The 72,089-nt window shown below is 40.8% G+C and overlaps 1 protein-coding gene across 2 annotated transcripts; it reads right to left on the reverse strand.

The window, feature by feature from the left end:
- Positions 1 to 860: 860 nt before the first annotated feature.
- Positions 861 to 34,766, reverse strand: Itprid2 (ITPR interacting domain containing 2). 2 transcript variants are annotated; one of them, XM_057754962.1, is made up of 18 exons: positions 34,306 to 34,766; positions 33,982 to 34,027; positions 30,669 to 30,718; positions 29,798 to 29,854; positions 27,923 to 27,962; positions 27,732 to 27,830; positions 26,348 to 26,556; positions 24,719 to 25,419; positions 19,331 to 19,403; positions 15,728 to 15,816; positions 13,105 to 14,283; positions 11,251 to 11,328; positions 11,044 to 11,171; positions 10,307 to 10,457; positions 9,124 to 9,189; positions 8,057 to 8,515; positions 2,824 to 2,942; positions 861 to 1,938 (listed from the first exon to the last, which is right to left on the reverse strand). In XM_057754962.1, the coding sequence occupies exons 1-17, from the start codon at positions 34,514 to 34,516 to the stop codon at positions 2,838 to 2,840; spliced, it is 3,741 nt and encodes a 1,246-aa protein (XP_057610945.1). In that variant the 5' UTR covers positions 34,517 to 34,766; the 3' UTR covers positions 861 to 1,938; positions 2,824 to 2,837. The 2 variants fall into 2 exon arrangements, with proteins under 2 accessions (XP_057610945.1, XP_057610946.1); XM_057754963.1 differs by lacking the exons at positions 29,798 to 29,854; positions 30,669 to 30,718 and having other exon boundaries at positions 34,306 to 34,440.
- Between the last annotated feature and the right edge of the window lie 37,323 nt (positions 34,767 to 72,089).

Here is a 72,089-nt window from a genome sequence, read left to right on the forward strand (position 1 = left end):
CTCAAACCAGAACACATTTGTAGACTTTTCTAACCACTTTGAATTATACTCTCTCAAATTCTTTCTTGAAATTGGACACTGCTAAGCATACTTTATATGAAAAGATGTATCTGTTTTCAGTCCCCTCCCCTCCCATCATCCTACATAGCTCAGCATCTTGAACATGAAGATTTCCCAAGAGACCCAGGAGGAAAAGTATAACAGAGAATGCATGCCAAGTGACCTGTCTGTTGGCACAGCCTGCTGTTTCAACTGTTAGACCACCAATATTAATCATCAAAACATGGGAGTCTTATTCTGTTAGAAATAGACTGAAATTATCTAAAAATCCAAATAGTTGCATTCCTTACTATTCCTGTGGAATGCCTGATTTACATGTTTGCCATCACTGTCACAATCAACTGGTTAAATTCCTGGAACATTTGACTAACAATAATATTTTATATGTTATTTTTCATTTATTTTTTGAGGCACAGTGACATGTAGTCCATCTAGGCTGCCTTCGAACTCCTGATATATCTGCATCACTTCTACAATACTGAGATTATAGGCATGAATGTCATAACTGGCTTTTTATCTGTTCTTCATAGTTTAACTGTTCAATTTAAAGGCAAGGTCAACCTGACCTTAGATGGGAGGCCCTGGGCCTTTATGAGCCTGCGAGTGCTTTATTACTGTGCCTACTCTTGGTAGTGGAGACTCCGCTCCCTGAGCACTGCAGGAGTCTCAGCAGGGGGAAGGAGGCTTGGTAACAAGTTCAGACTTACTGCTTTGTCATGAAATGTAATCCAAATTCTTCAGGTTGCAGGTCAATAAATAAATGAGAAATTAACATTTTAAGCAAAATAAATACTTTATTGTTTTAATGGTTTTTGTTTCTTAGAGATCAGCCTTTATGTGATATTTCAAATATTTATAAACCTTTTAGATAGCCTTTCAAAGAATGCTAGTATTTCAAGCACTTTGACTAAAATTTCTCACATAAAGTAACATATAGGAATTGAAGATTACAAATACTAAAATACTAATTTCTAATAACATTTGTATGTTACTTTATACATTTATTTGAAACATAAAATACCGGATAGGACACTTTTTTTTTAAAAAAAAGAAAAACTAAGACTTTTCTGGTTAAAACTGAATTAAAATCATTTAGGCATGAGGAAAACAAATCTAAATCTCATTTTGGAAAAAAAAACCAAAAACCAGCTTATTCATTTCTATTCTATCCATTCAAGTCACAGATCCCATTATCTTGACAATACTATTTAGTCTAAAAGACAGAGAAAATGTCTTAAAGTAAGACATCTGGACAATGCAGGGATACATAGTGTTTACCATAAGGCACATAGCTATAAAATTACATTTGTTTGGGCAAAGCAACAAGGCTTACAGTGTAAGAACATGAAGTATCCGTAGGTAACCTCATGAGATCTACCCTCTTGCTCAGTAGATTCCTCAAGAATTGAGTGCATTTTTAACAACAGAACTGTTTGTCTTCTTGGAAGCGACTCAGTGAAGAGCAGTAGAGGGAAAAGTCATTGGTTGCTTCAAGCTCTCAGAAGATGAATCTGTTATTGCACAGTAAATACCTCATAGAGGTCAGTGTTGTCCAAGCTAGTCTGAAGAAATATGTTACTTATAAGCTGATTATGTCTGGAACTCTTCAAGTTTTACAATTCATTCTATGTAGGACATCAACTGGAAAAATATTGACAAACAAATAAATACTAGACTTTCAGATGGACAGTCTGATAGTTTAGAAATGAGCCAGAAAAGTGCCTAAGTTTCTACGTATGTTTTTAAGTTTTTATGCATACAGAAATGCGTACAGTCCATTGTGTACAGGAGAAAGTATCCTCCAGGGATGAGCAATACCTCCACCAGCAGAAAGCACTGTCAATGCCAGGATGACAGCTAATGGGATCCATCCCAACCCTAAGAAGAAGGAAATGTGAGTATTAAACATTCTTCAAATACTATTTTGAAAGTTTTTTAAAAATGTAACATTTATTCAAATAAATCCATATATATATACACACACACACGCATATACGTGTATTTGACTGTCTATCTTCATATCTAACTCTCATCTATCTATCTGCACATACATGCATACACATATGAACACTTGCACATAATTCTCTGGCAGCTGTATATTTTTTGAGAGTTAATTGTCTTTTGAAAAGAAATCCTCTGAGCTGGTTATGACATAACTTATTAAAATATTTTCTTGTTTCCCACAGCTGAACCATGTGTCGCACATTTCATGTGACAGGGACATAGAACACGTCCACTGTGACAGTCCGTGCAGACCACTGTTCCTACTATGCTCACCAGCATCTCTGCTAGGGATACAGTTTATAAAACAGTTGTAGTGATTCATCTCAATAAGGAAACCGCATAAAATTACTTAGTAAATTGTGATTAGAAATGGATCTCTGGAATGTCTGTATAAAAAATAAAAATAACACGGAAAGGTATTACAATTTTTTGACTAATTCTCAAACTCTTGCCCATAAACTGTACATTTGAGATATAATTTAATTAATATTAAAGTAAGCTTTGGGTCTAAAGCCCAATTCCAGGATTTATTTACTATAATGAAATTCCAAAGTAAACACACATTGTAGGCAGTTCTGTTCTTAAACTGAGCTGTCTATACTTTACATGAGGTTACATGTGGTTTTATAGTGTAGGACAACTAAGACACACATCATGAAAAGAAAAATTTAACTAAAGATAACAAACTGCCCTAAAACCAAGAATTTAAAATAGGTACCAATTCATATCTGGTTAAATGAAGGAATTAATAAATATTACCTAATAAATTCCATTCAGTGACTGTCCTGCTTAGAATTCGATGCTTTACTTGAAGACACTGCTGCCAAAAGGCCACTTACAATTTCTCGCCTAATCTCCCCAACAATAGACTCTTTAATCTATAATGGAAAAAGAGAAAAACACACAACTTAATAAGAGGACTAAGATTTGTTTTTTTTTGTTTTTTGTTTTTTAGTTTTCAGAAATAAATACATCCCACTTAATTGCTATAGTTAGATAATCACAGAAGGGGCCACGGTGTTCATGGCAAGCACAAAGGTGCTCACGGTGCAAGTCCACCCTCAGCTCACATCAGACTCTGCGGTCTGCTGCAGCATAACCCAGCCAACGATAGTATGAAAATAATCACAGTTCTTATAGGACAAGCAAGATAAAACCGTCTCGTAAGTTACTTCACAACGACCTGCAGGACTGAATGTGAGGCTCGCACTGTGAAATCAACAGGATTCGTGCTTCTAATGCTCAGAAAACCTGGAAGTGCAAAGGGATAGGCAGGCAGAAATATTCTGCCTGTTTTCACCAACTAAAAACTGAATATCTAGAGAAGTTATATATTGTTTTAATCTAACATACATTTTAAGTGGACAGAAGAAACTTTCATTTAATAATAATTATGTTTTAAATATTATAAACATACTCAAAACAACAATCCACTAATAGTATTCTTTAGTTTTACAGTGTGCTTGTCACCTGTCTACTTTAGGTAAGAACTTTCATCTTAGGTTGGGGAAAGGCCAGTCAGTAAAGTGCTTACCACATAGGCAAGAGGATCTGACTCTGATCCAAGAACCCATGCAAAAAAAGTCAGTTGTGGTGATGTGTACTTGTAATTCGGGCACCAGGGAGACAGGTGGGTCCCTGGAGCTCCCCCATCTGTCCGTCAGTCTGTCAGTCCAGCCTAATGCATGAACTCAGAGTCAGTGAGAGATCTGTCTCACAAAACAAAGTAGAAACATCTTGAAGATGACACTTGAGGTTGTCCTCTGACTTCCACAGGCACATCCACATCCACAAACAGACACTCAAACACACACACGCGTGCGCACACACACACACACACAGAGAGAGAGAGAGAGAGAGAGAGAGAGAGAGAGAGAGAGTCATTTTGCTTTTGAGGAAAGCAAACAGACCTGAGGCCATGATCATTTGAGCTAGGATTTTCTTGTCTAGATGTCTAAGTACAACATAAGACTACTTTTCTTTCCAATGATATAGCCTCACCTCCAAATAGCTCTTTGTAAAGGCTTTAAATGTGCATTTCCTGAGTAAACTGATAATGCATTCCCAAATTAGTCCTGTGCTGCTTTCAACTAACTCTTAAATTTTCTACAATTCCACAATTTCCTGTCAGCCTGATCTATTTCCTAACACGTTCCTAAATACACCCTGAAAACATCTCGATTGAAGTCTCTCTAAAAATGGCTCTGCCATGCAAAACTGGGACATAATACCAGACTTCTATCGACTCTTCATAGGGGCGAATCAGGGCTGCAGCGATGGCTCCGTGCTAAATGCGAGCCTCGCACCAAAAAGACAACAGAAACAAAAGCTCCTTCACTACCAACCACTCACGTGGCTACACATGCTAATAAACATAGCTTTTTAAATTTATCTCTTACCACCATTTTTAGAATAGTAAATAACAAAGTTTTTAAAATTCATAGCATTATAGGTCCATTTTTTAAGTAAGTAAGAAAAATGAACACCAGATGGTCATAGCCACAGTCTATAAGGCAAATACAGTAGGTAAGAAAAGGCCAGTGCAAATCTGCATTTCACAAGATGACAGGCAAGTCTTTCTAAGGCAACTATAGTCAGACAAACTTTGCTACATATCCTGCCTGCTCATCATTCAAACACAAACTCGCTAACTAGTTAGTTAGCACACGATATACCAATTAAAAATTAATGCTAAGCATTTTGGGTAACACGGATATTCCTGGCATAAAGAATGAAAGAATACCTAAGACCCCAGCAGGGTGAAATGCATCTGTAGTCCCAGTCATTCGGGGGCTGGGACAGGAGGGTTGCTTAAACTCGGGAGCATGAGTATATCTTGAGCAAAATCCGTCTCAATAAAAAAGAAAATAAACAAACAAACATGACTCTCTACTGTCAGGCGTATTTTACGATAGATGGGAACACACAATGATATTGTCTCAAAAACAATAAAAGGAGGTTAAGTGTGGTGGCGCATGTCTTTAATTCCAATGCTTGGCAGCAGAGGGAGTTCCAGGACAGCCTGGTCTACAGAGAGTTCCAGGACAGCCAGTGCTACATAGTGAAACCCCTGTCCGGAAAAAACAAACAAACAAACAAAAAGACAGAAAAGTGGCTACATCTAAACTAGCACTAAAAATAACACAATGCCTATAATATCTATTTCATAACTAATCATGGAGAACTCTTAAAGTTCTAAAGTCCTTCATTTTATACAGAGACAGGAGGGTTCAGGAAAGACAATTCTAGGGATGGTGGTAAAACTACCTTTGTGAGCTCAATCTCCAAAAGGCTGTGCAGACTTTAGAGGGGCTACCTGACATTTAAAAAGGGCTGTTGACTGCAACACAAGTGACTTGCTGGTGTGACACGGGAGGGTGCATCTACAGTGCATGAGAAGCTGTATTTTTACCAAAACACGTTTCAACATGTCAGATGAACTGACAGTTGTAAACCAAGCCCAGAAACTTAAACAAACACAGAAAACCTTTACTAAAAGCATGGCAATTTATGTTTATTCTTCAACATTCAATGTTGAATTTGCCTCTGTGAAAATGACACGTTCACATATCCAAGATATCGTCTTTTTATTCCTACATATATGTACATTTTCTAAAATATATGTAAATAGCTTCAGGCCCCGATCACACATACCATATCACAATGATTGGGGCAAATTCAAAGGCCGTACTGACTGTGTTCTTCCCAACTGTGTCATGCAGACAATATGAGCAAGGGAGTATCCTCAGTCTGACAAAAGTGTAAGTGCAGACTGTGTATTAAACCCTTGTCTGAAAGGGCTTTGTGTCCGCTTTCTCCTTCCACAGTGGGGCTCCTTGAATTAGCGCACTGTAGTAATGAGGTGCTCAAGACCTCACATGGTGCCACAAGGGGAACAAAGGCCTGAGAGTCACCATTGTTTCCTTGCAGGGACTGCAGGAAGAAGCTTCCTTGACTGCGCCTGCCAAGCCTGTTTAATCCTCACCTGCAGAACTCTTCCACCCAAGGTAGAGCTCGCCATCCTGAATGGAGGCTTTATTAGTGAGGCTCAGGGAACACAAGTTTATAAGGAAGATAGAATTTAATTTTCTTGGTAGCAGATACAAGAAAGTAAGAACTTGAAATTTCGTACCATGGACATTTAAATTTAAAAGGTTACCAGTCAGAAATAAATGGAGTATGGACTACTCAGTATTTTAAATATTTTGTAAATAAACTTTTAACATAAAACTACCTAGCTGAGCTATGATAACAGGAATTGCTTTTGAATTTTAATGAGCAATGGCCAGTGTTATCTATGCATGTATGTTCTCAAAGTACTCCAGAGAGTTTGATTTGCTAAGTATATCAATATTGTTTGTGCCTTGTTTATATAGGGTAAGCCCTTCTTTGTAGCCAGCAAGGGGAAGTGTTAAGGCAGATTTCCTTCAAATGGTACCATTCTGAGCTGAATGGCTTCTCCTGAAGGGTTTAGTAACACATTCTAAAGAGTTCATCAAACATTTGCCCAGCATGCCAATTTAAATGTTGACAAAGTATAACATCTTACATATTTAATGGGAGATTCCTATAAATGATTAAGTAATTCTCTAGGACCAAGGCGGCATAATGGAAACAAATGACTTCTTCTATGGTCTGTACTATTGGCCAAAGAATCAATGTTCTGGTCTAAAGTGAGCAGTCTCTTCCTAGGAAATTACCTGCAACAAAGATCAGGCCAATGCACTTTTTAAAATGAGAGCACAGGCATGCATTAAAGAGCAACCATGCCAAACGAGCAATAGGAAGTCATGTCTTCAGACCTTCCTGATTAAAGCAAGCTAAGAGGAACAAAAGTATCAGAATTTAGTAAAAGAAAAACAGAGTTAGCAAACGTGCCATGAGCAAATGCACACAGAGTACTTACTTAATCTAACTCAAGGACTGTCCTGTGCTTAAATACGCACCTAGGAACAGGTTCCTCCACACAGGATACCTGACTATGGAGGCCTGATGTCCACTTTGCTAAATGTTAGCCAACCATAATCAATAGACAAAACTAACTCCATTTGTAGAACAAATAAACGTGCCGAATTAAAAGCTTCCACTAGTCTACAGTCAAGTCCAGAGAATACACAAGAACCATGCAGCCTGAGCTACACTGATTTTGAAAACGGGCGTTTGTTCCAACATGTCAGAAATCCTGGGTAACATGCATGTGACACAAATGTCGTGTCTGCTTATCTGCACTTCATCCTCAAGATGCACGAGTGGCCACAGAAAGCAGCTTTCAGCTGAACCCAGGAACTCAGAACACAAATGCAGACGACTTACCCATCTACCAACAAGGTCAGCCCTGCGCACAGCCATTCCTACTCACACCTGGCCGTGCAGCTTTGTCAGATTGCAGACCATCTTCTCCCCACACGACAGTAACCCACATGCACCGGCCCTCCCAAGCCCCAGTTCCACAAGCACAAGTCAAACTTTCCCAAGGTCCAAGGAGCATTTTTACTGTGGTATGGTCTGCTTCCAGACTGTGCAAGTATGCATAAAGCCATGCTACTGTTTTGGTAGTTTTCATCTAGTGTTGCTGATGAAGTCTGGAATGTCGTCTTTCCAGCACTATTCTACCCAGACAAGCCCTGTGGTTTTACTGCACATTTCCACAGCATGTACAACTTCAGGATGACATCATACAATTTCTACACTTTTCCAACCATCAAAGGAAAAAGAACAAATTCTTCTCAATCATTAATCTCCTACTTATCTCATGACAACTGGAATTTATAAAATGACAGCTCTAATTCTGGAAGAGGTCTAAAGAGCTTTCCTGCCTTCCACCTTTATGAACAGCTTCTGCACTAGAGTGGGACCACCCTGCTGAAATCCACAGAAACACGTGGGGAGTGGGAAAGCTCCTGCACCCATTGCAGTCAGCCTCACACGTAAGCAGCATCTGAGCAGCTCTACCAGGACACGCATGCCGGACGCACGCCCAGACTCGACCCACCTCCCGTATGACTTGCTGCAACTCATCCTGCTCCACGTTCCGATGCATTTCCTCAGCAGCTGGCAGCAGCTCTTCTTGCTCCTCCTCCAGGTGAGATGTAAGTCCCACAACCTGTGAGGTTTCCTCAGCTGCTCCAGCTTCCTCAGAACTTTCCAGCTCTGGAGGTGTCTGCACAGAGCCTGTTCTGGAGGGGGCTGTAGGCGTCAGGGCCACAGAGGCTCGGAAGATCTTCTTTCTCGCCACTAAGCGGGCTCGGGGTTTGCTTCCCGAGTTGCCAGAAGGCCCTCGGGATCTTCTGGTGTTGTGGGAGGGGCTGGAACAGACGGAAGATGACTCTGATGTGGCCTGAGAGAAAACGGACTCTGAGCTCTCTCCAGGAGGAATTTCAAACCCCATCTCTCCAAGTCCCAGGCCCAGCTCCGACTTCAGGTACGACTGCTCCCGTATCAGTTCTGTGACCTGGGGGCCAAAACACGGTTCTTTACTCACAAGACGAAGACTGGTAATTAAGAAGGCTAAATTCCCAGCTATGCTTGCTGTCCCAAACTGCATGGGTTCTATTTCACTATCTTACCAACTGGCCTATTTCATTTCCAAAAACGAATTTAAATTCACAGTAATCTCAAGTCGTAACTTGGGAATGTAAGAAACACAGTGAATTGTACTAGTTAACACACAGATGTATGAGTTATTTCATGGAGGAGTAATTAATGAAAAATAAAACAGCTGCTCAGAAGGCTTTGACAGTGAGTCTGCAATATAATGACGATCACATAAGTCATCTTACAGATTCTGTGTGGACCTTCATGTACAGGAAAGGATCCTTGGAGGGTAAACAAAGTGTTTCTACAGTGCATACTTCCTTCATGATATGGAGACAAATCACTATCCCAATGAAGCTGGCTTTCTAGGGGTTCAAAATGGCACTAGATTTCTAAGTGGCAAACCCACTTTCAATAAATTTAACTTCCTAACCTCTGTATTTAAAAACAGCACGCCTTGTATAGGAACGGGGCAAACTGCACGCTCACGAGATGCCCCGGGGCCTGGGGAGGACAGAGACTTACTGGCTCCATGACGTTCAGTGGAGACGGGCAGGACAAGTTGTCAGCACTTCTACTGCCGCACATCCCCTGAGAAGTAAGGACAACACACGCGCTTACACATGGACACAGTTTCTCAAGCGGCAAATGTGTCACAGGAACATCACTTGATGTCCCAAGCACTGTAGTCAATCAACTGCCGTGAGTTCCACCAGATGTATCACTGTGACAGCTGCACAGACATCTGCTGCTCTGCTCCCAACACACTTCTCAGAACGATGGCTCAAAACCACGGAAGTATGCATCCGTAATGATTTGGAATATTATTTTATCTATGAGTATATACAGCTTCCTTTGTATATTTCTAAACATACATCCATTTTTAACAAAATCAAACATGAAAAAGTAGGATAAAATTCAAAATTTCAAATGAACATATTTTATAACTCGAAAGCTAGTGGCAACAGTCAGAACACAATGGTGAAGCTCAGACCCCATGGGGTGCGCATTAGAGATACTGGGGTGACAGAGCATGAGGACAGAACACAATGGTGAAGCTCAGACTCCATGGGGTGCGCATTAGAGATACTGGGGTGACAGAGCATGAGGACAGACAGCGTCCCTTTCTTCATTCCTGTATACACGGACCACATCATGACATTGCACTTGGTTCCTTAAGGAGACGGGAAAGGCACCGGGGGCACTGTCAGGGGATAGGGCGTGTATCTGGCCTAGGGGAGCCCTCAGGTTCAATCTTTAGCATCAGAACAAAAACATAAAGGAAAAACCCACAAGGAATGGAAAGGAACTACACTAAAACAAAGAAAAAATTCAAAGGCATAGGCCATTTACTTAAACAAGGAGGCCGGTGAAAAGGAGTAATATACTATGTTCTTTGGAGTTACAAGCAGGGATTTTTCCTTCAAAAACAGAACTTTTATGTTGATCTTTGCTTTTTCTTTTACTGAAAATTATCATTAAAATTTTCAATGTATTTCTAATTATACTAATTATGAAACTTACCATACTTTTTACATAAAACTAATGTGTATAATGTGAAGGTAATTAAGGCAAAATTAAATCTTCAGTAAGTAAGATGAAAACTACTTGAACATCATGCATGGTTCTAAAGCCATTAAAGCCAATGGTTAAACAAATCACACATTATGAACAACCCTACTTGGGACTCTGGACCCCCACAGCGTACCGGAAGCACAGAGGATCGGAAAGGGGAAGGCACCCGGACTGCACGGAGCTGCTCATCCAGGCCCAGCAGCCGCTCCTCCAGCTGCATCTCCAGTTCCTGCAGCTCCATTCGGACAGAGTTCCTCAAGCCCTGCAGCTGATCCACTTCATACCTGCAGATTGTGAGAAGCGGAACTTTAGAAAAAAGTAGCCGAGTGATTTCCAGTAGTGACTAGAAAAACTAGACACTTGAATACTGTGAACTAATGAACGTTTACAAAAGATTGCAGTTCCATCAATTTGGACAGAAGCAACCCTGAGGTAATGAATAGGTCTTTTTTAAAAAATAATTTTTTATTTTTATTTCATGTGAATTTGTGTTTTGTCTGCATGTATGTCACATGTGAAGGTATTGGATCCCTTGAAATTGGAGTTACAGGCAGTTATGAGCTTCCATGTGGGAGCTGGGAATTGAACTAGGATCCCCTGGAAGAGCAGCCACTGCTTTTAATTGCTGAGTCATCTCTCCAGCCCATGACTAGGCCTTTGATCCCTTGCACTGTCACCTCTGTAAAGCACACTACTAAGAGTCTTGCTTGGCACACGGGGGTGCAGGTATTACTTCAGTAAACTCTCTCTGCCTATCTCTTACCTACACTGCTTCGCCAAAGACAGAGTTCACAGAGTGTGAACCAAGCGATGCTGAAGGTCCGCTCTCTAAAGACAAGCCTCTGACTTCAGTAACGAATGAAGCTTTACCTGTCCTCCTCTGTCATATGAGGGTACACCATGGTTTGCTGCCGCAGCATGGCCAACTCCAAGTCCATCATCTGCGTTCTGAACAGATTCAGGCTCCGCCTCACGACTTGAAGCTCCTGAAAGGTATTCTGAAATGCAACAGAACGTGACTCCACCTCCAAGTGACACTAACGACGCTGCGATGGGAACGGTTGGGAGGGAACTTACTTCATAAAGAGGTAGGACAGACGGCTTCGGAGTGCTGTATGGGGCAGCAGCAAGATCAGGTCCTCTCATCAGGGGGTACTTCAAACAATGAAACAGGATTAAAAGTCAGGTCAAAGTGGCTACCGCCAAGTTCTCTAAGGTGCTAAGGCTCTTGTTAGACATGCATTATCATTTCTCTTTAAGCTAAATCAAACTCAGCAATGTTTTATACTACAATCAGCAACGAAAGAAATTATTCTCTAATACTACCTATTATTCTTAAATATTTCAGGTCCAAATTACTCTGCTTAGGAAAAGAGGCAAAAGTGGTGTGTGTGTGTGTGTGTTCACAGAACTCCCTTCTTGCCTTAAGAAAATTAAGTAGAAAGCCAACTGAGACTTGGGGGTCTGGAAGCAAATGCAATAGCAGACTATATCACACTGGTGTGGCTGCAGAGAACAGCCAGCAGCATCACACAGACTCTCAGTGGGACGTATTCTATTGTTATAGGCAGAGAAGACAGAAAGTTGCCTTGCCCCATCTCACAATGTAAGGAAGAAAAAAAGAGAAAGTTAAAAAAGAATAGCGTAAATGTGTACATGTGAGTATGTGTGAGATGAGCATGTATGTGAGTGTTTGTGTTAGTGTATGTGAATATGTTTGCAATGTGAGTGTGTGTGGATGTATCAGTGTGTGCAGATGCTCAGTATGAATGTGCTTGTGAGTGTGTGTGTGTGAAAGAGAATGTGTAGGAGTGTGTGAGTATGTGGTAGGAGGCTATGACGTGAAAAGAAGCAAAAATCCAGTGGGCTGAGCTGAACTTCAGACACCACTGAAGCTTTACAGTCCAAGCAAAGAGCGGCAAGGCCAGAGCTCTGCAGTGGGAAAACGGCAGCAAGATCACCTGACCCAACCAAGTGACAGGTGCAGATCACCCAAGTCAAGGACACAGAGAACCCTGCAGGCCCTGCTGCTCAGTATCACCCAAGCAAGAAGGACATAGAGAATCATCTGTCTGCTTGGGTGAGGTGGGGAGTGGGGCTATTCCTCAGCAACACTCATGGCCACAGCCCACAGGTGAAGTTGCTGGCCTGGGAAGGCACAGAGAGAGGGGACTCTGCGAAGTCCCAGCCTCACAGGACAGTGAACATGTAGAACAGCGCAGCCGCAGCCAGAACTGTTCCACGGGGAAGGAGAAGTAAGTATGTCTGGTTGGACTGCAGATCGTTCGGGACAGTTGTCGGGGACAAGGGTGGTATCTAACAGGTCTACTCTACTGTTCTTTAAAGAGTTGCAACTCGGATTTTCACCGAAGCGGCTTCTCGTCCACTCTTTCATGGTAACAGACGGCATGCACTGGGCATTCACACTTTACCTGATTCTCTTCGGAGCAGTTCCCGTTTTGAGCCCATGGAAACAGACTAATTCTGTGCCAGGAGGCAGCATCAGAGGTCAGCAGATGAAGAGGAAAGCCTAGTCACAGAGCTATAAGAACCAGGAGAACATCGTGCCAGTGGAGTCAATGAGAAGACTTTGAAAGTTAGGGGATCACACATCCAAATGGCAGAGATAAGGAGGAAAGGCTGGGGATGCTCTTGACAGGACAGCCTGAGGTTGCAGACAAAGAGAACGAAGGAGAGGCTAAAGGCAAACACATGCAACAGTCCCTCTCTCAAAGAGGAGGCTGTCAGCACAGAAATGAACTGCTCGGGATTAGTTACAGCTTCCCACAACACAGGGGTTCTGTCTAGAGAGCAGGTACAGATGAGTTCAGGCAAGTAGGAAGACAGGCTGAGGTGGTTTGTCCACTCAGTTCTCACTTCCTGGTGACTTAAGAATGTGGAACAGTAAAGTATGAAGCTCTCTTTTCTCACCTGTGAAAGGTTCTGTAGTGAGTTTCTGATATCATGCAACACTCTCCGCAACTGCATCTCTATGGCGGAAGGAGGATTCACAGGGCACGCCCTGTATGGGTGGGCAGCATGTCTATGTGAATAGGGACACCCGAAAGGAGAAGAGAAGCTACTACATGAGGTGCCTGATATGTTGGGGACACTGTGGGCACTCAGAGTTCTCATGTGTTCACACAGGGGCCTGTCCTGCCACTCATGGGCAGAGTGAAGGGAACAGGTGGACTGGGATATTGGAGCAAACTGTGCACAAGGGGGAAGTCGTCCGTGGGGGCATTCCTCGGGCCGTGTCGCCTCACTCTGAGGGGCTTCTTCTTTCTTCACAGAGGACGGGGGGATGAAGATGGTGGATTTAACCACAGACTGACCATCATGCTCAGTCACTTGCTTTTCCAATTCTTGTTCCTCCTCAGGTGTGTACTTGTAGGTGAAGGAAGGCGGGCTGCACCTGGTCTCTTTTCCTGGCGATAATCGCACATTGACAGAAGACACAACCCTTACTGGGCTCAGTAAGGTGGTCGGCAAAGACTGAGACCTTCTTAGGGGATAGCCAGCTTTTGCAAGCAAGTACCTTTGTTTCAACAGATCCTTTGATTTTATTAGGCTCCGCCCTACTCTTTGAGCAGACAGATTGCACACCTTCATCTGAGCTCTCTGCAAGGCAGTATTCACTCTCTCCACAGAGGAGGGAAACCCAGTTTTCCTTTCAGAGCTCACAGCGCTGCACTGGGCTTCGATGGAAGCCAAGGACTTGAGAATGTGGTGTGTGGTATACTGGGGGAATTCACAGCCACTGCCCCTCTCCACATCGCTATCTTCACTCCCTTCCCTCGGGAGCTCTCCAACCTCTTCCAGGGCAGCATTCTCGGGGTCACCTGGATCCCTCGGGGACTCTTTGCTCCCAGTGTTCTCTGCAGTCTCACACTGAGGGGAATCCTGGCTGTCTGCGTTCCTGTTGTCAGCAACTACGGCCACCTTCGCTTTTCCTTTCTCAACAGGGGCACGAGATTCCTCTTCTGACTCGTTAAAATAAGGCTGGTCTTGTACTGTAGGCGTCACGTGGTCGTCCCCAAGTGAGGTGACAGTGGTCTCGCTGTCACAGCTGTCAGCACTACTCCCCATGGCTTGCAGGGATTCGTGAACCTGAAATGGAGACCATTTGGGAGGATCGGAATAAAATCAGAGCCACCACGGACAAAAGACTGCAGATGAGATATGTCTGCTATCGTGCTCGGTTTGGTTCTTACCACCTCCCTCCCCACTTACTCATGGAGATTGTTTAAGGTCTATTTTTCTTCAATTTCTTTTCCAACACATGACACTGACTCACAGAATTGGACAAAAATGTCTTAATGTTCTCTTCTAGTACCTATAATTTCCCTAGCTCTCATTACTTCTCTTCATTCTGAAAGGAATCACGTTCTTTTCCCACATCTAACCATGTTGTACTTGTGATCATGTGGCTCCAGACCAGGTGGTCCATCCACAGATTCCACTGGATCAAACCCTTCTTACGGTCTTCAGCTCCTTCCCTAAACTGGACAGCTTCCCTCCCATGCTAAGACATAGAAACTTCTTCAAGCAAGCAGTCGTCCTTACTTGAAAACCTAGCCAAGGGTCTTATCTTCCCTTCCTCATCACTGACATATCACGCAGGCTGCCTTTCTCTGGTTTATTTCATCATAACCATATGCCCTTTTCCCACTGCCCAATTCTTTTGCAGTCCATTGTTCTTTATTTAAATGTATTTAATATACATAACCTGCCAAGTATCATATCTTAGCCTATTTTATCTTAAGTATGCTCAAACCACTCATACTAACTTACAGGTGAGCAAAATTATCTAAATCAGTCTTGAAAACACACTGAGTCTAACCAGTCTTACCCATATGTACAGGGCCAGGGCCACCCACTGGAACACAGATAATCTAATAATGGCTGGTCAGAACTCCAAAGAAAAATAACCCTAGCTGTTATCAGCTGCCAATAACCCTAGTCAGGGTAGATCATTGGGATCTCCTCTTACTGACTCTTCCTGGGTCTTTTTGGGTGTGTTGCTTGCCTGTTTATCCTTCAAATGTCATGTTTCTTGAAAGCTCTTTATTCTTTTTTTTCCTTATCTTAATTTTCAAATTTTATTAAAGATATTTTGAACACCTTCATGAGCATTCTGTGACTACACATACCAACTGACCCACAGCTCCTCAAGGATAAAGAAGCACCTGCTTCCTGGGTCACCAACACAGTCTAACTTTTCACAGAAGTCCACAAAACTAGCAGAAATAAGAGTTTTCAAATAAACAAGTTATTATAAAATGTTGGCATATATAAATGTAAACAAATAAAAAAAAACAGGCCAAGTACTTTAATGACCAAAGTAATTTAGTCACTAATTAAGATTTTTTTTTAATACTCAGAGATCATGAATGAGTAAAATCTGAGATTTATAGTCAAATACTTAGCCAAGATCTATATTCCAGACATTTTATTTCTATTTCCACTTGATGGACCACCCTGTGGTAAGACATGGACAGATCACCATAAGCTGAAGATGTAGCGAGAGCGCCCACTCCAACAGAAGCAGTACCTGAAGATGATTGAGCGAGAGGCAGTCTGCGGAGTCCTCAGCGAAGCCGCTGCTGTCCGAGTGCTGGCTTGCAGTTCTCAGCAGGTGATCTGTCAGCAGAAACACACTGGTAAACAAAACTGCATAGGCCTGTACGGCAGCAACGCGTTCATAGATGTGAGCCCCAAAAGAGCAGCCCAGATTACCTATGAAAAATCACGGCTTCAAAGCATGGCAAGTAAATCAAGTTCAAGTAAAAGCTGGGTCCGGTTTCCTATCAGAAACCCACAGTATTCACTTGCCCATTAGGCTTCAATGGTAATGCAGTTAAGTAAAATTAGAACATTATATGTAGAATGCATTTTAAAAGTTTTATATCTTCTTAGTATGAAAGAATGAAATTAAGGGCAATAAACCAAATCATTTGAAATGTGAGGGTATTTAAATATCTCTAGTATTTGTAATGATACAAGTATTTGTATTAGGAAGTAATTCTTTCATAAGAATTATACCAAAGTCAAAGATTCAATGAATATATAACATTGCTAATATTGTAAAAACATGTTTATTGTTACATCACAAGGCTCTAATTTCTACATATATAAATATGTATATATGCTTTTAAGAAAGATGCTAAGTACAGCAAGCAAGACGACACTTGTTCCACACGAGAGCTACACGAGAGCTACCATAGAGGGGATGTTATAGCTAGTTCATTTGCAAGGATCCGAGAGACAGGAGAGTCTTGCAGAGCTTCAGAAACAATAGCCAAATACAGTATTTACCAAATAATCTGAATCAGATAATATGACTAAATAAAATTCAAAATTAAAGTTCACTTGGCTTTAAAAACATCCCACTGGAGTTTTAGGGTTCATGAAATGTGACTTTGATCCTATTAAAAAACAGAATAATTCTACAACAGTAGTTATAATATTAATAAAGCTCTATAATGAGTTATGGTAGTGTTCCATTTCCTTACCAAACCTAGAAATGCTGGAATAATTACCACACTCAATTGTAACAAACCCTTACCACCAGTTCTAATGGGAATTAATTTATTCAAAAATGAACAGTAAATTAACAAGCAACATCAGAGCTCTTGTCAGTGTGCTGGTGGTTCCACGTCCTTGCGATGCTTTGCTTTTTAACTATGAGCCCATGAAACCAGGGGAACTTTATTCTTAATGTTCTGGTATGCAGAACAACAAGGCAATGCTTGCTTAACGCCTCAGTCCTAACTCTCCACACAACAATTAAGCAGTCATATAAATGATCTAGAAGCTACAGTGCCTATTTGGTTGGGAAAAGGGAACTTTGGTGGAGTGCAGAGAAGCCAGAAAGACCTGTTGGATGTGTAGCAGAATAAGGTCTGAGCCGGTTGCCCTCAAAGCTGAGCACCGTGTGACTCCCACAGAGTGAATGGCAATGGAGACGATGCAGGCTTCAGAGTGGGCATGAGTAAGTGAGCAGAACAAAGAGCTTAAGTTCTTCAGTGACTTCTCTCCTCTGCAGATTGGGCTCATAGCCCTCCATTGCCCGGGATTACTTCAGACGGCAGGAAAATATTCCCTTAGCTGCAAAGCACACAGGACTGCTGTGCTTATCTACAAGCCCAGAGAGACTGAGCTGCAGAGAAAGGCCTTGCCTACAAGCAGCATTCTAAAAGTCTGAATATCCCAATTGACGGTCTTTAGGCAGACATTTCTGTTCCATAAAGAGCATAGTTCTCTTCAGCTGAAGATATGGCTCAGCAGTAAAGAACATTTGTTTTTGCAGAGGACCTGGGTTCGATTCCCAGCATCCACAGTTATCTGTGGTTCGTAAATAACTGTAACTCCAGTTCTAGGGGATACAACACCTTCTTCTCGCCTCCATGGACACCAAGTACACAGACATACATACAAGGAAAATAGTCACAAAATAAAATAAGGAAATCTTATAAAATGAAACCACAGTTCTTCATTAGAGAAATTTAGAGCTAAGGATTAATTCTCAGTTCTGAACATATTGAATATTATCTAAATTTTAAAGTTATAAGAAGTATTTAAGTGTGAAAACATAAAACAAAACATGGAAACCATCCGCTCAGTATCAAAGAAACTAAATACAATCAGCATATTCTCTTCTAGATGTTTAAGAAAAGTCTGTTACGTCTTCTATCACAAGACCAATGCTGGACTTCTAGGAATGTGAAGCCACGCAATGAACACAAGGCTGGGACACTCTGAGCCACTGAGCCTTTCTAAGATGCAGGAGAGAGGAACAGAGTCCCTGCCCCTGAGGTCGGGAACTTCAACTTGTGAAGTCCTACTAGTGAGGCCGTGCACCATTTCTATTGCAGCTGGGGAGTAAGTGGCCTGCTGTGATTCTAATTCTGAAATTAGGATCAGCCAGCGACATACCACATTACCAGAATTCCTTCCCAAATGGAGAAAACGTAGCTGTTTCCTCACCCCCTTTCTTGTGAATGCACACACCAGGCACTCTTACTGCTAGTTTATAAAAGATTTATTCACAAATATGTTACTAGATTGCTCACGCTGTAGCGAACAAGAATGAAGACTGCGAGAGGAAGAAACTCAGGTGTGGCCATAAACTGAGCAGTCTTCCCCATCCCTGAGCTCCCTAAGACAACTGACTGCGAGTTCAGTCTCTTTTCATCCTCCTTTGACACGGGACCCCTTGCCTGTCCACCCAAGACAAAGACTGAAGCAGCACTTCGGACCTCAGATGCAGATATATTTATTTATGGACTTAAGAAGGAAGGAAAAGTCGGTGAAGAAGTTCATTTTGTGCCTGGTGAGAGCTGCAGTCCACAGGGCCCTATTCTTTAATGCCACACTGCAAAGGAAGAGAAGTAGCACGCAAACTGTCCCTCAGGAGGAATTTCAGAGATCAGGAGGGCAAACATATAATTTTCTATTCTAGGAACATACATATACATTTTTGTTAAGAAAAAACAACGGTGGTTTGGTATGTGTAAAGTTTCAAAAATAAACAGTCCTACCTGCAGTGGCCATTGAACTCCTTCCTCTTTCCCTAAATACCAAAAGCTCTGTGAATCTGAAACCAGACCGCGTTTTCCAGTTGCAAGTCAGAAGTGTGGGGATGGATCCAAAGGTTCTCCAGTCAATAATTAATGATTTAAGAGGAAAGTGCACCTGTGACCACTCACCTTTGAGCGATTCTTTGAATTTATCTAACTTGGTTTAACAATTGCAAGCAAGTTTTTGCCAGTTACACTGCATGTATTATACTTACAAGATGTGTTTGCATAGAGAAAACCCAGCCAGAGAACATAAGAGTTTCCAGTCCGGCCAATGTAAAAGCAGTCTCGATCTTTTTCAGCACACCTGCAGATCTGAGTACTATTTGGAGCACCCAGACATGTTTAATGAGGTCATTACAGGATAGACAATCTAATATTAGTTTATAAGTATAAATGTCTCCCCCGCATAAAAATCCCACAGTAATTATATGATAAAATGATAACACACACACCCCCTGTATACTAATCTTTGCACACTTACTGCTTCTACAGCACTGATGGAGAAACCCCTTTCCTTCCCAACCCACAACACAGAGTAACGATGAGGAACTCGTGGGCAGTGGTCCACTTACCTCTCTTTGACTTGGCAAGACCTAGCTGGCAAGTGGCTGGCACGTGAGGTGCCTCTCCCTCTGTGCTCTGAACCTAAAAGAGAATTTTATGTAGTTAAGAAAACCTATGGCAAGAACAGTATCTCTTGATGGTAATTCATCAGACAAATCAGTCTAACCAAAGCATACCAAACATCATACAGACATTCTATCTCAAAATTGTCAGTATGTCCCACAGCCATGTCTTCTGACCTACGTCGCCAGGGACATGCAGCACCCTACCTAGGTAGCTGGGAGAGAAATAGCATACAAAATAACAGCACAGACAGACGTGCAAGAAGCACTGCCACACCAGGAAGCTGTGCAAATGTTAAACTTTGAAGTAGTTTCAAAGGGAAAACGCTAATCTATGTATCATAGGAAGCGATGACTGAGCCATATTTCATACACAGATTAGCATTTTTCCTCAAACTGAAACTAAAGTTTAACATTTGGGCAACTTCCTGGAATGAATCACCTTTCACCAATGACACCTTTTCAGAAATGACATCATTACACATGGCGTTTTCCTAGTTATGTGTGTATTTAAGTGGAAAGGAAATCTTAATACAGCTAAAACCTTGAGAAGTCTTACCCATAAAATCTCTCTAAAAATTCTATTTAATGGAATCACCAAACCTACAAAAATTGCCTGTCCTTTTCCTACCTGCACAAATATATCCTTGTTAGGAAATTCTGATTCTAAATGCCATCCTCACCCTGTGCAGACGCTAGCTATTCTAATTTGACTAACTTGTATCATTAGGAGAAGGCACATGCTAATTTCCCAACACTTTATGACATAAAAGTAAGTGAAATGGCCAAACACAGCTTTTCAAACCTGAACAAATCAAAGAGCAAAGTTTTAATTTGAAGTCTGTTATACTTTGAGCTATGAATTAATTTAAAACTAATAAATATCCCATAGGAATGAATAGAAAGTCAACAGCACGCACACACACACACACACACGCACGCACACACACACACACACACACGCCACCTCCACAAGTGTAACGCTACTACGGCCCAGATGGGGTGTGCTGTGATGAGACGGCCGTGCCATGCAGTGTCAGGAGTCTGCAGCCATGGCCTGAAGAACTGATAGGAGACATATAAAGTAAGCTCTGCTATGCTTTGCTACTATTTAAAAATTATATTATTCAAAGCAGCAGATACAAGTTGAACCGGAAAACCATTGTTTTAAGTGCAAGGGAACAGAACACATTTTCTTTTTATATGCAACAAAAGGTCTATTATTAGCTGCTACTCAGGCCCAACCTAATACAGACAGATTTCTAAACAACAATCATTAGCTAGACTGAAAGAGTGCAAAAGACATCCAGACAACTATTATCTTTTAGGAATCTTAGGTTAGACACAACAAATTACTATTTCTCACTCTGAAATGTAGGATTAGCAAACATTCTATTTCCTTAGAGACAAAATTAATCACAAAGTAGTGCTACCTTCTCCAGCAGTCTATCCTCCCTGACACTATTTTAGGGAAAAGAATACTTTGCCTTCTACTACAAAGCCCTGCATCTTCGCACTGACAACAGAGAGGGTCGTGTTTACAAAACTGACGTCAGTGAGCCTACTCTCACTCAGCAGATTTTACAGTGTTAAAACAGCAAGCCATAGCTTATTTCTTAGCTCTTATTATTGGTCACAACTATGCAACGAACAGATTTGAGTGGAAAATCAGGAAGCCAATACAGAATGAAGATCTACATAGCAGGCCTTCCTAGTGCTGTGTGGTAAGCTGGCCGTGTGCTGCAGGCAGCCTTTGATTACATTCTTAAAAATATAATCAAACATAACTGAATTGAATAAGTAATGGGCTTTCATCATACAATCCCCTGAACTTTGTAAGTTCAAAACTTTCCATAATAAAAGGAAAACAAACAAATGAGCAATACATTAAGTCAAAATAATAAATTAGGTTGTTCCTAATGTTTTGGGGACAGCTTTCTGAATCAGTCTCTGTATATCATGGCTTAGAAATAAAGAAATCCAAGAATGTCTTGCAAAAAAGCTGTAGGGGCTGTGACAAGAACTCGAGCTCCTGTGCACTGAGCTTACCACTCTCCACCCGGCTGTCTAATCCATGGGAAGTGTACGGTGCAGTCAAAAGCAGCCAATCCTGAGCTCAAGCCTTACTAATGGCAGCAATGACACATGACAGACGATTCCTCCCAGCCTTCTGTCACTGACACCGATGTCTGCCCACCTCCATCTGACATCACAGGGAATATGCCATCCTTCAGAGAGATGGTGAAAGCCCCCGCTGGGAAGTGGTATCTAAGTGTCAGGAAGGTGTGTGTGTGGGGGGGGTGACAATCACAATCTTCTTTGTACTAGTCTATGATTCTGTAATTACTTGTAAGTTTCCTTAAAGAAAAGAAAACCACTAAGTTTTTAAACACACAACACACAGTTTGTTTCCACTGTTAAATAATTTTTTTAAAAAAGACTTTAGATATTTTAGATTAAAAATAAACAGGTAACAAACACAGTGATTACTAGACACATCAGGGCAGACATCAATTGTTAGAATTGACATTCTTATCTCCAAAATTAGAGCTAGGAACAGGCACGCTGGGGCATGCCTGCAATCCTAATATTTGGAAGGCTGAAGTAGGAGAATCAATGTGAGTTCAAGGTCAACCTTGGCTGCATAGCAAAACCTTGTCTCAAGAAACACAATTCACAGCTAAATTTGGAGGGGCAAAGGAACAGTGTCAGCTGTTCCTCAAATATCTGACTGATTTGGAATTATTTAAATTCAGATGAATAAATAAACCCTAAAACTTAATGCTAAAAGTAATAAACTTCATTAGTTAAAACCAATAATAAGTACAAAGACAGGATTAAATGCTCAAGAAATATTATGTATGCACTCAGTAAGGATTGTATTTAAGTAGCTCAACAGCACTGTGAGGGGACCACCAGGCACAGGGGCGGGCTCCCAACACTGAAACAGACATAGCTTATCCACAAAACATGAGCAGCTGCTCATTCAGTAGGATCACTTAACGTGAGTCATTCAGACGTCTCATGTCTAACTCCTTAGAGTTATTATGCTACATTCAAACAAGCCAACAAAAACCAACAAACAAAAATTATCCATTTAAGCCAAGAATTAAAATCCTCTCTCCACAACCCAACCAAAAAATGAGAAAGTGTTTAGAATTTCTGGATTTTGGGCACTCTGAAATGTTTTTTAGAAAGCAAGCTGACTTTTAACTAAAATAGCCTATGAGCTTGTTCATCTTTTTCTTGTCTTAAATATAAGAAACAGACACTTCTCCTAGGCCTCATCCGTCTTGTTGTCTGTTTGGCTCTCTCCACAGTTAAACATCTTCCTACTTAGGCCGTCACATCTTACCTCCTGCCTCACCCAAAGAACCACAGCAAGCTGCTGGCCTTGGGACTGCTTGGAGAGCGGGCTTTCTAAGAGAAAGAACTCTAGCCGGGATCCGCCGCTGTTCACACAGGAATAAACACTCTCTACAGGACTCAGACCCCAACTGAAGGGCGTCTCCCAGAGAAGCCGTGCTAGCTCCTCTGAAGGGGATGTAAGTCAGCCTCAGGAGGGCTGCTCTCTTTGTCTGTTAGTACAATTCCTATCATGCTTAAGAGGAAATGAAAACAACACATTTTCCTGCTTTAGCCATTGTTCTACAAGCTTTCTCTAAAGTTCCCAAAGAAAAAATAGAATTCTAGGTTTTTAATGCATTTTTTAAATAGATATGAAAAGGTAAGGATTCATTATCCCTAAAGTTCCTCTATTTACAATAGACGAAGCTAACAAAATAATTTGTTTTATTTATTTGAGAAAATATCTATGTATACCAGGCTACTAGCCTAGAACTTGCTATGTAGCTTCATCTTGTCTCAGAACTTATGGCCATCCCACCTCAGCCCTCTGGATGCTAGCATTACACACATACAACACCATTCCTAGTGACAGCACACACAAACACACAAATATCTAACTACACTTCACAAAAAGGTTCACATTATGTTGTCATTAACTGGTTTTGCCCAGCAGAGGGCACAAATGAAACAGGTCTATACAGAAAGGAAAGGGCAGCTACCATTTTACAGGTGTTGTGGACTCTTGTGAATGTATCGGTCCCTTTCAGAGCACTGCCCCTTACACTTCTGCTCAGAAACCATGAATTCTTGAAAATCCTATAAATCACAAAGAAGACACTGCCAAGCTACCGCTGTCCAAACCGAAACAACAGCACGAAATTTTCAGAGAGTGCATGATTTGTATTTAGTATGAAATTTTCAGAGAGTGCATGATTTGTATTTAGTTGTTTTGTGTGATACGGTGCTGAAGGGTAGAAGCTGTGGGGTTGCTCAGCACAGAAGAGTGGACCCAGGAAAGGCTCAAACCAGACTTAGTGGTAGACCAAAACAACATGCAACAGGAATCTTTAGGACTGGGCCAGAGGTTTGAAAGCATACATCATAATTCCCTTCTATCCTCATTGGACTGAGCTGTAAACTGCCTTAATAATTGAAAAATGGAAATATAAACTACAGGAAAAAGATTTAGGGAAAGTAGCCTGCATGAAAAATGCACAATATGCCAAAGGGATTCTTCTCTTTCCCCTTTCATTTTACTCTTCAGTCATAATTAACGTTTAAAAATTCTAAAAACTACACACACACAAAAGAAAAAAGAAACCATAAATAGCCCAATTAGGCCAAGCATCAGTTTTGCCCACAGTGCAGGTGTCCCTGCTGGACCACACAGCTGAATCTCTCGTGCATCAGCCCCTATGGTCTAGGAGCTCTAGGTGAACCTCATGAGGATTTTTCCTCCCTGAGTTCAAATTCTACCATTAACTAGCAGGAAATTTCATCAGTCAAATAAAAAGTCCCCAAATGTTGATCTGGGCTTACAAAACACCACTTGGCGCCTTCCAGAACCTTCCCTCTTAGGCATAAACCAACCAATTCCAGTATCTATTCACAAGCTGCCTTCACCCTCTCCCTAGTCACTGGGACCCTTTCTGACTGAACCGCACATCTGATTGATCTCTGTATTTTCACTGTTATGCAATACTCATTTGGATTTGCATATACACTCTCAAGGCTCTCTCTGACATCAAAATCTTAGGCTTGAGGGAAAAATGGCTGCAGATAAAATGTCATCTGGGGGGAGATGACATGGCAGTCTTGCCTGAGGGGTGCCACCACACACAGTTCAGCAACCAACTCCTGGTTTGTGGGGGACAACACAAGGCCGAGTTTCCATAGCTATGAGTGTGCTGGCACCTCCCATCTTATCAACAGGTTCTGGGCTTCTCTTCCGGGCTCTTTGCTAGTCTCGGGGAGCCATTTACCTACCTCTTCCATCTCGAAGGAGTCTTTCTGCTGCGTCATTATGTTTCTTATGAATGGGATCGTCAGGGGTGCACAGGGCTCTTTGTCACTTGTAGATGCATGAGCATTTCTCAGCTCACTGCTGCTCTCGGACTCGCAGTGGCTCGGCACATTGACATCACAACCTATGTCAGACCCTGCAACACCAGACTTCGGCAGCAGTTTATCCTCCTGACTTGGAGTTTCTTTGCTTCGTTCACTTTCCATTTTGTGGCTAATGTTACTATCTGCGTCATCAGAGAGTCTGTCGGTATCCACACTGTCTGTGATAGTCGATGAACTACCTGAGACTTCTTCTGTAACCGTAGCCAGTGTAGAAGAGGACTCCTTCTTCTTCATAACTTTCTGCAGCTTGGGGTCATTCTTGCCACCACTGTCCTCAGCCAGAGAGATGCTCAGAGCCTTTCCTTTCTCACTAGAAGGGGAGGGGCTCCCTTCCCCTTTCTCTGTCTTATCAACACATAAGTTTAGTTTGGATAGTGTTTTCATCAGACGGTTTGCAGTGTTGCTTCGAGTTAGAGGAGGAGGGGAGTCTGTTGCCTCCTTGGTGGAGGTCACTGAGGACATGCTTCCAATTCTCTGCAGGGGGGTCCCAGAGACTTGGGAATAGAGAGAAGAGAATGCATTGGCCACAGTAGTAAGCACTTCAATTTGACGAAAACGGCCTACAGAAAAAAAAGAAAGAAAAAAAACAAATTATATGCTTATGTTATATGTACCTATTGTAAATAAATTCTATGCTTATCTGCACATAAACGATGCTGTTTAGAAGTCTAGTAATTGAATTTAGATCTTAAGTATTATGAAATCATATTTTCCCCATGTAAACACTGAAATCTCTACATTCGTAGAATAGGGAAGAAGATTTTTACAGTGAACATTAGAATTTATATTTTAAAAAATTAGAAATAGGCACAAAATGGTGATAATACTGAATATGAGAGAACTAGCTACTGGTCTCTAGTTATGATTTATTGTTTGTTCATGGACTCCACTAAGACTCTTCAAAATGCCTTCCTAAGAGAACACATCAGCATACACTTAACACTTATCCATTGACAACCTTGAAGGAGAAAACAACAGAGATGGGTGAAAACAGCCCACCAGCCAAGGTAAGTTAGATTACAGAACAGCACCTGAAATGGACTGACTTTTCATTTGAAATTAACAAGCTCCTTCACCTACTTCTTTCTTTCTTGAACAAATGCAATTTGGAGATAAATAAAAATTCTGCAAATAAATTACGATGAGTTAATGAGGAAGGAAAGATAGAATAACCTCTATAAATAGAACAATTAATTCAGAATGAGTAAAAGAGCTATTCTAATATTAACCTTATTTTTAAAATGTCAGGTGCTAAAACAAACACCATCTGGTCTAGATGCTAATCTTTTTCTTGTATTTTTTGAGTCAGGGTTTCTCTGTGTAACAGCCCTGGCTGTCCTGGAACTGGCTCTGTAGACCAGGCTGGCCTCGAACTCACAGAGATCTGCCTGCCTCTGTCTCCTGAGGGCTGGGATTAAAGGTGTGCGCCACCACCGCCCAGCTTGATGATAAATTTTTAAAACAACACATTAACATCAAAAATCTTACTTGTCAATGCATAATTTGGGTTCTCTACTTCCATCCGTTGCATTTGTGCACTCAAAAATACTTTAATGTCTATGCCTCTGGCAAAGGATGATGAATTAAAAAATCTGGAAGGAATTTTAGAAGCAATATCTGGCTCATCTCGTCCAAATCCAAGATTGTACAGAATTTCTTCAGGATCTTCTTCATAGAGCTCCAGCAGTTCTGAGACACTGCAACGAATGAGGACAAGTGTGGTTGACATTGCACTCTCAAAAACACACAGCTCTGTCTCCATTCCCCTTGGTCTCTGCTCTTCATACCAACATTTCTTTCGCTGTCTTCTGATACTGCGTACTCCTGGGATATACAACCCTTAGGAAGGACACAGAGGTGCATTTTCTCAGGGTGCTAGTGTTGGAAAAACAGAAACTGAAGTTCAAACACATAGTCCCCAAGAAATGAAAGAGACCTCTAAGGGATTCCTCACCTTATTTTCTTGGTCATTTTTAAGGGATTCTCCAGTAAAGCAATTCAGTTAAAACAGAGCATGCATAGTAAGGAAAGAATGGATGAAGGAGAGATGAGCAGGAAAAGCATCCCAGGAAGCTGGTACAGCTTGGGTACTGAGGAGCAGCTGTGAAACATGAGCTTGGCAGACTTTTTTTGTCTTAGAAGAGGCAATGAAGGAGACAAAGTGGAGTCAGAGAGCAGGGAGGAGCCTCCAGTTCTTCTCTCCCCACTCTGCTCAGGAAGGAGGGGTAAGGCGAGGAGGATGGGGTTACACAAAGGGAAATTCTCACTCTCACTCTGCTGGACACTCAGCAGCATCACACCCTTTCACTCCAGTGATAATCCAAGCTTTCTGGGGATCGATAACAATCAAGAACTTGTCAAGAGGATGATTATATCTGCTTCAAAGATAAGTGCCTAGGTTGTGATACAATCATTTGTACAGCAATTTAAAAATTGGTTCCACGGCCCCTGTAGTTGATTTAATGCACATATTAAAGATTGGTTTAACAGGCTGAAAACAAATTTAGCCTTGAATATAAAGAAACTAATTAGGCAGGTTTATGCTGATATGCTGTTTCTATGTCAGTTACTCAAGGCTCTCATAATACAGGGAGTTTTGGTTCTTACAAGTAGAAGTCATTTCAGTATGGAGTTTCTCTTTCAGGATGCTCACACAGCTTTAACTACTCGCTACTGTTAGGAACACAGCTACTGATTTCATTTGCTTAGTTACAGGTGCTGTTGGTTTCTGCATGAGAAGCTCCTGTCAGTTATGACAGTTCAGGAAACACTTTGGGTTCCCTTTGATTCACAGTCTCAACATCAAAACAAAGACCAGAGGGTGCCAGGTTCCCTCAGCAGCATATGATCACAGGCTTTTAACAGGACTCACCTTGACACTGTACCACTGCTTTTCCCAGACCCAGTAGAATTCATACTTCTCCCTTTCTGATGGAACTGTAGTCTCCTCTCTTTGGCCAGGATATTATTGCTATAAACATAACAAGACACTTTAAAACCTGATTCTTCTATAATCAATCCCTTTTCGCTTTCAGAAAGAAGCAGAACCAAACAGGTACATACCAGTTTTCAACTTGAGCATCAGGTTCATGTAGGTGATTGGCTACAAATAAAAAATAAGTGAGCTCAATAAAAATCAATAAAAAAAATAAGTGAGCAGAGAACACAGTCGCCAGTAGGACAATGGCACAGTTATGGAGAACACAGGCTATCTGCATTGCCACAGCTGGCTGGTTAAATGTCCCGACTGAAACTACTGTACAGAGAGGCAAGCAGTGAGCCAGCAGCTTTTAGAGGCTGCTACTTTCTGGCAACGCAAAACTACTCTTATTTGAGTGCTTAAAAAGAAAAAGATCTATTAATAATCAGTTAAATTTCTGGACCAGATTGAAGAGTTAATGAGGAAGACAAACAGCATATACTGGTGTATGTAGTGCTATTAAACTTCCAAGTTGTCAATCAAGAACATCTTAAAAGCAAATGTAACTGGGCACCAGTAAGTGGAGCCACAGTGTTCACAGATTTCTTATGTGTTTTCAAAGCTGCTGGCAGCCTTAAGTACGCAATGTGAAATGCTCTACACCTTTCAATATAATGTTCCCTTTAAAAGCCAAAAATAAATTTAATTAATTTAAAAAAGAATCACCTAACAAAAAAACCAAAACCTTCCTCTAACTTTATTAGATTAACAAGATCAAAGCAAATAGAAAAAGTCAATGTTTAGACTTAATTTTATCATTATTTATTAAAAAATGAAATAAGTGAGGTTAATAACAAAAATGACCACTTCAGCAATTGCCTTTTTCATTTATGATGTACAAATTGGCGAGAATGTTTTTATTTTGCTTTTTTGTGTATCCCCTAATAGCATCATTTGACATCATGACCCAGGCAGACTGTTAAAGCTGTTCACAGGGTGCTGACAAGCGTCTTAACAAGGTGCTGATGGGTCTGTTAAGGGCAATGACTTGAAAGAAGGAAGATAAAGTTTTCATTTATTCTTGAAAAATATACATTGATAGATAGTGACAATATACATATTCTCAACTTTCTGAGGGTTCTAATGCTAAAATGCTCCAAATAAGTAACTCAGCTTACAAATGACGTTAAAGCACCAAAGGACCAAGGATACTAAATTCAGTGGAGAAATTCACTCTTCATCAGCTTCTACTTTTTAAACATTTAACAAAAATCTTTAGTTCTTTGTAAAAGCTACCAATAACTTATTCACCTAGTGAAACAAAATAGAATCAAGCATGGCGGACCACACCTGCAATCAAAACGCACACAGCTGTGAATTTGAGGCCAGCCTGAGGTTACATGGGGAACTCAAGGCCACTGTGCTTACAGAGCGCAAAACCTGTCTCAAAACACAGTAAAAGCCCTACCTTTTATTATATCAACAAAATAGTTTTAAAAAGAGAACCCTAACTTACTATCCTAGAAGCTTTATTGAAAGTTACAAAGAACTGAACGACATGCTTTTACAGCGCTGAAGCGCCCTGATAGACACCAGCAAAGTGACCTGACTTCTCTTCTCTTCAGTCTTTGTGCTTCAGTCTCAACTGTCAGGGAAAGAGGGAGAGCATAGGAGACAGACAAACCCCGGCCAGAGTGCGACATGAGTCCATTCCCTAAACCAAAACTAACTGCAGCTGAGTTTCTCCTGCATAAATATTTAAGCTCCCTTCTCCTTGAGGACAGTTTTCCCTCGTTTATGTCACCACAGTTCTGTCACAAACAGTTCCTTCCAAGCGTTGAAAACAGGTGAGAGGTAGCTATGGTATTTCAGAGAAAGAATCCTACCAGTTAGGACAATGAAAGTGACGCATTGTCAAGACCTTCAAATGATCCCTGAGAGCTAGAGACGGGACAGTCTTTACTTCATCTCTAAGATAACCGTAACTACAGGAAGGCACAGTTCCTCGGCAAGCATACCTTCAGCTCCCAGCGACAAGTCATCTTCGAAGCTTCCTCCATTTCTCCCAAGCACACCTACAGCAGAGTGTGAAAATTCAGAACCATACCCTCGAGCTCTGCTCTACCCCATGACGCCACTGCCATACAAAGTCATTAATTAAATAAGTCGACCAAGCAAAATATTCCACAAACCACAGGAAACTATCTCAAACCTCAGTACACTCAAAATTATTAAGACTGCCATGTCAAGAAGCAAACGAGCTTTTTCTCTGTTGTACAGAAATAATGTCGGTGGCCAGGTAAATATACTTTATATTTCTTACGCCTCGGGAGACATTTCATTAGACAAAATACGTGACTGGAGAGTTCCATAGAAAGCTGGGTCCTGACGCGGCCACCCCTTCTCCACCTCCAGGCTGCATCGGGCCCGAGCTTTGTTCTCCTGACACTGTGAATTCTTTCTCTTCACCCTGTCATTACCTGCACATTCTTATTGCATTTTGAACTTGAGAATTTTGTCTTTCACAGGTGCTAAAATTTCAGGTGTGGCAATTTCAGTTAGTGTAAGCAAAGAAATGCTACACTCAAGTTAGCCTACCTAGTTCACTCACTGTGAATTTTCGTTATGTTTACATAACGTAGTCTGTATTTAATCAGCCTTTATAAGATCTAACCAGGCAATAAGAACATAAGTATGACATTGTGAAAAGCTTTGGGAAACAAAGTTATTTAAAGTTACTATTCTTCCATGGCTTATGAGACTATTTTTCCCTTTGAACTAACTTCTAGCTCAGAATGGCGTCAAGCCTCACTTGTGTGATTCAAACACACACTCTCACCTAAAAGACGAAAGAAAATTCTCCGTTTGGAAAAAAGAAAGCTCTCTTACCCTTCAGTGCTCCACCACTTTGCTCATCCAGTGAGGCTCCCAAAGGGGTGCTGCAATCACAGAGACACAGAAGCCTCAGTCCTCTGAAAACCCATCTGGAGAACTGTCACTGCAGAGCCTCACTTTAGAGTTACAGCCAAGCAAGCATCTTAATCAATTTAGCGCTCCTCCCCAAACACCAGGAATGTGAGTGGCTTACATAAGCAATGTCCTTCTAAGCAAATACGTGTTGTCAAGTCAGTTCACCAGCAATGACTTAATCACAGGTCTGCGCTGCAGCAATTAAGAGCAGGAATGACAGTCGTACACGTTATAAATTGTTACTTTCTTTGCAAACACATACATACACACAGAGAGAGACAGAGAGACAGAGACAGAGAGACAGAGAGAGAATATAGACAACAAAAGGCTAAAGAATTGTGTCAGTGTCTTCTGCCGAAACAAACCAAAGCCAACTAAACCAAACAACCAAAGAAACAAAACAACAGAAAACATAATTTCAGTGGTAAGCAACTTAATTTAGTAAAACAAAAAGTTCCAAGAGTTAGGAAACAAGCCCAAGAGTTCCTTGGTTCTTTCTTACCTGTCAGCCGAGCCGGCAGTTCAGAGTACTGCCTCAGCAGCTGCTCCCTACCTCAAGGAAAGCCTTCCTCATCCACACAGAGGAGATTAACTTTGGAAAGTCCTCAGTTCAGCTTGGGAATCAGGGTTAAGGCTCAGCCAAAGCTGATTTTCTCCCCATTTGTAGTTCAAACAGGAATGTCTCAGAATTGGTTGCCAAATACAGAGATACCTTTACTTTTCTCCAAACAACTTAGTTTTGTGACTAGAATCACAGAAACATCCCTTTATTCTGAAGGCTGTATTCTGTGATACAAACTTAGGCTTCTCAGTAAGAGTTCCGACCTGCTAAAGGCTACATCAGAAGAGAGATCCATCCTGGGAACCGTTTCAAAGAAGTGCTACAGAGAGTCGGTTAAAAGTGCAAACACATACATAAGCAAGGTCGGTCTTTGAAACTGATGCTTTTGAGATGTAGAAGAATCAAGAGCAAGTACCATATGGGAACTGATAAAACTTTTGTAGGTTTTGCATATATTTCATTTAAGCTCTAACTGATGTTATTAGGAAACTTTGTTCTTTTCTTAGTTGGGCCCAAACACTGTATTTCTGTGCCCATAGCTGCCTCTGCTGCTCCGCACTAACAGAAGACAGCAAATGAGGCAGAATGTAACTGGCCTCCTCCTTCAAAAACAAGTTCTTTACTCTAGCTGCCCTCCGCCAAGTCCCAGCAGGATCTGCACTGCTTCCTAGATTGCTTCAGTCAATTTGGGTGGTTGAAAAAATAGTTATCAGAATGGATAAAGATTCCATCAGAGAAGGGAAAGTATGACATCTTCTCTCAGGATATAGATAACAATGAAAATCAGAGTATTTCAGAATTGGTCAAGGGGGGGAAAGCTATCCTTCTAATCATTTGCAAAGAATCTACAAAATACATTAACACTCGACTCTGAGAAGGATTCCACGTTGCTCTTAAAAAAATAGGAAGGAAGGGGAGTGGGGGAAATGTATAGCTCAATTAAAAACAATAAAGAATAAAGAAAAATACAGTTGCAAATATCCTATCAGTCAAATCTACAACAGAATAGCCAACATTAAATAGGATCCCATGTTCTAACTTTCCCAGGCACAAACGAATACTGCCTGTATGTTGACAGGGGTAGCTATCGGAACAACAAAGCCATCTATGAGGAGGGGCAGAAGGCTGCAGAATCTCTGCACATTGAGTTTAGCAATGAAACTTCTGGAATTTTCTGGTCTGAACTTGTGTCCTGGTCAATGTCGGCATAATCCTACTGCATTTACCTGAAAGATGCATTTATTTTCTGTCTACTTAATATTTTTATCTTCTTCAACCCTGCTTCCTATACATCATTTTTAATGTGATTTTTCCCTTCATCTTACATTAAAAAAAATCATTTGGCTTAAAATAAAATACTAGAAATGTTAAGAGCAATTTTAAGGGTTAGCCAATACTATTCAGCAATGGATTTTAAATCAGGACCAAGATGCAAACTTGAAAGACTTGAATTAAAGCAAGGGTAGACTCCCTCTTCACTCTCAGAGATACTGCTTTGTAAGTTCTCTCCTAGAAAGTTTCGACGATGTCCATTTAAAATTCCAACCTTTCTGTTTCACACTATTCTGCTGACCAGCCTGTGGCACACGACTGTGCTTTGTAAAGGTCATATTCTCGTAACCGAAGGGGTAAACTAAGCTGGCTGTTAACCTAAAGACTTCTTGAAGCAGTGTATTTGCCTCTGTGCTTCTTAGAGAGGACCATCTACACATTCCATAACATTTCCGACCCTTCCATGACACCACTAACCAAAGCAAAAAATAAAAATCTGCGGTGAACAATCAGTATGGCTCCAATTACTCAAGTCACCAAAACAAAGACAGCCATTATTCTATCTTTAAGGAACAAAATTACTACCATATATAAGAATTGCTTTCCAAAATAAAAAACAACAAAATAATCCCCAGGACAAACATAACTTGAGAAAACAATAATATGCCCAGAAGCAAACGCCAACAAAAGTTTAAAAGCTTTTACACAGATTTTTCAAAGAGCAAATAAATTGGAAAAAGATGAAAGTGAAACACGTTTTACCATAGTCAGATTTACTTGCAATGGCACCCATTCTCTGTATTTTATCAAACAGTTTTGTGCCAGTTGCCAACGCATGTAACTGCACAGATTCATGCAGTCTGAATGCCTTCAAAGCTCCATTTCCTTCTTCGAATTCCAATGCGAGCTGACAAACCCACGTCCAAGAAGTTCAACTCCAAGGACCAAGCTGCCTAGTTTTAATAGCTCCCCAGAGGGATTTAAGGCACACAACCCAAATTAAAGCCCGGTTAGAGTAGTTAAGTAAATTAAATTCGTCTAAAACACATTTGAAAGGAAAATGACTTTGTGCCAGATATGCAGATGCCAAAATAAAACACCGTCCGAAACACTAGAATTCAAAGAAATGCCACGACCAGCCAAAGTAGCATCACCATGACCTGTTTTAGTTTCTGATCTGATGCTGACATCATGCCCGGGCTGCTAAACTTTGCAGTCCTAACTGTAAAGTTAACTTAGTCACAAACAATCAGCGGCCACAACACTTCCACTTCTAATCGCTTCAAGAAGGAAGCTATCGGCCGGCTCACTTTCCGGTTCCTAGCTTACAGCTGCCACGGGACCCAGAGACACCGCCGAGTCCCTCGCTTCTCCCCGGACAACGCGAGCAGGACTCACCGGCAGTCTTTGAGCCATATTGCGATCTTCTCATTGGGCACGTTTCCTGCGGAGCAGAGCGAAGGGACAGCTCGTTAGGGACTCCAGAAGAACTCAGGCTGTGCCATCCTGACACTCCCTTGCAGAAGAATCCGCCGGGGGTAACCGGCAGCCTCGGGGAGCCTTCCGGGAGCCCGACCCGGGGGAGCCAGCCGGCAGCCAGGTGCACAGGCTGGCTCGAGGGCGCCGATCACGCGCGCGTATAAAGGTCGGGGGTCGTCCGGTCCCAGCGCCCGGTGGCACGGAGCACGCCACCTCCCCGCCCGCACGTCCCGGCGAACCGACCTCGCCCCGCGGCCGCCGGCAGCTTCGCGCCGGGGAGGTCCTCCTCGTCGTCCTCGTCCTCGTCCTGCGTCGTCGCCTCTGTGGACAGATCCTCCGTCTCCGACGCCTGCCAGGAGCTGCGGCACTTGGCCCAGGCCTTCCTCCTGCGACTCGCCACTTGCCACTCCAGTTCCTCCTCCGCCTCCGCCGACGCCGTCAGGGGTCGGTTCATGGCCGCACCGGGGGCTTCCGCGGGCCCAGCCCGAGCCTACGCGGGACACGGCGGCGGCTGCGGGGACCCCCGCCGCTGCTGTCAGCGCCCAGCCGGGCAGGGGGCCCGGGGGAGCGGGAGCGAGCGCCGCAGGAGGAGGGGACGGGGAGGGAGGGAGGGAAGGAAGGGAGGGAGGGGCCGAGGGCCGGCGCTTCACGTGAACCCGGCCTGGCGGGGCGCAGCGGCGCGAGTGGCTCCCGCGAGCGCGGTAGGCGCCGAGCGCCCGGCCGGCCCGACCCCGCCCACTCCGAGACCCGCCCCGCCCCCTTCGTAGCCACGCCTCCCCGCGAGACACGGTCCGGCCCCCTCTCGGCAGGGCGCCCCGCCCACGAAGGCCACCACGCCCCCTTCCGGTGGCGGTCTCGCTGGGAGCCGGAGAGGCGAGTCCGGGCGGGGCTTGGCCTGACGCGCCCGGAGCTGACCCGCCCCTTTGGCGGTTGCCACAGGAAAGAGCCAGATTTGTTTGTTTGTTTGCTGCTCCTAGCTTTTCGTTCTCTCAGCTCCAAGCTCAGCCAGCGACAGAGGTAAAGTGCCAAGGCCAAGTCTCGTAACTCGCCCCCGCGTGCGAGCAAGTGACTGGGCTGCTGAGACCTCTCCTTTGAGGCGTTGCTCCAGTGTGGGATGCCTGAGGGGTTGGGCAAGGATGAAAGAAGCAGGGGCTTGCACCAAGTGTGAAAGCCTCCCCCGGTGTTGCTTGCACGCTTGAGAAATGTCCGTCCTGGCTCGTGCGAGTGATGGGAATGTGCTGAGAAAGGAAGGACAAACCACGTGGAAGCTGCCGGCCGAAAAGGGAAGGCGACTGGAGCAAGAAATGGCCCTGGAACTGTAGAGCTAGCTAGCTGCTTGGGAGTGGAGGGTTAGGGGAAGCGACAAGAAGCAGATAGTGCCAAGGTTCTGAAATGAAATGATCCTCGGCATCCCCTCCCCCCGCCACCGACAGTGCCAAGGTTCTGAAATATCTTTAAAATAAGCTTCGGCACCCCCTTTTATCACATTTTTATCTCTTATGAGAAAACAAATTCAAATTCTATCCAGAATGAGACAAAGTGTGACTTCTCAGACAGCGAACACCCTCTCTAGTGTTATTTCTAAACTATCTGCACATAATACAGGTTTCCAATATTTTATTGTGAATGGTCTGAACTCCGAAAACAAAGAATACTTTCTGTTATAGTCTTACCATTGCTAACAAGAACATTTTTGCATAAATAATAAGGAAGAAAATTTACACTTGAAATAGATATTTACAGTTAATAAAATTGCAATTCCAGTGTGCATTAGTAACCAAGGGAAATAATTTTTGGAAATTTTAGGGTGTCAAATGTTCTTGAGGTAGCAGGGTAGTTTTCCACGCATGCGCTCACACCTAATCCATACACTTTTAAAAAATAGCTCCTTGACCTTCTCTTTCTTTCCTGTTCCCTCTCTGGCCTAGTCTATATGATAGTTCACAACTCATGATGGTTTTATCAATATCGCCAAGATCAAATCCCAAATCCGGGCTGGCTTCCCAGAGCCATCACACTGTGATGTCTCGCACTTCCGGCAATAAATGTAAAGAGGTTAGAAGGGTGCTTCCAGCGTCTCACTGGTCTCTCTGTTGGCCTTTCTCTAGGAAATAAAATTATAGTTCTTAATATGTCTTAGACATCCAGGAGGTCTGTCCTGAGGGTGAAGCTCACTCCCTAGCGTCCTTTCAATGCAGCTGTCTGTGGCGGCTGAGACGGACGACAAGGTGGAGTCTGTCGAACTGTCGTGGGCTTGGTCAGATGCTGCCGAGTTTATGGCCTCATAGTTTAGTCCAGGACCTTGCTGGATCCTGTCCCATCCATCTGCTGTCCCCCGCTTCCATCCTGTCTCGGTCATGTGCTGTGGCTGGCTCTTTTTCCTTGTCCTTTAATTCATTCCTACTCTGCCTAATACCTGAATGGACAGACCAGCTGATCCAGAATTCCTTCACTCTGTAGTTCACCAGTCATGATCAAAACCCGCTAACAGTCCCTTGATATGTGACAGAATGGGGCACTGATTGTGCAGCCAATAATATGACTGGATCCAGACAATAGGCTTAGTTTACCAGCCACATCGTACAAATGAGAGCTTAGGAAACACATTTTAATAGCTTTCTAGTCATTCTAATGCAATACTTATTCTACATGGAATACTGACTGCTTGAGATAAGTTGTCTACTTGTTATTCTTCAAAAGAGACAAATTGGGAATATGTTTTCTTTGTGTTTTTTTTCTACAGTGAGTATTATTTTTTAATTAGTTTTGCTTGCGTTTTTAGAGAGTGAAGAATTCTTGGGAAAGGCAGTAATGGAGTATAACTTACAGTTACAAGTCATTCAACCACAATCAAAGAAAAAAAGGAAGTAAACTCAGGAAATATCATTAGAATAGAGTATAGCGATTATTGAATCTGCAGTAGCACAAATGTTTTATTTTACATTGTAAAACTTAATGGAGAATGAAAAAAGTATATTTCCTTGAGAAGAAAATTCTCAGAGAGCATGTTATTACCTTAAAAAGAAATACATTCGTGTGGTCAACTCAGAGGTTACTTTTAATGCCCAGGGTATTTGATTTATTCAGTAATGAATACTAAACCTGAGGAGAGTTTAGGCGTTTGAATGTTTTCCAGGCAAGTACCCTAGGCTAGACCAGTTGCAAAAATCTGCATTGTTAATGTTCTACATTAAAATATCGACTAAGTCATTGATGTTTATGGAAAGGAGAAATACAGTTATATTAATATGGACAATGTCAACTGAAAATATAGAGTAGAAAGGGGGAGGCCTTTGGTATTAGACCAAAGCTGATGTTTCCCTTCTGTCTGAGTATCACTATGTTCATATGTGAACTCACAGTCATAACTACCTACCCAAGTTGTGAGGGTTACTGAAAATCAAGTAGATGTTCATTAGTGCTATTACATTATTGTGTTTCAAGAGACAAAAATAAGTCAATTTCACATAGAAGAAATTTCTCTAATACTAGTGAATAGCTCCTATTTCTATTTTTATAAAGATGTTTTTTTTAAATTATAGTAACTTCAGAATAGAACAAAAAACAGACTCTGGTTAAATAACAAAATTTAGTTGGAAATGCTTCAATAGTAAGCGAGATACAATATCATGTAAAATTTCTTAACACAGGTTTCAAATTAGAATTAGATTCTAATTTGATTTAATAAATTAGATTTATTTTGGTGTGAGTTACATTAAAGCCTTTAGATTCTAGCTAAGATACTGTTTCATTTATATCTATGAAATCAAAATCTGATCTGAGAATGGCAGAATTGTGGTGGTGATAATGCCACATACTGTGTTACTGTGGTCTCCTCTTTCTTCTTTGCCAGCCTAATGCCAGCATTAAAGGCTTGGGAAATACCTAAAGCATATTGTATGTGAGGCTGACATGGTGCCTACTGAGCAAAGGAGGCTCCTTCATGGATTATTCTAAACAAATATGACGATTTGGTTTAGCTCAATAATTCTAAAATTCATTTCGAAAGAAAACCTTGTGGGTCCCTCAGCATCTGTTAGCATTTCCAGTGAGAGCATGGGGACGTTCCCAAACAGGATAGAATTGAAGGAAGAAGTCAATCAATAAGAATGAACTCTTCAGAAATACCCAATGGCTTATTTATAAAACAGGTATAATAAAGTCTACTGAAACCTAGTTAGTCTGACTTTAGTCAGTTCTTTGATCTAGTCCAATAAGCTATTATTAATCATTAAAATATATTTTTAGTATTCTAGTTACTGTACATATTTAGAGTAATAAAATCTTCTCATATATATATAACTCAAACCTGTTATTAGACTTTGCAGACTAGTAACAAATCAGCAATTACTGGATTACTTTGTTTTTCTTATTGGAAACACCAGTATAGCACAACCATCTGCTACTTTTGCTTTCTATTTTTTATCAGGTTGCGCATCAGAGGGAACGGTGTAAATAACTTGAAAACTGCTTACAGAGTATTTATTCAACAGGCAAGTAGGATATTTTCTGATATTATCCACATTGGAGGATTGCCAATTTTGTTACTTGTTCTTGAGTCACAATTGCATGTTTGTAGAATTCTAGATTTACCCTTTCCACAGTGAATTTGTAGCCAGCTCCCCGCCCCCACCCCCCACTGACTCAGTTGCCTCCTGTTCCTGAGCAACAGGTCACATGCCATCTATTCTCCATCCATAGTGGAGAAGCAAGATTATGTAACAGAATAAATAAACTCCATTTGGTTTGGCTTGTGAATTCATGAAATCGGTCAAAGGAGGCATTGGAGCCTCCTCACTGGACATATGGGGAAGTTATATGGGAAAGCCAAAATATTTGTAATTCATCTGTGAAGCTTAGATTCTCAAGTTTGGATTCATCTCTGTTCTTTTCCCTTCTCAGTCCTGCTCTAAGATGTTGCTTTTAAAGATCTCAGACATCTTGAGTCATGCAAGATTGTACAGAAGTGCAAGGATCTGTATCAAATGCTCGCCCTATGCCAGTACTTGCTGATGGTAAGACTTTTTTTTGTTGCAGTATAGAACAAAACAGGATAATGTCTGAAGTTCCTAAGGATTAACATCGTCCTGTAATGCGATCAATTTTTTGATACACATTTTCTTCCTAACTTGATTATTTCCAAACACTTGTGTTTTTATATATTATTTTTTTTTACTTAAACCATCTAGAACTTTAAATTTTTACTACATATAGATTTAGAATTATGTATTCTAATTTACATTCTAATTCTAATTTAGAATATTGATTCCAATTCTAATTTAGAATATGGGTTTATACTATATAAAACATTCTTTGTGCCTTTTATAAAGGTGAAAGAAAAAATGTTAGTGTTTGGATATACCACATATCCAGGCAATACTGATATATCTGAAAAGCTTTGTGAGGACAATGTTTATAACAGTTGTTTCTCATATGAGAATGCATGAACATGCCCACGGAACACACGTACACACACACACACACACACACACACACACACACGTTCTTTGACATTCACCTGATCCCGGGCAAATACGAACTACACTGGCTTCCCCCACGACATTTCCCGTCTCTAATCTCATTTCTGCAGCTACTTCATGCCCACTGCAGAACAAAATCTGCATTCAGAACAGGACCCTTCACAAGTTCAATAGAGTTATTTTGGGGGAGTCATTGAAAACTCAGTACAAAAACCTTTCCTCACTCACCAGAAATGCATTTTAAAAATGAAGCCAAAGTGAACAAGGCTTGGCCAGTTTAAGAGTAAAATAGGGAGAAAGCAGGGCTTTTTCCAGCTACAGACAGCATTTTGGCTGCTTCTTAACTTTCAACTCCTCCATTTCCTTTAATCGGCTCTAAATAAAAAGTGCAAAATCTATCAGGTAAGACATCAAAATAATGACACCTGGTTTCAACCAGCGATGTTGCAGTGGGTCCCCTGCAGAGCTAGCGCGTCTCTGTAGTTCAGAACAGTTTTGAGACACCTTTGTGTCTTTCTTATTTCAGATCTGAAAGGCACACACATTAACTAACTGCTTTCTCACAAATAATTAGAAAGCTGTATATAGATTCCATGTTCATTTCTTTCCAATAGCTTTTAGGTAAACCAGGTCCTAGGAAAGTTAATCCAGGAATGAATTATTTTAGAGGAAGCAGAACTATGGAGACAGAAAATAAGCTAGTTCCTAAGAAATTTTTAAGTTGAATTTGATAATAACCAAATCTGTATAATAGTTACATGCATTTGAGATATTTAACATAGAAGTATTGAGGATTTCTAAACCAGTGCAGTTTACTTCCCATTAAACATGTTACTCACCCAATACTGTGAAGAAAGCTTGCTATCTTCCACAAGGCACAATGTATCACGCAGGTGTTCACATCCCATGAGCAAAAAGTAATCCAGAATCTACAAGGAGATATTATAGGATTCGGGTTTTATTATTTTTTAATTATGTGTATATGTGCATGCCCGTGTGTGGGTGTGTCCAAGAAAGCAACCATGGTTGGATCCCAGGGCCTGAAGGGTGTCTGTTTCCCTTCTGACGTGGGTTTGAGGAACTGAACTCGCATCCTTTGCAAGAGCAGCAAGCTGCCTTTACCCGCCCACTGATCCATCTCTCCAGCCCCAATGGAGACAGTCTTTTAAAAGAATGCTAACTCAGAACTCTGGCTACAGTCTTTTATAATTCTCAAGATCCTCCTTAATGAGGGTTGAGCCAGCATGATTACTGTGAGCTAGTGAACATATACTGTAAAGGATCTACAATGAGAAGTGTCCTGTTCCCACAAGTCCTCTCCTGGAGTTATAGGAAAAGCCGAGGAACACCGAGTTCCTTGTACATGTATCATCCCTGAGCGTTGCTTCTGCAAGTCAAGGTGACAACGACAACTGTTGGTGAAGAAATAAAACGTCTATGTTTGAAATTTAATCTGCCCATGGAAATACTAGAATCAAAATAAATAGATATTCCTACTCTAGTGGAAAACAAACCGTAGTATTCCATCCCCACATTTAGAGAACCTCTTTCCTTTCATTTCTCTTTGGAGTAAGTAAGAATTTTTAAATAATAAAATATTGTTTTTCCTTTAAAATGTGTCTCTCCTACCTAGGAATGATTTTATGTTGTTTATTTTTATTTAACATAATCTACATATAATGAAAGTTAAGGAGACTTAATGTATATTATCATGTGTCTCTCCTACCTAGGAATGATTTTATGTTGTTTATTTTTATTTAACATAATCTACATATAATGAAAGTTAAGGGGACTTAATGTGTATTATCATTAAGAACTAAGCCCCTATAGTCTATGTCAAAAGAATAAAAATGTAAAGCAAATTTCATTGAAATCTTATCTCATTGTGCATAAAAGTGTTTAGCTGCAAGGTAGCAAATTTGGCCTAGATTACATTAGTGCAGATCACACAGCTCATGGCATGTAGCATGTCATTAGTAGATGGTTATTACGTAAAAGAGTCACAAGGTAAAAGTTCCGTACAGGTTGTTTGCTTAATTTTTCAATATTCTTCTGAGTCTGTGATTTTCCTATAGGTTTTTAACAAATCCTCTCAGGGTGGTACTTTAAACCCTTCAAATACACCTTCTTTCAGATATGTTGATATCTCTTCGTAGAAGTTTTAACAGGGCAATTATTGCAGTGGACTCCAGGAAATGGCAATGTTATAAAATGAGTAGTTTTAACTAGGTATTTCCTTTGTGACCAGTCACAATGTTTAGAACTATACTGACATTGTCTCTCTTAATAAAACAAACAAACAAAACCCACCAAATTCTTTAAATACTTGTGTCGTTCTAGTTTTATGGGTAGGAAAGCTGGATTTTGAGACAGTAGCGTTCCAGACCACACACTAGCACATTCTTGAGTGGCTGAGTGGAACCAAGGCTTCTCCCTACCAGGCTCAGACTCTAGCTTACCCTGCACAACTGCCCCATGGAACCTGAGCCTGCCTGTTAGAGCCGCAGCTATGTGAGCACCGCGGGCCTCCCTCTTACAGCTGGGCGGAGGAGCAGGGGCATGGAACCATGGACACCTGGGGAGAGATTTACCTGTTCCAACTCCTTGGGTGTTTCTCAGGGAGCCTGCCTCAGTCCAGCAGGTAGTCCGTGACAGAAATATGGACAAGAGTCTGTAGCAGCCTTCCAGGCTGCTTATCTGCCTCTCAGGGATTCTACCAGGACATACCTTAACACTTTAACTTGAACATTCCGGGAAATCATACATTATCCCTTCTGGGATTTTTTTTGAAAATGTAAACATTACTTATAAAATGAATACATTTAGGGTCTCAGCAATCTCATATACTACAATAGCAGAGGACCCAAGTTCAGTTCCCAGGATCCACATACTGAAGTTCCCACAGCTTGTAACTTTAGCCCTAGGGGGCCCTGGTGTGGGATTCCCCTCTGTATGCCGTGAACACCATTGGTTAATAAAGAAACTGTCATAGGCCTGTGATAGGGTAGAGTAGAGCTAGGCGGGGGAGCAGGAGGACTAAACTGAATGCTGGAAAAAAGGAGGCTGAGTCAGGGAAAAGCCATGGAGCCCCACCAGAGACAGACACTGGATGGGAACTTTACCGGGTAAGCCACGGCCATGTGGTAATACACAGATGAATGGAGATGGGTTAAATTAATATGTAGGAGTTAGCCAATAAGAAGCTATAGCTAATAAGAGAAGCAGTGATTTAATTAATACAGTTTCTATGTGGTTATCTTGGGTTTGAGCTGCTGAGTGGCCTTGCTACAATAGGACCCAATGCCTCTGGCTTCTGCAAGCACCAGCACATTCTTGAAGCACATACCCTAGACAGGAACACAGGCATACCCATGGTAATAAATAAATAAATTCAGACTTGAGATGTAGATCAGCATTAACTGCTGAGCCTTTATTGCTCTTTCAGAGGACACATTTGGCTCCCATTACCCCAGTGGCAGCTCACAACCAACCTTCTGTAATTCCAGTTCCAGGGAATCTTATACCTTGTTTAATCTTTGTTGGCTTCTGAATGCACACAATGCACATATATACACACAGGTACATCTAAATAAGGACATTTAAAGGCTTTAATGCTAAGAATATTTGCAGTCATCATTTAAGAGGATTTCCAGAACCCTCTGAAATATTTGTTGACCTGTAATCAGGAGAGTTCTGGCTAAATGGAGGAAATATCTCCTATTTTCTCCAGAAAAAAAAAAAGAATTCTTTGTTTTTTTCCTTATTAATATAACACTTCTAGATTTCTTGTTTTGTACTAATTTAATTTGGATGTATTTTGTGTTTTGAAGTGAAGTCTCTCTGTGTAGCCTGAAACTCATGATGAGTCAGTCTACTTCTGTCTGTCAAATACGGATTATTTTTCTTTACATTATCATAAATTATGCTACAACCTTTACCACGTAGCTTATAGAGTAGGAAAACTACCAGTAAGATGTTTGTTTTAGTCTCATTTATACATGAGACTCATAGTCATAACAAGTCTTCTCTATAACACATTTTATAACCGGCAGAGAAACATCTCAAGACAGTCTAGCAATAGATACACTTCAGTGCTACTTGGGAAACTTCAAGCTGTCCCAGGTCCTCAACTACACAAGTTTAAGTCTGTGTGCTAATAGACTTTGAAGCAGCTACACACAAAGTTAAAAACCACAATGGGAAACAACACTGTCTGTTAGAGCATATGTTGTCATTTTAAGGATGGTTAGGCAGGGTGAGGACAGCATGATGTGCTGGTGATTCAGAAGGAAGTATACCAACACTGATGCAGCCTTTTCGGCTGGTGTCTGGTGGAGATGAGGGTCAGTAAACCACAATATTCCATAGTCCTTTGAAGCACCATGGACTTCTGTTTGTAAGTGGGCCCCTTTGATAACTTTTTTTTTTTTTTTACTTACTATAGGTGTAGAGTTATAGCCATTCAATAGTTAACCAACCATCTCTTCCTTTACTCCTCTGGGAATAATTGGATTGGATTGGATACCACTCAATCTGTCTTTAGAGCCGTACAATGTAGGAACATGTCTAGATAATCTATGTGCCTATTGATTTTAATACTATATGCAAACATGTTAGATACATTATATCCCATAATAAAAATCTTCCTTTTGTATAAGCAATGTATCTCAGGGAGTTTATGTTTATTGATAAATGTAAATATGTAAAATAGCTTTTATATTATCAAATCATCAAAATGACAAGTAATAATTTTAACATCAAAGTTTCTCACTAGCAAGTAATCTTAAACGTCCACAGTAAAATTGGTATTATTCAGTTCCTAAACCTATCACTCCCCCCGCATCAGTATTCACTTGGGATTAGGGACAGAATCTCTGTGACCCGAGGGTGTTCTTTAACTTATATTTGAGTCGTATATGGAAGCATAGTATTCTATACTAGAAGCAATAGGCTAAGACTGTAACATATCTGGTCTAGCTACTTTTTGATACTCAGAGTATTTCCTAAGGGGATAGGTTCATGATAAGAACATGAGGAATTCAGTATCTGAACCTAAAATCTCGCCTTCACAGCAAAGCTCAAATGCCAGATGTGGGACCTAATGCCTTAATTGTTTACTTATGGGGCTGGAGCAGTGGCTGAGCAGTTAAGAGGCTCATCATCCAGAGGACGCACACCCACTTAGGGCCTCCCACAGGCTTTAACTCTAGGTCCAGAGGATTCAATGCCCTCTTCTGGCTTCCATGGATACCACATACCTCGGATACACAGATATGCATCTAGGCAAAAACACCCATACATATAAAGTAAATACATCTTTTTAAAAGTTTACTTAAGAAATATTTAACATTCTAGCATATATTGAACAAGGTGGATATGTTAACTACCCAAATTTGATCATCACACATTGCCAATATATACTGTCACACTGTACCCCAGAAATTTATACAATAAATATAATTTAAATAAAACACTAACGTGAGAGGAAAAACATTCAGTTTTCTAAAGGATACAAATGCAGCTACTATCCTGACTGTACAATGTCATTATGCATGATTGTGTCAGTATATCCATATTTACCCAGGACTTAAGAACAGTCTTGGAACTAGGCTGCCCCTTTGCTGCTTTGATAGCATTCAGTGGTTTCCATAAGTATCCATAAGTATATATTTTACAAGGTTACCCTGTAGTTTGCACAGTAACACCTACTGGTATTGACACTGCATGTGAACAGTGATAGGAAAGCAGAATGGAAAGCGAATCTTTCAGAGGTGATTAGTGTCATCCTTCATGTTTGGTGACAGACATGGAAGGTTTACCCAAAGTCCTAGTAGGATTAATCAGAACATTGATTAGCAAGAGAGGTTTAAATTCAGCGTTACCAAGTCTAGTCAGAAATAGCAAAGCAGCTTTGTACACCTCAAAAACAACCAAACAGTATCTTATCTTAGCTTCTCTGTAGAGAACTCCCATAGAAACTCTTTTTACAGTATTTATTGCAAGAACAGTTGAGATTGTCGGGGTTTATGTATTACCTCATTGGTACTGAACAACTGACCAAGTTTGTGCTGCGTTGGCTGCTAGGAAGATGGTGCCAAGTGTGTGGCTTATGCGGGGCAGATGAGCAGGTCGCCATGGTATGCATCTTAAACCTTGCTCTAGTTTGCCTCCACCCATCCTCATTCTGCCTTCATTTATTCTGCAAAATAGCATTTTATTGTTTTTGAACATTCCTTTCTGTGCTATAACAAGAAACAGCTAAGTCAAGTATATTGGGAAAGTGTAGAAAATTGTGTTTAATCATGGAAATACATATTTTACAGAGGAAACAAGAGAATGGACAAAAAGACTTAAATGGGCTGGGCGGTGGTGGTGCACGCCTTTAATCCCAGCACTCGGGAGGCAGAGGCAGGCAGATCTCTGGGAGTTCGAGGCCAGCCTGGTCTACAAGAGCTAGTTCCGGGACAGGCACCAAAGCTACAGAGAAACCCTGTCAAAAAAACAAACAAACAAAAAAAACCAAACATACAAACAAACAAACAAAAAGACTTAAATGGCAGCATTATGACTAACTCTTTTCCAAAGTGTTTAAAATTCCATTGACAACTTAGTAGGGGGCAGAGAAACTACTTGAACTTGGAAGGCTATAGCTATGTAAGTAGGAATAAGGGGAGTATACACATGACCCCACATACTATATTTCAGTATGGATATATTAATGCATGTGAAGAATTATCATAATCGAGGTTAAGATGGTAGGTAGATTTTCAGTCACTGTCCTGAGGGATTCTGGGTTTTTTTTTTTTTTTTTCTATTTTTAACTAACATGCAGTATTGAAATAAACAGCAACTTTAAAGTTGAGAGAGTTCAGCTGGCCTCAGGCAAGGCGACCAGATAGGAAGTGTATTAATTGATATTTGGTACAGATGATGAACAACTGTGCTAGCACAGTAGCGATAGGGCCTGCACACAACACTGACATCTTAGAAGGAGGCGTGTGTGGCAGGGTGGGGAAGAACAAGAATGAACCGCCCGACCTTTGTTTTCAACTTTTATTAAAAAGGTGTTTATTGATGTTATTTGATGTGACAGGAAATACTATAAAGATTGAATATTTGATGTTAATTTGCTTATGATTAAGAAGAACCAGGCCAAAGAAAAAAGAAATGAGTATATTACTGTACATATTAAATGACAAGTGTCTATAAAGACCACTGATGATAGGTGTCTCCGAGCACTCACAAGCAGAGTTCAGGCTAGAACCATTGATGAAAGTGGGACTTAAACAGTGCATGTGTATTTTGATGGCCTTCTATCTCCATGGTTCTTGTCAGTCTTCTGTCTACTCCCCAAGGAAGCTGGTGTATACCCAGTGAGGTGACAACCATAAACGGCCTGTAAAATGCAAATTCCAGTGGTCATCTGTAAGCCTTTATCTTCTGGAAGGACTCCCTACTCCTTCCATTCCTTCTTGTCCTTCTGTGTTTTCCATTGTGTTTCTCAGCCTCTGCAACTGGATCTGTTCTTCCTTCATATGTACTCCTGGGTTCCCCGAATTCCCATCCTCAGTTCACCACCTCTCCCTGTGTGAGGAGAGAGACACAACTATGCCACAGTGCTCTGTAGGCCCCTGAAGTCATGTGCTTCTAATTCAATGCAAACAGAAGCTAAGCGGAGGGATTGCATGGCCTGACTCGTGTTGTTGAGGACTGACTCTAACTGTTCTTCATGAATGTGATGAATGTGGTGAAGATAGGAATGGAGAATAAACAAAGATTATGGAATAACAGGGTTGAACCAGGTGGTACATGGTGGAGATGATAGGTGTATCTTGAGGATAAAGGCAGCTGGACTTGCTATGGGTTAGAAGTGGTGTATAACAAGTATAAAGGGATAAGCATGATTCATTTATTGAGAAACTAAAGACTGTGTTCAGGCTGAGGCAAGGAAGACTTTTAGTGGAACAGTCTTGGAAAAAGTTATTGGACATGTTAAGTTGGAAGAGCTTTTCAGATAGTTAGAAAGATAGAATAATCATGCAAATATGGAGACTGAGCTCAGGAGAAAAATTGGACTTAAATATAATTTAGGGAGTAATAGATAAATATGTAATATTTAATATCCCAAAGTTAGGTGGGGCTATAAATTGGGAACTGGTAAAGAATGATGGGAAGAGATACCCAAGGACAGTATGTTGGGGCACGTCACACTTTAGAGGTCGGTGAAATGAAGAAAATTCATCAAAGGAGGCTGAGAAAAATAAACCTATGAGAAAGGAAAAGAGAAAGTGGAATCAAGAGAACAGGTTTGAAAGGAAGAAATCAACTTTGCTGACTTCCTGATGAGTTCATTAGGATCAAAACAGAACTGATGTAGTTTGGCTGCAGAGGTGATTTCTGACCTTCCTAACAACGGTGAAGAATTGAGACTTGATTAGAGTGGAAATCTGTGGGCTAGTTCTTTGAGAAGAAGGAAACAGGAAGTGGTATGGGTATTCACACTGAAACAATTCACTAACCTACAACAAAAAAGCAGGAAACCCATTATACAAATATATGGCCATAAAATCACAAAAGTCTGTGCTAGCTGAAGCAACTCCTAATTTTGGATTCTTCTGAATTATTCTTAATATTAGCCTCACAATTACCATCATTCCATCATTTTTCAATAATTCAGAAACCACAAGAAGTGTGTGTGTGTGTGTGTGTGTGTGTGTGTGTGTAGTGCTTTGGATGAGAATGATCCTGTAGGTGCTCAGATATTTGCACTTGGTCTCCAGTTGTTGGTGCTGTCTAGGAAAGGTTAAGGAATGAGTGAGCTTTGCTAGAGGAAGTATTTCACGGGGGTCAGGTTTTGAGATTAAGAGTCTTGTGCCACTTGCAGTTCACTCTCTCTGCATGGTGCTTGTGGTTTCAAATGTGAGCACTCAGCTTTCTTTTCCTGACACCATGCCTATCACTGCCATTATAGTCCCCAACACCATAGACTTACACCACCGGAACCATAATCTACACAAACTCTTCCTTCTTTGTGTTGTTGGCTATGGTGTTCTGCCACAACAGCAGAAAAGAAGCACACATTAGCTAGAATAGAATGCAGAGCTGGAACTACAGGTGTATTGCTGCTCTACTGAAGAAGTGGGGGTGATGCCCATGTGGTAAACTGCATGGTATTTGTGTTCCTGTGCCTCCTTATTTTACTCAACACAATGTCCTCCACACTCATCTGTGTTCACAAGTGAAAGGCTATTTTTCTTTCCGTAGCACAGCAGTGTGCCATCACGACTGCAAGTCATATTTTATCCATTTATTTGTACGTGGACATAGGTTTATTCCATACATTTTAAATATTAACATCACTGCAGTAGACAAGAGTGCAGATGTCTCTTGAGTGTTCTCATGTTGACTGATCATTTCCTGCAGGAATACAGTTGTGAGATTGTTGGATCATCTAGCAATTCTGTTCTTAAATTTTGAGGAACCTCCATGTCACTTTCTGTAATCACTCTACCAATTTACATGCTCAAACTAATTTCAGGTCTTCCCTCTTCTCATTATTGCCAACACTGGTGAGCTTTCGTTTTGTTAGAAGTTATTGTAAAGGTGTAAGATTGTATGTCTTTTTTGGTATAATTTACATTTTCCTGATGGTTAGCAGTGTTGAACAGTTTTCAAATACCGTTTGGTCCTTTGTTTTACTTTGACTCTTTGTGGACTTCACACCAATGTGCTGTGATCTCACTTCTCTCCCTGTCCCCTTGCATCTGACCTCTGCCCTTGAAACCTCCCCCAAAACAAAACCAAATTTAATGAAAAACCAATAGCCAAACATAACAAAAAACAAAAACAAAAATGAAAAGAAAACAGCAGCGAAAAGAAGAATCTTGTCATGGAGGCTGTAGAGTGGCCCGGAGAGTCACTTTAGTCCATACATCGTTACTTCTAAGTGTCCATTGCTCTCAGTCGTTGGTCTGGTTCGAAGCCTCTGGATTCTGCTACACCACAGGTACTGGGGCTCTTCTTGGACATCCTGTTGTTGTCCTGTATCCATGGAGATCCTGCATTTTGGGTTTGTAGGTTCCTCCCTCCCGTGCTCCAGTATTTCATAGATTTGGTGGATGTTGGGGTGGGGCAACTCAGCTCTGGTCTGGGCCTGGGTGGTAGCTGAGTCGGTCATCTCATTAGCTTTTCCTCATTGTCACTACCCAGACGAGCTCTCCAGCACTGCCCAGGCCAGCTCAGCCAGTGCAGCCTACAGCAAGGAGCAGGGCCACTTCTGTTCTTGGGCCCTCAGATATGGGCCTCACTTATATGGCCAGGGTCAGCTCTACTGTGCTGCCTAGGCAAGAAGCAGGGCCCTCTCTCTGGATTGCTGCAGAGGCATGCAGGGTGGGAGGGGCAGAGTCAGCTCTCCTGCTCACTCCCTCAGGGCTTGTTCACTTGAGTCCCCACTGCAGGCTCAGCTCTAGTGGGCTGCTAAGACAGAAGCAGAAGCTGCTTTCTCCTGAGCTGCAGCCAGTGAGGGTCAGGCTCACCGGCTCCTGTGACCGCAGGGTCAGCTCTCTCACCTGCCGAAGGTGGTAATGGCTGTGTTGGTCATTTCTTTAGAGAAATGTGAAATCAGGTCTCTTTCTCATTTTTAAAAACAATTTATTTCTTTTCTTGCTACTGAGTTATGTTCTTTATATATTTTAAATCTTTATCCTTTATCTGGTACACACACAGAGAGAGACCCACACACATAATTGCAAATATATTCTCCTTGTAGGGTGTCCCTTCACTGGTTACTCTATAGCACCTCTGTAGTTTAACATAACCACATTTATCCATTTTTGCTTTTGTTCAGTAGATTGGAAATCATATAAAAAAAAAACTCACTGCCCAGATCAATGTTTCAGGGATTTGCAGAGAAAGGTAATTTAAATGAGTTCTTATCCATCGTCCTGAACATGCCCAGAATCAGATGATCTGCTAAAGTAATGGAGCCTGTGTCATGTGGAGATTGGAAAGAAAGATACAAAATTGTGAACTGTTGTGTGGGCACTCATTCCGCCAATAGCCTTGGGGTACCAGCCATAGGGTGTGGCTTCTTGTCTGCAGACATGACTACTTGTTAGGAGAAAGTAGGGTCCTGCTCTCTCTTGGGTGGTGAAGCTGCGTGTGATTGGTTCCCAGATCCCTTGGGCTAAACGGAAGAACTCTGCAATACCTAATCTGTTCACCTTATTCTTTATCTGAGAGTCTGTTTCTCCATTGCACCACTTAACAAATGGATATAATTAATTATGCTTCACATTACAAAATGTTCCCAGTTCTGAATAGAAAACTAAGGAGATACAAAAACATGTTTGTTCGAGTTATATACTTCTCTAAGCAGCTTATTCATAACATACCTGTGAGACATGTCTAGCTAGCATGTGCTTCTTGTAGGTAAAGCAAAGAAAGTCCAGAATGGCCATGGTATTTTCCCAAGAGCAGGCTCCCAGCTAGCGTGGGAGTAGAAAGTAAGGAGAGCGCCACACTCTTTGCCACACCCTGTGATATTTCCTTATTGTAAAGCATCCTAGAGGCCTTCTTGGGAAAGATACAGCCGTATTTAGTAGGTTCAGACATACAGGTATTGAATTTAAAGAACAATTTTAAGATCTTTAAGATAGGAGTTCCAAAGTTGAAATTGGGTGTGGTGGAAATTGGAGAAATGGAGGATATTGAGCTCTTAGTTGTTTAGATAAACTGTAGAGGCAGTTGGAAGAAGAAAGTCAGAATGGGAGGAAGTAGGCTAGCGGAAGGCTTCAGAGAGACGGTCCTGTGTGATTTTGTAAGATTTTCAATTCCTCGTGAAGAATGAACTTGTCTGATAAAGTCAGGGAAGAGCTCAGGTTGAAAGAGTAGACACTCAAGATGGTGGTACTGCGCTGTAATTATACCAGGTGAGGACGTACTGGGGATGAGTCGGTAGCTCTAGGTCATGTCACTGACGCGCAAAGGGAAAAGATTTATGCACCTCAGAAGGTCAAGAAATTATGAGTCTAGTGTGTTGGGTGGGGCATCATCATAAATACTGAAGTCATGTATGAATCACTCAGGATGAGACAGGAAGCAGGGTGGAGCAAAGGCCGGCAGAGCCCAAGGCATTGCAGTGTGAGGCCATGAGGAATGAAGATGGGGGAAGTCACAAGACTGAGTTAGCAATGACCAAAGTTCAGACAGTTGTTACACAGGACATCTGTCTCTGGAGCGTGGAAGGCAAGCTGAAGGTGCTGTCACCGTGGTGCCTGCCCTGGCTGCGTTCCTGAAAAGCTTTTGAGAAGCAGAACTTATGAAATGATTAAAGCATTAAATTCCCTCAGAGGCCCAACACATTAGTAAAGTAAATATTAACACAGATTAGTCTATCAAGCCTATTTAAAACCATCAGCGCTTTACGCACAAACGAGGCTCTGAAGGTGTGGAGCTATTGAAAGTGGGGGAGTGGAAGGAGGAAGGGAGCATAGGAAACAGCCCTAGGCAGAAGGAAACAACTACCCAGCAAAAGCATGGGGGATTATGGGAGATTGTCTGTCTACTATGTGTGCTGGCAATGCTGTGGAGAGAGGGCAGAGTGTCATTGAGCCCGGTTCCTCGGCTCAGTACCCTCATTATTTTCATTATCTCAAGTACAGAGGTAGGGGTGGGGACATTTCCCAGCTCTAACAAGATGGAGGAAATATTAACATTTACACATTAAAAAAAGGAAAGGAAAAGGACAGAGGCTCCTGCATAAATGGCAGTTGACCAACTTTCTGTCTCTGAATCGGAAATCAGGGTCCATTTTACCCTGTTACAGAACTAAGTACATATTATCAGAGGAAACTGAGTCAACAAAACCACACCTGTCCTGGTGACACCTACTGTTAGTTACTAAGCCACCACTTCTTCTTGCAACAGAATCATTTTCATACCATTTGTATATTGGCCTGAAACATGACATTAGGAGCGAAGGCAGCTATCTTGTGACCACAAAGGAAGGTACCCTCAGACTATCTGCTGAGAAGGTGCCTGGATTTAACAAACAGAAATACATAGCACTCAATTTAACTGGAACTTATGATACCAGTATTTTCTGACAAACAATTAAAAATTATGCATTATTTAGTTGAAATTCAAATTCTAGGAGATGTTGTATACTTAATTTTATAAGTCTAGATACTAAGAATGACAAAACACATATTTACAAAGTCCTACCTCAATAAAAATCTACAGAACCTGCTGACCTAATCAGCTCTGGGGAATACTGAAGTTGAAAACATTTGATACTGGTGAAATTCCTTTTCAAGTAAGTCAGATTTATTTCCACGTTTTCTGTCACTTCCTGTCAATGCATCCTAACTATTGAAAGTATACCATCTCTCCACCCAGCAAGTTGATAAGATGTATGGTTCAGACTTAACATCAACTTAGAAATTCTAATTAGCATTTTCAGAAGTTCTGAAAATTAAATATATATTTTTAAAAAATTCATAATTTTATATCTTTGTGTAGAATACCACAAGAGTTATTGTGTACAATTCATTACACACCAGTATCTTTGTTGGCACAGTTTAACTGGGGTTGAATTTTCTCTAGGCTCCTAGTTTAGAAAGGTTCCTGTTCAGAAACCAGTGAATACATAGTATAAAAGATGCCAAGGTGAAGCAGATATTTGTCAAAATACCTAACAATTCTGGCATACAATAGAGTTTAATCTTATATTAAGATTGTTTATGTAAAAGACCATTTTCATCAGCAATAATTCATTATGAGAAGTAATGCAGCTATATATTAATGACAACCATCATAGAAGCAATAATTACATGCGTGCTACATGCTTGTGAATTATGAATAAAAGTTAGATCATGGTTCTATATCTATGTAACTGTACAACTTCGCCTCTCAGTATCACAGAAGAATGAAGTAGCATCAACTCTTATCAGGTGAATTCTTCCAAAGCTCTTTTGTACCATGGTTGTTGCCATAGTGTTTTCATACCAGGACTGTGGCCACAGTGGTTCAAGAGTAGAATAAGGTTTTTCGTTTTGGTTTGGTTTGGTTTGGTTTGGCTTGGCTTGGTTTGATTTGGTTTGGTTTGATTTTTCGAGACAGGGTTTCTCTGTAGCTTTGGAGCCTATCCTGGAACTCACTCTGTAGACCAAGCTGCCTTGAACTCACAGAGATCCACCTGCCTCTGCCTCCCAAGTGCTGGAATTAAAGACATGTGCCACCACTGCCCAGCTAGAATAAGGTTTTTTAACTGAATTCCTAGGGTTGGCAGCAGCTTACACTGGCAAATAGGAATCCTTTCAATTGGCAATATGCATTTGTGTCCAAATATGCACATGCCAGTGAGCATGTGTGTATGCTAATAGCCTGGACTCTACCTGTGTGACCTCCCCTAGGGCAACTTCACAATACCAGAGCCAGTGAGATCATTTTTCTGGAGATTTCCACCAGATGGAAATGGCAGGAGAACACGACATGGTTCACAGTGCAGTGCACTCCTTGTAATGGCACGTTCTGCTTTGTCATGCCTCTCCTATTGCTCTCCTCACAGTCTCGCTTAAGAGAAATCAAGCTTGGGGCTGGAGAAATGGCTCAGAGGTTAAGAGCATTGACTGTTCTTCCAAAGGTCCTGAGTTCAATTCCCAGCAACCACATGGTGGCTCACAACCATCTGTAATGGGGTCTGGTGCCCTCTTCTGGCCTGCAGGCATACACACAGACAGAATATTGTGTACATAATAAATAAATAAATATTTAAAAAAAAATAAAAAAATAAAAAAATAAAAAAAAATAAAAAGAGAAATCAAGCTTGCTTTCAGGTAAACACATTTTTTTTTAAATCAGTAGTTATAGGAAACACTCATTGGAATACCCCACTCTCAGACATACTTTTGACAGCCTTCCTGTGCGTCCTTCAAGCTGTAAACACTCCATAGCACTCATTGAGAATTTTTTCTGCCTAGAGATTTTTATTTGCAGTTGATTTCTGAAAAGAAAATTAGAGCACTTCACTGGGCCACCTGTAAAATAAGATGTGCTGCTCTCCACCTCCGAGGACTTTAATGTAGCTGCCAACATCTGTAAATCTTTTAGAATTCCTGGTTTTTCCATAAGGTCAACTTGACTCAGCTACCAATAAAAAAAATGCTTTGGTTGTCAACTCAGTTTCGTCCAAACAATTGCTGATACAACTAAACTTTGCATCAAAGTTTCTCATTTTTAAGAAACAGATTTATAATATGAAAAGTCTAATAAAAAACCAGTTTGTATATGTATGTATTATACATATGTGTATATGTAAACATGTATGGGCATATATATTATACATACAAATTTAGAAATATTCACTGTAAATTACTTCTGGTGAATTAAGCTTGGCAAATAAATCTTATAATAGAGACAATTTAATCATCTCAGTGAAAATGTTCTTTTATCATACCTTATTAGTAAAATGCTAAGTAAAGTATTTTAGATATAGACTATTCTGTCCCTGTACCTTGTCATTCATTCTATAAATAGTTGTGTTGTGTTTTTGCACAAGATGATCTTTTGGGCCTTTTGAAACTCATAGACAAATGAGGACCATACGGAAGAACTACAGCAGAAAGTAGCAGTTCTCAGCCTGTGGATTATACCCCTTTGAAGGTTGAGTGTCCCTTTCACAGGGGTCATCTAAAACCATCAGAAAACCCAGATATTTACATTCTCATTCATAACAGCAAAACTACAGTGATGAAGTACCAACAAAAATAAGTTGATGGTTGGGGGTGTCAACCACACATGGGGAAATAACTCTATTAAAGGGTCACAGAGTAAGGAAGATTGAGAGTCACTCATACAAAGTTTATCACCTCAGTGATCCAGGCAAGCACTTTAATATCAATCACATTTTTTAGCGACACTCAGAAGCAAGTGAGATTTGAAACAAATCAAAAAAGGGCACTTCTCTTTTTCTGTCTGGAGAGCAATGAGAGATTCCTTATATATTTTCTCTCCCTTCTTCTACAGAGCTCGCTGTAGAATTAGCCGGATCTAAAAGCACTGCCTCTTCTTAAGTTTTAAAGCAGTGGAGAGAATGACTTTGAGCAGGAAAAAGTCTGTAGGTGACAGACAAGCAAGCAAGAGGGGCTGACTGAAGGATTCCCTATGTTTTCAAGTTTTTGTTGAAATACTATCGATTGTTTTCTCTTACAGTTCACAATAGGAGATAGGAATTTTATGTCCAATAATATCCGTGGTTTATCACAAAATCATTGTCACTTCCATGTGATTATTAGGACCAAAACAGTGGATAATAATTAAGGAAGTAACTAACTTTGGAAGAGGCAAGGGTAATGAACCGTCATGTTGATAAATGAAATCACAGTCCTCTGCACACAGAGAAGGATTGCTGAGTAAAAAGTGCCCAGTGTCACCTGGGTGAACGAGGCCCTGACTCTGACTGTCCCAAAGATATCATCACTTCAAGTATCTAATATACATGCCACCAGATGAAAATGTCTGATTTAATCATAATAAATCAGGGATTCAGACGACAGATTCACAGTGAAACTGTCCTGCTTCAAAGTCAAGATATACATCACAGTTCTAGAGATACAGCTTTAGAGTCTCAAAGGAATCTCAATCCCCATCAATTATGATATTTGCATAAAGTATTTTCAGAAATATTGTCATCCTTTAGCTACTGACCTGACTTTTATTTTATTTATGATATGTTACATAACCTAAAAAATGTCTAGTGAAATGGGTGCATGTTATACAATTTAGTTTCAAGTCTATGTGGGAGATGAGAGTGTTTTTAGAAGAGAAAGGAGCTGGCAGTCCTAATAATGTTATCCTTCAGTGGACTCAGAGTCAAGCATTAGACAAGTTAGCACCAACCAGATGTTTACGGAGAGTTGTTCCACCCTTCTACTTCTAGTTAACAGAGAAAAAGAATTACACTGAATTTCCTAATTGACATGGGGTAGTGCAGGTTGTTCTCTGTCCTGTCTCAGCTCTGATGAGGAGTGCTTGTATTTCAGTACTCAGCACAATTCATCATAGGAATCAGTTTTGTTTTTATCGACATAAAGTGAAAAGTTTTGTGTGGAGGGTATAACTAAATTTTGTGGCATCCTTAGTGTTTAGCACAGAACCTGACACTTGATACACACAGTTGAGTTAAATACCACATAACAGGGTTTCTACTGACTCTGAGATGAGTATTAATGTTGCTCAACTCACTGGCTCCATACAAGTAATTTGTGTATGAGCCACACATGAAAGAATTTGTAGGGTATCATTTCTACTTTCAAAGAAGTTTTTCATAATTAGTAAGATATTTTCCTGAAATTTTATTAAATACCCAAATCATTTAAATTTAATTATCTCAATTTTAAATCATAAATTTACACTGATTACTGAAATCTATTCGTCATCAGTCTTCAGATCATCTATCTTTAAGTGTAGGGTTTACAGTGATTCTTAAACCAAAATTTCTCTGAAGATTAACTATAGAGTCCTGGGAATCTTGGTTTGTAAATGATCTCCTGCCACAGGAATGGTTAGACCTAAACACTAAAAACAATAGTTTTACACATGAAGTCATGAAGATTGTTTCCCATTAGAAACAAAGACATTTGAACGTATGATCTTAATGTAGATAAGTTTTCTGATGAAAGAATTCCTGGAAGTTGGAAAAGTATTTCAATTGTTAATAATGTTATTTTCCCTGCAGTGTACACATTACCTATGGGCATGCTTGACCCTGGCAAGCCTGTGGCACGTATTGTAACACACACATCCAGGTAAAGTACACAAGAGGATTTTAACTCATGCTCCAGTATCCTTTTCCCCAGTCTGCACATCTGAACACACATGTCCTGGCCTCAGCATACACATGATTGTGTACACATTCTTGGACTCTTTTTGATTAAGGAATTGCATTTATACTGCACTTTTAAAACCAAATTGTCCCTCATCACAGACTTTACACTCCAGTCAAGATGACCTGTGCAGTACCAGTGTTCCCTGTCTTCGCACGACTTCTGCACCTTTGGATGCAGAATGAGCTCTTCATCTTTCTTCCTCTGATTCCTCTGCTTAGGGTACCTTCTATCCCATCCAAGCTCATGATTCCATTTCAAACTTCAAGACCTGGCTTAGTTAGAAATGTCCATGGGAACCAGCCCCTAACCCTGGGTTAGAGTCCTGTGAACAGTACACCTAAAGCTTTTGGGAAAATTGGTCCATTCTCCTTTTACTCCCGTGTTAATAAGATAATACAAAGCCACTGAGGCAGCTTGGATAAGAACAAAAGATTTTGGAGATGCAGGGGCTACAGCTTTGTTGCTGAGTTGTTTTGAATAAAGTACCAGCATCTCAATGACTTGATTTCATTCCCTGTGAAATGGACTCACACTGCTTACATTGTGGGGCTGTTCATAAGCACTCAAATATATACTTGATGGTTTTTCTAAGTCTCCTACATACATTGTCTTATTGTTTAGGACAACCTTATTCATGTTATTATCCATACTTCATAGTTTTAAAATGATTAAGAACAAAAGCATGCAGTAACTTTCCCAAAGTTCGTAAAGACATAGTATTTCAGCACTGAGCCACCTAGTTCTCTATCAGTCCTACATCCCATAACCCCCAATCCTATTATTACATCCTATTTTCTCTAAGTAATTTCTTAATCACAAAAATTAGTTATTAAACTTCTAAAATTTAATATACAATATGTTCTCTACAAAATTGAGAATACTTTCTAAATTTCTGGCAGGTACTGAGACTTTTTTTCTAGAAATGTCATACTAAAATATCCCTCGAGGGGCGCAGGGTGTAGCTCCGCACTGTAGTGTTTGACCTGGCCTTGATCCTCACTATTGCAAAACAAAGTTGAATGTGATTTCTGCAATCCTAGTGAGACTGAGCTAGCCCCCACCTAAGTTCTCTGAAAAGTATAAAAGTCTAAGAATCATCTCTTAACATTCTATCTCTTAACATTCTATAGTGTCCAAGAGAGTCCTGTAATAATTTATGCTCTGTCTCAACACAGAAAGGCAGAAGGTATAAAAATCTGTCATGTACTTAGAGTATGGAGATGAAGGCAAGAGCCAAGGCTGTGCAGTGCCACCCAAATGAGAGCAAAGGAACGAAGGTGGACATGCAGGAGATCTAGGACATGCAGAAGATCTAGGAGCGAGTGAGGGAAACTCGCAGAGATGTGAGCCTTTGATGGGAAAGTCAGAAGAGTAGGGGAAGGCTCAGACTGTGGGCCTTTGACATTTGTGCCACATCCACAGCCTCAAACACAGCCTTTTCACAACCACAGGCAAATGTAATCTGGCTCTTACTTTCTTCTGAGCTCTGAACAAGTGTAGACTTTGCTCAAATGTTCAGTGTGGCACATCGTGCATCATGGTGCCAATCACAATTTCAGAAACCTTCGTTTATTTGCCAGGTATTGTTTGAATGTGAAAAAAATAAAATAAAATGACGCAAGTAGCCTTTCTGTGACTGCATTGTTTGCCTGGGCTGTGATTGGATGTGGTCCAGTAATACCTTTAAGATAGGCCAAGACATAAATAAATATGCAATGTGTATTTTGAAAGAAACTCTAAGAGAAGTCACATGGTTCATAGTTCTAATTGACCTTAGAAATCAGAGCCCAACCCCTTATTACAAAGAAAAATTCTAAGACTAAAAGAGGTCAGAGGACCTGCTCAAGCTCACCAGACTAGTTACTGGCAAAGCTACAGCCAGGAAAAAAGTAGAACACTTATTCCTATTGCACTGATCACTACATGTGTGTTCTGACTCCCAGAAAACTCAGAACAATCCCAGAGAGCAGTGGTTTGAGCTTCAACAAAAATACATATTTTCCCCTATATAAACTAACATAGCCATAGTCTGGACATACCTTTGTCATCTGAAAAAGTCTCAAGTTAACATTCCAGAACTTCATTTAATAAGAAAAAGTTTAATCAAATATGTCATATCAGTTGTTAAGCAAATTAGTTCAGCTGAACAACTTCCCAGATCTTATCTGCCTGTTGTTTAGTTTCTCATGTTAGAAACCAGAAAACATAGTCACTGCCTTTCTCATAGGTGTTTTGAAATAGTGCCATGAATAATAAAATTAACATTTAATAAATTTAAAGACATAAATTCACAGTGAACCTGTTTAGCAAACCTTACGGTGAAACTTCAGCTTACACTTTGGTGTGATACCACCAAGTCAAGTCTCTGTCTACTCCCCTCTCTACCACAGTTTTCTACTGAACAGAGGGAGTGCCCACGTGAAAATATAGCATCTAATAATAGACAGCGTGACTTGGAATAAAGTTAATTTATTTGTTAAGTTTGTGAAAGAATTTCTGAGGCTTCCTGCTCTTTTTTTACTTAAGCAATAAGGCAGTCAAAGGCCTAGAGCATGTGCACAGGAATCTACCAGGTTTGGGCAGCCACCAATGTGAAGAATCTCAGAAAGGCAGAGACAGGACTGGGAGGGGCAGAGTTATTATTCTTGAGGTAGGAGCCAGGGAAGTCAGGCAAGGCCCAATACTAGCTGACAAGGACCACTTCTGTAACCAGAGCCCAGCAACGCAGAATCAAAAGGAAACCTTCATGACAAAGATAACAGTAAAAAGATGATACCACTTGCTTTCCCCCCTGCTGTTGGCCCTTGATCACAGAGTGCTTTCCCAAAGGTTAAAAACTGTGTTCTACCTGTCTGAGGCAGAGGATCGGGGGCACCAAGGGTCGAGACTTTGCCATTTTAGAGCAAAGCTTACTGACTTCTTTAACAAACCAGCAGTTAGCTTTGGAAAGAACTTACTGACTATATTTACCTATTAGAATCTTAGCACCCTGCTCAAGTTACTGAGATATAAACTGTGAGGTTTAAAAACCTTATGGGGCCGGGCGATGGTGGCACACGCCTTTAATCCCAGCACTCGGGAGGCAGAGGCAGGCGGATCTCTGTGAGTTCGAGACCAGCCTGGTCTGCAGAGCTAGTTCCAGGACAGGCTCCAAAGCCACAGAGAAACTCTGTCTCGAAAAAACCAAAAAAAAAAAAAAAAAAACCTTATGGGGCAGTGGGATGCTAACTGATAACTATGAGTTTGTGTCATAAGCTGTGTGACCTTCAGCTAACAGGTTCACTGCCTTCTTTAGAGTAGTAAAATATTTGAAAATCTGTTTGGGCAGTAGAAAAACAAAAATCGAAAGTGGTCCTAGTGGGCATAATCAAGAATATTAAACAGTGAAAATAGTAAAATCGATCTCATTATAAATTCTGGCCAAACATATCACAATAGATTAAAATCATTATTTAAAGTTCTCTAAAACTACTAAATTCAGTTTTGAATGTGGCTATAAATTTAATGTCTGCTGAAACACTTGACAGTTCACTTTACTAGGAATTACTTTACTTTATATACTTAATAGTTTTTCCTACTACTTATAATCCAGGTTTTGGCTTCTCTACTCCCAAAATAAAGACACTAGCTGAAATATTACCTCAAAAAACTTTATGCTCACACATAAAGTTGTTTCTCATTCATATTTCATTTTTCTGATTATTTTTCCCAATAGCACTGCTACAAAAGTAAATACATTTAGAACTTCAATGGATTTTGGTCAAACTAAAAATGAAGCCTCGGTGAAACACTGTATGTCATACCCATGATTTCAGCACTTGGCTCACCATTATTTGGAGGCTAACCTGTTTTGCATAGCATGTCCCAGGCCAGCCTGGGCTGCACAGCGAAACTTAGTCTCAAAAAGAAAAAGATTACCAGCTCTCTTCATTGACAAAGAAAGCTGCAGCTCACAGAATTGACGTGCCAAGAAGGCCACAAATATTCACAGCCTACAAAATGTACAGAATGAAACAAACAGCCTACAAGAAAGAAGAGATGCGGCTGAAGTGGGCATGCTCAATTAACCCCTGCTGGTCTCCATTCAGCCAAGAATAGTGGTCCTCACCTGTCCTGTGCAACACAGGACAGTACGTGTGAGATGGACCTGTTTCTACAGTGTTCATCTGTAGGAAAACTCAGATTTCCAGGCCTCTTAGAGGACTACTGTCTCATTATTTGACCATATCACATTATTTTGTTTAAATCATTTACATAGCCTAAGTCAGCTAAATATGGTAATGAGTACCACAAATATGCATGTTGTAAATTCTGGAAATCATTCACTCACTGTATCCTCTCCTATAGGTGATATAATACAAGATTATATGTAATATTTTAAAGATATATATAGGCAATAGAGTTTGACATAATTAGTTCAGTGATGTGTGTGTGCGTGTGTGTAGGTGTGTACTTGAACATACAAACACACATCCGTACGACTCTAAATCTAAGCTCAGGCAATGGTGCTCTTTAGAGCTTCATGCTGTAATGACTCTTTCTGCCTTTCCTTTGACCCAGCCAAAAGATTCTGTGACCAAAGGGTTATGCTCATCAAAATAGTGAGTAGACACTCATCATGCGTTCTTTGCTTTCTGTGGTTACCTGGAATCTCAGAACCTTTGCCCCCAAATTCCTGTACCTGCTTCAGCTTCTTCCCAAGATCAATCTCGGGCATAGATTTTTTTTGTCATATGAAATACGACAATCCTGAGTGCTGCCCGCCTAGCTCAGTTACAGGAAGTCTCAGTAGATCCTGTACAAGTGAGCAGGAAGGGGCTTGTGCCTACTTTTGAGACCTCTTTCTATTTAGGAAGGGCAGGGAGGGTAGAAAAGGGATGTGAGCTTGAAGCAGGCTCCTCGAGCACCCTTTGCAACATAGCTGCAAAGGTATCTGCATTTCTAAACTGGAAACTTTTTGGAGCTACATTTTAATGGTAGAAGCTTAAAGAACAGAAAGCATTTCATTTAAAGGTATTTACCATGATTAATGATTCCATATATTCTTTGTAATCTCTTTCTGATCCCACAAATGTTAGGGAAAAGACGACATATACCATATAGAAAACTCATTTTCCCTAACGCTGTTTCTGTATAAACTTCCAGGAAGATAGGAAAAGGCCTCGGATTTTTAAAGGGTACACTAGCTTGTGATTTCATATGGAGTACACATTATTTTGAATTGCTTTCTCAACATGTCTTAGCATAATATTATATAACCTGATTAATCAAAGCCTCATTCCCATGCAGCCCCACCTTCCCTACTTGGCACAACTTTAAGCTGGCAACTCCCTCTTGACACCAGCATTTCAGCAGCATTTAAAGGAAAGGGCCATTAAGACTCAAAACAACGAGTTTTGTTTTTGTTTTTAAATTCTATACCTCATTGCAGAGTAGGCAAAACTGAAAAAAAAAACCAATAATTCATACAGGAATAGCATATTTTCACAGCTTTTCTTCCTGCCTTTTTTTTTTTTTTTAAATCCAAGGCTTTTAAATACACAAAATGAAAAAAAAAAAAAAGCCCCAAACAGAAACACAGTTGAACCCCTCCTGGGATCATTGTAGTGTTTATCTAAGCCATAGTCATACTCCTTTAGTGCCTGTTTATTGGGAATTAGCTACAGACAATCAAGAGATGTACATACAATTCAATGTGGAAAATAAGGCGTAGCAAGTATTAAACAACAGAAAATAGTGGGTGTGTTGTTTGTTTTCTGTGGTGCTGGTGATTAATCTCAGGGTCTCATACATGCTGGGCAAGTACTCTAGCACTGAACAATACCTTTAGCCTATTTTTATTTAAATTCAGATAGAGTTTGCTTAGCTGCCCAGACAGGATTCAAACTTGTGACCCTCCTGCATCAGTCTCCCTCCAGAGAAGCTATGATCACAAATGTACATCACTACAGTTGGCTGAGAAAATAATTTTATGTCTCAAAGAAAACCAGCCTATAATTTGCAGTTCCCGAGAACCTAGACAACAAAGAAGACCCTAAGAGAGATATACATGGATCTAATCTGCATGGGGAAGTAGAAAAAGACAAGATCTCCTGAGTATATAGGAATCATGGGAGAGGGTAGAAGGGAAGGGGAGGAAAGAAGGGGAGTGGAGAAAAATATATAGCTCAATAAAAGCAATTTAAAAAAGAAAGAAAATAATATTAAATACTAGTCTAAGGAAGGAAGAGTTATTTTACCTTTATTAGTGAATAGACCGGATATGTGTGCTGAAAAGGGAAGAGGGCAGTCCAGAAACAGAACGGCACTAGAAAGCGGTTTTGTTTTGCTTTCTTATGTAGATAGGCTCTCCCTATGGGGCCCAGGCTGGCCTCATATGTGATCCTCCAGTCTTAGCCTCTTGTCATTTAAAAGTTTTTACTGTGTACACACCTCAGTTAAGGACTCCAGCCCCGCTTGGAAATAGCTAAGCTAATGGATACCTGCATTATTAACCCCAGTACACAAAGCAAATGTCTGTGCATCTCATCTATCTAGGGGTATCTGGTAAACATGAAGATTTGGGACATTCTGAAATATTCTAATTCCAAAGAAGGAAGGTCTTATATTATTTTGCTTTCACATATCTCGGCCTCTAAGACTAGACAGCTCAGAAGGCAGTCTGGATGAGAGGCTGTAGACCTGAGAGAGACTGGGTGTTGTTTTCCCAGATGTTGCTTCCGAAAAGCAAGGGCTGTTCATAAAATAACAATGTGTGAGATGAATGGCATCTTCAGAGCAAGCAGGTAGTTTTAAATGTTAATATTTAGTAGGATCATAGTCCATGGGCAACAACATCTGACTTGCTGACATTAGCTACAGTGAGTCATTAAATAGCCAGCGCTGGCCACACTGTACACACCCAGTGTGTCACAACTGACATGTTCATCAGCCATCTGGATTCCTAGCATACCCTTCTCTGAAGTCAAGTCATCCCAGCGACAATGCTCGCTACATTCTATATGTCAAAATATGGACCTAGCTGTCTTAAATCACGGGAGTCTGACTATCTTTAGTTTAGTTATTCAAGCCATTACGTCTCTAGTGTAAATTCTGTACCACAGTATGGTCTACAGATTTGATTTAAAAAAAAAATTGTTGAATTGGACCAAAGCTGTAGCATCAGAATACTTATACATTATTATACCGCTATAAGGATTCAGAAATGCAAGGGGAGGGAGATGGCTCAGTGGGTGAAGCTATTCAGCAGTGAAGAGGCCCAGAACTCACATAAAAAGCCCAGTGTGGCAGCACTCGCCTGCAATCTCAGTGCCAGAAAGTAGAAGCAGAAGAGTTGAGGGCTCTCAATGGACCTTAGAAACACGATGGAAGGCAAAATCATAATTCCATTTGTGTGAAGAGCATAGAACAGGGAAACCCATACAGCAGAAAATTAGGACACCATTGCAAAATACTGTAAATTTATTTTTATTTATTTACTTATTTATTTATTTTGGTTTTTCGAGACAGGGTTTCTCTGTGGTTTTGGAGCCTGTCCTGGCACTAGCTCTTGTAGACCAGGCTGGTCTCGAACTCACAGAGATCCGCCTGCCTCTGCCTCCCAAGTGCTGGGATTAAAGGCGTGCGCCACCACCGCCCGGCTGTAAATTTATTTTTAAAACCATACTGCAATTTTGATTTGATGTATTCTTTGACATGTACATTATATTTTTATATGGACTTTTTTAAAAAAAAAATAACTCCCAGTTGTATATTTCTGCTGTTCCACATAATAGCATTATAGAGGGGAGCATGAAGCCTCTGGAGGAGTTGTGCAAAGCCAATAGATTTCCTCCCTCTAAGTGATTCAGAAGCCGTACAAAAAATACACTGCCCACATTTTCATCTCCTTGTTCCTTTGGAGTCTGGAAAGGCTTTCACAGGCTATCCTGTGAAATAAGTCAGGCAGGATCTTAGCCAAACAGGCACACTGTACATGGAAGTGCACAGCACATTAACTTCTTAACATTCATATGAATAAGCTTATGAACTTAGCCAGGCGTCTCACTGAGGCCCTGAAGGGATGAAATGTTAATTAAAATTTAAGGGAAGAGAAAAAGATTTGGTACTTGGCATACGGCCTAATGCAGCGATTTTTTAGAAATAAAATCTGAGAAACAGGCACAAATGTGGAACGGCACCACAGGCTACCTTTTGGCGGTCATAATTCACCGGCGTGTTCACCCCTCTCTGTGTGGACCCAACATTAGCCACCTGGGCTTCAGTTAGTTATACAGTTTTACTCTTTATGTTTTAGTAGGCAAGCAGCAAATCTAGGATTATCAATCATAATCCTTGGCAAAGAAAAGCCACTGAAGTGTTTTTAAGGAGCGCAGCGCCATGATCAGCTGCTTGAGAATTGCCTCCCTAGCTGTGGTGTGGAGACAGATGGGTGAAGAATGGGCCTCCATGCAAGGGCGATATCTAAAGACCAACAGTCCCCCAACACAGTGTAAAGATTTCAAAGCGAAAACAGCGACAGTAGACATAGAAGCTTATCTGCACTTCCCTTATCTGACTGAAACAGAACTTTATGAAAGTCAGCTGCCACAAATTGCCAGGAAGTCTCCTGTCAGGGAGGCAACTACCTTTGACTGGGGACATTCCAAGAAACTGTATAAACAAACCTCATTAGAACCTACTTCATTTGGATCCCCAAATTCTTTCTGCTACACAAACCTTTACCCCGGCTTTCTCAGGGAGTCAGGCAATTGATGCTCCACCATGCTTGTGAGCATACACTTTAACCCTGCTGAGCTATTGTTGGTTTTTCTGCAGTCTGTTTCCACCCCAAACTACTCGGATTGGAATTGGAAGGTTTTCTTTTCTCTCCCAACAGTGGATTGGGAGGCTTTCAGTCTTTCTATTGGAAAAGCAATGGTGCTTTTCACTAGGGTAGCCTCAGACGGAAGTATTTGAGCCTGTAGGGGTTGTGGGTGTAATGTGTTAGGGAAGGAATAGAGAGATTGCAATGAATCTAGCTCTTTCAAGGGCCTTTCTAAAGCTAATGTTCTCCTGGCTTATGTAACTGTCAAAACATAAGGTGAACTACAGAATCCTGTATGTCTTTGAGAATGGGGCAGGTGATTTAAAAAGCAAGTGACAGAATTCTTCCTTGAAAAATGCTAGTCTTGGGGCAGGAGAGATAGCTGAGAGGTTAAGAGCATTGACTGCTCTTCCAGAGGTCCTGAGTTCAATTCCCAGAACCGACATGGTGGCTCACAACCATATGTAGTGAGATCAGATGCCCTCTTCTGGTGTGCAGGCATATAGGAGCATTTGTGTACATAAGATAAATAAATAAATCTTAAAAAAATTTAAAAAGAAAGAAAAATACTGACCTTTTTTGAAAAAGAAAAGAAAGTTATCATAGTAAGACAACTTTTGGTTTTTTGGATTTGGGGGAAGAGCAAAATGTGCTAAATATCAGTACATGGTATACTGCCTGCTAAAAAAGGAGAATGTTCTGCTTCTGTTGGATTCCTAGTCCAAGCTCAGAAGAAGCTGGTAGGCTAGCAGAAAGCAAAAGGGATGGCCCGAGGAGGCATCGGAGCGATGACCTAAGCGAAAGTGCTCAGATGGCCAGGACAGCGAGCAGGGCTCTCTGGTTGGTCCTCTGCTCACAGGAAGTGACAAGGCGTGTTGTGATAAAGAGTCCTTTTACTTTGTTTCCAATATCGAATGATTGCCTCCTGACTCTCAGTAAGTACTCAGTTCCTGAAAGTTCCTTCTGAAGAGTAATATATTAAATTGTCTTATCTAAAAAGCTGCCTTATTGTTCGAATTCTTCTGCAATTGGGCCCCTTGAATCAAGGTAGTTTAAAATAATAAATGACTGTCTTGAAAACTATCCTCATGCGTCAATAATTTACGAGTTGTGTTCTTCGTTCTGATTTCCGTAGGCCTGTGGAAATACCATGCTGTTTCCTGAGTCACTAGCTCCGCAGTTATCACACAAAACCAAAGCACAATTATATTGCTTTGTTTCCCTGCATAGACCAGTCAGATCTCTAGTGTCCCCTTAACTTTCCAATAGTATTTATTACAGTGTGCCTGGAAAGCAAACTGGAAAATGAATGCTGTCACAGCTGAAAGCCATGGGTGTGTGGTTTGGAGTTGCCTCTGCCTTGTCCATCTCTCCAGCAGAGGTTGTAAAACTGTTTACACTGGAGCTACACTGTGTAGACATTTTAACTTTCACCTGAGTCTAGTTTTCTAGATTCCTTTTCTTTTCTTCCTTGGCTCTGTTACTTGCCACACACAATTCTCTGCAGTGGGTAAAAGTGCTCAGTAGTTCAGTGGACCAAACAAATCATCGTCTGCTGTTGTATCAGACAGGTGACAGTTTAAATGATGAAGGTTTTCTTTACCCTAAACTTTGGAATTTTATCTAAATTACCACCACAGCTGGTCCTTAGCCTCACCCGATGGAAAGGCTGCGAGAGGTGCTTTACATCTGACTAGTCTTCAGAAGAACTCGCACATACAGGGTTAGACTTTCCTTGGATTTTGAAAACAGAGCCTTGTATACCTTGAACTGGCTAGCTAGTCCAGGCTTGTCTTACGTTTCTAGGCCACACAAAACTATTAAGTAAAGTTTATAGTTCTTTTAATTTGGTGATAGAACGTAGGTTTTGCAGTAGCTATACAAAGCAGGAAGTAGACAAAGCCTTTCTGCTGTTAGACATCAAACTTCAGGAAATGAAACATAACTAGCTCTTACTCCTGTCTACTCCTTATCTTGTTAGAAACAGAACTGGGTACTCTATAATCATCAGAGTTCTCCAGCTAATTTTCTCAGAGCTATGGTTTTTGCAGAAATATTCCATGTCAGGAAAGACAAAGAACTGCCCCAAAGATACTGACTAGAAAAGTTTACTCCAACTTTTAGGCTACCGTAAAGAAGTGAGATTGTCGCAGAGTGGATTCCATTTACCTGTGTATATAGAATGGAACTACTAAAAGTAAATCTTTAGCAATTGAGTGTGAACACGTTGAATTTTTTGAGAGGCAGCCAGAACAAGAGAGAAAAACATGACTGTCTTAGGATTAAGCACATCAAGCCACAAAAATGAGAAGGAAAATGCAAACTTTATTTTGCTAAACAGAAGAGTGGGGGAAGTGCTCCTGTTGACTACTGACATGAAGTTAATTGCTATCTCTGCAGAAACCAACACACAGGAATGCTATTTCTGTTTTCCTTTGTAAAACAGAGCAGGGTTTATTCCTTGAAAGATAAAAGTAGGTAAAATAAGAAATCACAACTCAGAGTTTCCCTTCAGTTTCAAATATATAAGCTTATATGAAATTTTACTGAAATGATTGGCATAGCTAATAAAATTTCGGGTCATGAACTTTAGCTGTTTGCTGCAATTTCGAGAGTGGGAGAAATGAAAAACTGGAATTCCTGACATGTCTTCCGCCTACTGCTCTTTCTTCACGCTAACGGGCACAGAATTGCTTTAGTGTTGCTCTGTGACAGACTGGTTATGAAGTCCTGGAGACGAGAGGGACTCTTGCAGCCACCTAGACATGTTCACTATCTAACGTCTGAAAACCTGAGATTCAGAGTTGAAATTAATTGTAAAGACACAGAGCTAACATTTAGTAGAAAAGAAGTCAGATAATATAGAGCAGAAAGAGGTTTTCTGTTAAATATCCATTGTGTTAGCATAACATTAGCTCAGAACAAGATTAATTTAGGGAAGTCAACAAAAAATACTTGGATCTGTTGTTTCAGAATACAATAAGGACGTGGGGGGTTGGATCAAAAGAGTATTGGCTATTGGCTCCCAGAACAAGAAGGACTACATATGGTTTAGTTCTTAAGTCTCCAGGCCAAAATCAAAATCACACTTACAACCTTGGTAACCAGAAAGAATCCTGTTCCTGGAATACTTGTGAAACCTGAGTTAGTCATAAGCTTCTTAGGAAAGAATTCATTCTTTGTTTGATACTGCAGTGATTCCTGATGAGGAGGGCAAGCAAGACCCATTCATTGTCAAGCAGCTAGAGCCATACTGTAATTGTAGGTGTAAGCAATCCCTTGGAACCTTAAAAAGCGGTTGATTGTGAAGGATTTTACTCTGCATGAAATGTTCGATATGAGGCTTGTACTTGAGGGAGCTCTATTTGTGCTGCCGGTTGTGTTAGCACAAGTTTCTGGAACTTAGAGCAGACAGCAGTGATGGGATTTTACATTATAGATTGTTCACCTTGGGAATTTACCAAAATTTTTATTCAAAACCTTACCAAAATCATTTCAATTGCAAACGAAGAGAACTAAAATGTTAATATCCTGAATAAAGCAGTTCCACTGCCTTTGGACCACTTGGTCTTTTCAAAGTCACACTTTCGGTTTCCCTTGAGGCTACTCACCTCCCATGCCGGTAAATCTGTGATTGCCTATGGCCAAAGGATTAAAACGTCCTCTCTGATTTACTTTCATGAATGGCCACTGACCAGAGCTCTGTTTGGTATTTTATTAAGATTTTGTGAGAAGATTAGAAAAGAAAAAGTTTTATGTCCATCTCCAACCTCTGTACCTCTTGAATTCTCTGGAACAAATTTAGCTTAGCATTAAAATACAGCAGTTGGAGTAGAATCTGGACTCTTCATGACGTTCCAGAGACATGCTAGAAATAAGAATGTCAAAAGAAGCTAAAAATGGTAAAGGAAATTACAGAAGTGTTTGACTGTCATCCAAAAGATTCTAACAGCTCACTCAAAGGAAAATGCCCCTCCGTTCCACAAGCATCTTGCGCTTGGTACCAAGGAATGCTAAAGATTTTAGTGGAGTGGCAAAATTATACAGTGAGTGGCCAAGTTGTTCTGATTGATAGGCGAACTTTTCCTTTATATGTTCAAAATAAAACTGCTTCATAATAAAAAATAAGCAAAGAAAAGAAGCAGGAATGATTTATGTAAGATATACTCCATTCCATCCATCTTTTATAGCAAATAGAACCTTTCAACGCTTAAATACTTGATTCTCAGATCTCCACTGAAATGCAGGGAACAAGTTGTCGGGTTATGAATGAGCATGAAATCTGACACCCTTTCTTCCCATTTCAGGCATGACTCATTGCTCTTGCTGCAATCCCCAAGGTCCAGAAGCTCTTCTTTAAAGCACAGAGACAAAAGCAACATCTTTAATTCAAACTGGTTTACCCAGAGAATTCTGATAGGTCTTATCCCCTGGCTTCTTTATGTACCATAAAACTAAGTGCTGTGGGTGTCTTGCCTTTGCTTTCCCTGGGGAAACAGATGCCTAATAGCTACAAAGGGAGCAAGACTGGAAGGCCTTGACTAGGGTTTATCAGTTCTTCTTCGCAGCTCATTATCTCTACGATGCTACTGAGTGCTGGCTTTCGGAGTATTTTATTTTATTTTCAAGGTTGGAGATCTTCTTTCCTCCAGACTTGTCTGCCTTTGAGTACAAAGAGTAAGTGATCTGAGGTCTTGCTCAAAAGCCAGTCTCATGTAACATCTGATTTTTGCTGGCTAAAAATTACCACTGTAACCCTCAGATTTGAAAAGTTCTACAGTCGATATAGGAGTCTTGAAATCCAAGAGTAAATTCTGTGGCCTTTCAAACAATATTCAAAACTCCACTTATCCCATCCTTGAAAACACAAAGGAATAAAAGCTAATGTTAGTTTCCAAGAAAATCTTGTCCCAGGAGAAGCTAGTTCTTGGTTTGGGGATGACAGTGGTGGGAGTTAGACAGTCGTCCTTTTTCATTTTCCAAAGAAAAGAGAAGAAAGAACAATGAGAAGACTGTCAAAGTAGCTAACTGTTCCACTGGAGATTTTATTTCGGCAGATGTTCATTGTCTCAGGGAGGAAAGCACCCCCACTTTACAGCATAGCATACGCGCGTTTAGATACTTAAATATTTCTGACTTGAAACAAACCATATGGTATGAGTGAAATATAAGTAAAAAGCACGAGCAGTTGCATTTTACTATTAAGTACAAAGGAAGAATACTGTTTGAATTTCATATTATGACAAGGTAATTCGACTTATAACCTGTTTGAAACCTTCAGCTTCCATAGATGCTTTTTTTCCTTTTAAACCACATATAGTGATACCTCAGAGAAGTATTTAAAAAGTTAGCAATTTAATGACACTACTTACATTCATAGAATACATGACAGTTATCCTTGATCTGAGTGATTGTCTTAGGGTTACTATTGCTGTGATTAAACACCATGGCCAGGTCTATTAAGGTGAGCATCCAAACTACCTGGAGGTGGGTGGTCCTTGGACCTCCCACAGGGCAGAGAAACCTGCTTGCTCTTTGGGCTGAGGAGGAAGGAAGACTTGATTGGGGGAGGGGGAGGGAATGGGAGGTGGTGGCGGGGAAGAGGCAGAAATCTTTAATAATTAAATAAATTAATTAATAAAAAAAAACAAAAAAACAAAAAAACAAAACAAAAAAAAAAACACCATGGCCAAAAGCAACTTCGGCAGGTGTCATAGGGTTTTTATTGCTGTGAAGAAACACTATGGTCGCAACAACTCTTATAATGAAAAACATTTAATTAGGGTGGCTCACAGTTCAGAGGTTCAGTCTGTTATCATCATGATGGGAAATGGCACCATGAAGGCAGACATG

Source organism: Chionomys nivalis, chromosome 22 (genome assembly GCF_950005125.1).
Source record: "Chionomys nivalis chromosome 22, mChiNiv1.1, whole genome shotgun sequence".
NCBI classification, from domain to species: domain Eukaryota; kingdom Metazoa; phylum Chordata; class Mammalia; order Rodentia; family Cricetidae; genus Chionomys; species Chionomys nivalis.

Bases quoted from the DNA above. Each gene is read 5' to 3' on its own strand.
- Itprid2 (XM_057754962.1), bottom strand. From the start codon at position 34,516: ATGAACCGACCCCTGACGGCGTCGGCGGAGGCGGAGGAGGAACTGGAG. The intron at 19,404-24,718 runs GTAGGTAAATGG...ATTCTCTTTTAG, and splicing joins ACTCCTTCGAGATGGAAGAG to GTTCAGAGCACAGAGGGAGA. The intron at 11,329-13,104 runs GTGAGAAAAGAG...CATTGTTTGAAG, and splicing joins CACTACAGAACCTTTCACAG to TACCCCCTGATGAGAGGACC.